Genomic DNA, 72,089 nt, shown 5'->3' with positions numbered 1-72,089 from the left:
TAGTGAGCCCTAAAATGAAATAGCCACTGTTCTGCAGCCCTGTTGGGGAGTCGAGTGAAGTCATTCTCACTTATACACTTACTCCACCCACACACCCTTACTCCACCCATACCCTTACCCCAGTAATAAAGTTTGGGCTCAGTCTGGCTGATGTGCTCCACCATACAGGTGATCCTCTCTCCAGTTGTGGGTGTGTACTTCAAATAGGACTGTATCTGGTAGCTCCAGAGTCCATTGGCCAGTACGTCAGTGGAGGTCACATCTGAGGTCACTTCCTCCCCGTTCCTCAGCCACGTCACTCTGATGTGTTTAGGGTAGAAGAAGTGGACACTACACACAAGGCTGGAGTCACTGGATGGCCCCTCTAGCCTCAGTGTGACATTGGGCTCAACTAGAGAAGGAGGTCAATGAATCAATGATGATACATTATAACTGGAAAAATAAGGTTTCAAGCAGAAATGTTGAGTGCTTGCTACAGAGATCTGTAGCCTAAAATGGTGGGAAATGTGCCTGACCAGCACTCCAATGTTGAATTTCCAAATTTGTCTAAATTAGGTACAGGATTTGGTTGGTAAAGGGTAAGTTTAAGATTTTGGTCGGGCTGTCAATGGGATGCTAGTCAGAAAAGTCCCCTTAGTCTGTCCCTTCCCAGCTCAAGCAGTTAAATCCACAGCCAGTAAGATTTCCAGTTGTTTATGGTTCAGTCCAACAATTCCTCCTTTATTTAGAAGAATATGGCTTTGAACTACTGTACTTTACTAGATTATTACAACTGACCTACAGTATTACTCCATGGTCTATGTTTTGTTGAAACACAATCATGTAACTGAAGAAAATGTGAGATGTTATCAAGTACTGCAGAGCATATGCTATAGACATAAAACAAATCAAGTGAAGGATAACTTCCAGTTGTTAGTGAATTGTTATAATCACCCATAAACATCTCTGTTGTGTTGTAGATCCGATTAGCATATGGCTTGCATAACACATCCATATCTGATCTCCTCCTGGGGATCTCATCTGGGTCCTCATTCCACTTTTCTGCAGATATCACTCCCCATGCTGTGTATCCTGTCCACCTCTCTGTGGTGCTGTTGTACTGAGCCACCATGATCTTGTTAAAATGATGCTCTAAAATATACTCCATGTCATGTAAATCTCTGGAGCTAAACCGACACCATGCATCATCGTGTGCAAAATCTTCATCTGAGGAATCAACTATAATAACAGAAAAAGGACATGTAAAATTATTTTTTAATAGACGGATTTGAAGGTATGCACACTTCAGAAATATAATTATTAGGATATATCTGGCGCCAGCCATTAAATGCCCCCCTGAAGAAATTGATCCAAAAATAATTTGTGCAGCCCTCCATTGAATTTCAAAATCCCTACGTGGCTCTCGAGCCATAATTATTGCACATCCTTGTCTTATAGTGTGTCAATTACTAGCTTATAACTAGCCATACAAATGTGTTGTTTCATTGCAAGAACATGGGACAAATGTAAAACACTTTTGCCTAGATTCAATCAGATCAAGCCTTAACCGCCGATCGCAGACACATGTATAACATATTGTAATGAGCCCGAGGTCCGGCGCGCTATCGACCCTGCCGCATAACGAAATAATTACAAATAATTAAAGTGAAAAATGATTAAACGAAATGATGAGGATTTCTATCATCCCAATCGAGGTGTAGATTAGGCCTAAATCTCACAATCCAGTGTTCGAATTTGTAATCAAGGCTGCATGGGATTTCTGTTAATGCGCCTCCCGTTCAACCACTTGCAATGTCCACTTTCTTTTACTGTTGAAAAGCAATCAAATCTAATTTTGGATTATGATTGTTTGAACTCACCTACTTCAGACAGAGAGGAGAAGAGGAGCAGCAGGTGGATGGGGAAGCAATTCAGCACATACATGATCAAGTCTCAGAGTTAGAACTTTTCAACTGTGGAACAACACAGGAAACTAAAGCTATGTTTCAAGAACCACCCTTTTAGACAGCTGGGAAACTTCAGTTTTGAACTCAGCAGGACCGTTGCCAACCTGGACTCAGGGGTAGAGGTAACATAGTAAATGTAAATCCAGACATTCCGATTAGTATGATATGTTACGGTATTAAGTTTTGGCTGTTCTTTATCCATTTTGTATATGATATGTTATGGATTACAATTCCTTTGATATGTTACGAATTGCAATTCATACAATATGTTACGAATTGCAATTAATACAACAGTGAAATGCTAATACGAGCCCCTAACCAACAATGCAGTTTAAAAAAATACTATTATGTTAACAATTTGCTGAACGTATTATATGTTACAAATTCCAATTTGTTTTTGCTAACGTTCGCAAGGTAGCTAGGTGACTAACATTGGCTAGGCTAAGGGTTAATGTTAGGGTTAAGGTAAGGTTTAGGAGTTAGGTTAAAATGCAGCTGTATGACGTAACTTTTAAAGGAGAAACCACTGTATGTAGATATTCCATTAAAAATCAACCGTTTCCAGCTACAATAATCATTTACAACATTAACAATGTCTACACTGTATTTCTGATCAATTTGATGTTATTTTAATGGACACAATTTTTGATTTTCTTTCAAAAACAAAGACATTTCTAAGTGACCCCAAAATATTGAACTGTAGTGTACATCAAAAGGTGCCATAATATGGGCAAATTCCTAAAACATCCACATCAAATTAAAAACATTTTTTTGATTCAATAACATGGAAAACAACCACTTTTGTGCAGTATTAATTGACCATCCTTACAAACCACTTAATGTAAATGTACATTACTGTGTTGTACATAGGCTGGTCATCTAGGTTTGTGCCTGTAGACTTTCCATCACCATGAAGAAAAACAATGCACAATACAGTAATTGAGTACATTGAGACATAAAGTGGTTTGTGATGATGTGGCTCAGTTGGTGGAGCAGCGGCATGCAAGTCTAAGGTTGTGGGTTCAATTCCCATAGGGGACAAGTACGAAAAAGTATATCAATGTTGGCACTCACTACTGTATGTTCCTTTGGATAAGAGCATCTACTAAAATGGAAAAGGAATGGGTAGACCATTTCAGTTTTCACATAAAAGTGAGTTGCGTTTGCCAAGTATTTCAAGAAACTGGAAAACATATACCAAGCAAGTATTTTTATATTCCTCAAGAATTATCAGATGAACTGTTTTGTACAGATAATTATCAGACTCATGTGACAAATGCTGTTAAACACTCAAATACATTAGTTTAAAAAAATCACAAAAGTAGTGCACTGGGCCTTTTACTAGTTCTGTAGTAGCAGACCTGCATAGATCTCTTTACTGCATTCATTTCAAGAACCATACTCTTTCACTTCCTAAACCCTTCCCTTTAGGTGAATCCCCATGGCCACTGTTAGTACATACTGTATGTTGATTCAGAGATAGTGGACAAAATTAGGGTTAGGCTTCTGTCATAAGAACAGTGTAAATATGTGCTTAAAGGGACGTCACACTCCAAAATCAAAACGTGTCCTTTGCCAAAATCCAAAAGGAAGGAAAAAATAGGCAATGTAATCTCTAGACTGGCGGTGCTTATCTTTCCCATTCATTTTGAATTTCTGGCATATGACAAGCTTTTTTAGCACCTTTATACCTAAAGTAAATGACTGTAAGTCGCTTTAGATAAATCATGTCATTTTGACATTAGACTAATTGTGGATGTCTGAAAACATTGGAGTGCAATGTCCCTGTGATTTAAATAGTAATAAGAACAATATAAAGTAAGGTCTTACTTAGTCCTGTTTCAAACGGAGTTAACTTCCCCGGTAGGACATCATTGTAAATAAGAGTTTGTTCTTAAACTGACTTGCCTAGTTAAATAAAGGTTACATAAAAATAAAACATTTAAACTTACTCTAGTATTTACTGTGGCAAATCTGTGGATGGGGGAGAGAATCAACATTAACATGTTTACTTCTCAGAGTTAGTTCCCCTCTGAGCTTTGGAAAACTGCAAGGGGAAGCATCTGCAAGGGGAGGCACCAGTCATGTGAAGGTGGAGTTGATAGTTTCATGAGATTTCGGGAAGCTAAAAATGTCGCTAAGAATCCCCTAATGTACAAAACTTAATTCAGGAACATACTTTAACTCACTGCACACCACAAAAAGAGGTTCCTGTTTGTTACTGTTAAATTCACAAAATAGATTTCTCAGAAAGGAAGCCAATAATTGAAATCCAGAAAGTATCCATGAGGCCAAATCTAATCCGAACAAATGTAATCTAGGGCGATTATTATTATATTCATACATGGAGGACAGCACTTGCAACCATTCTCCATCAATGACCTTGCTTCGAATTAAGACAGAAACAAAACATATACATTTGTTCTTAACTGTGGGACTGCAGTGGGACTGCAGTTTTGTTATTAACACCCTCATCCAGGACACACTGTTGTGTAATGTAATGGACTGTTGAAAGTTCAGTACTTTCAAACCTCACTCACACAAAAAGCCCGACACATAAATTAAATTAATTCCAGAAAAAAACATAGCAGTGGTAAAATGTTTTTTGTAAGTCAGAACATTTACATTTGAATAAGCTTAGGAATGTACCGTACTAGTCAAACGTTTGGACACACCTACTCATTCAAGGGTTTTTCTTTAAATTGACTATTGTCTATAATTGTAGAATAATAGTGAAGACATCATAATTATGAAATAACACATATGAAACCAAAAAACTATTAAACAAACAGATTCTTCAAAGTAGCCAGCCTTCGCCTTGATAACAGCTTTGCACACTCTTGGCATTCTCTCAACCAGTTTCATGAGGTAGTCACCTGGAATGCATTTCAATTAACAGGTGTGCATTGTTAATTTGTGGAATTTCTTTCCTTCTTAATGCGTTTGAGCCAATAAGTTGTGTTGTGACAAGGTAGGGGTGGTATACAGAACATAGCTCTATCATTCATTTAAGACTTGAAGGTAAGTCAATACAGAACATTTCAAGAACTTTGAAAGTTTCTTCAAGTGCAGTCAGAAAAACCATCAAGCGCTATGATGAAACTGGATCTCATTGGAACCGCCACAGGAAAGGAAGACCCAGTTACCTCTGCAGCAGAGGATAAGTTCATTAGTTACCTTCCTCAGAAATTGCATCCCAAATAAATGCTTCAGAGTTCAAGTAACAGACACATCTCAACATCAACTGTTCAGAGGAGACTGTGTGAATCAAGCCTTCATGGTTGAATTGCTGCAAATAAACCACTACTAAAGGACACCAATAAGAAGACGAGACTTGCTTGGGCCAAGAAACATGAGCAATGGATATTAGACCGGTGGAAATATGGTCTGATGAGTCCAAATGTGAGATATTCGGTTCTAACCGACATGTCTCTGTGAGACGCAGAATAGGTGAACGGATGATCTCCACATGTGTGGTTCCCACCGTGAAGCATGGAGGAGGAGGTGTTATGGTGTGGGGGTGCTTTGTGTGTGACACTGTCAGTGATTTATTTAGAAGGCACACTTAACCAGCATGGCTACCACATCTGGTTTGGGCTTAGTGGGACTATCATTTGTTTTTCAACAGGACAATGACTCAACACATCTCCAGGCTGTGTGAGGGTTATTTGACCAAGAAGGAGAGTGATGGGAGTGCTGCATCAGACGTCCTGGCCTCCACCATCACCTGACCTTAACCCAATTTAGATGATTTGTGATGAGTTGGACCGCAGAGTGAAGGAAAAGCAGCCAACAAGTGCTCAACATATGTGGGAACTCCTTCAAGACAGTTGGAAAAGCCTTCCAGGTAAAGCTGGTTGAGAGAAGGCCAAGAGTGTGCAAAGATGTCATCAAGGCTAAGGGTGGCTACTTAGAGAATCTCAAATATTATATATATATATATATATATATATACATACATACATACATACATACATACATACATACATACATACATACATACATACATACATACATACATACATACATACATACATACAGTGGGGAGAACAAGTATTTGATACACTGCCGATTTTGCAGGTTTTCCTACTTACAAATCATGTAGAGGTCTGTAATTTTTATAATAGGTACACTTCAACTGTGAGAGACAGTATCTAAAATAAAAATCCAGAAAATCACATCGTATGATTTTTAAGTAATTCATTTGCATTTTTCAAGGTGGCTCTCATTTGGACTGTAATCTTGTTGCGCTCGTGGATGAGGGTGCGCACTTCGTTATTTATCTCTGGTATTGAACATACTACATTCCGTCTTAAATTTGATCATTTGTTTACATATTAGGATACCTGAGGATTGATTAGAAATGTTGTTTGACATGTTTGGATGAAGTTTACCGGTAACTTTTGGGATTCCTTTGTCTGCATGTTGAACGAATGGAATGGGTGGATTACTGACTCAAACGCGCCAACTAAACTGACTTTTTGGGGATATAAAGGACTTTATCGAACAAAACAACCATTTTTTGTGTAGCTGGGACCCTTGGGATTGCAAACAGAGGAAGATCTTCAAAGGTAAGTGATTCATTTTATCGCAATTTCTGATTTTTGTGACACCTCTGCTTGTTTAGAAAATGTTTTTAATGCTGGTGTATGCGGGGCGCTGTCCTGAGATAATCGCATTGTATGCTTTCGCCATAAAGCCTTTTTGAAATATGACAACGCGGTTGGATTAACAAGAAGTTAATAAGCCTTCGCATAAGGCAGGAATCGTGGTCACAGGCAGGCAATGGTCAAACACAGTTAGGCAGTCTAAAAGAAACAACACATCACAACCATACAAACAGAAAGAACTGAACTAAATTGTGAGCTGATGAGACCAGGTGAGAAATAAACACAGGAGAAATCAATTAACAAAAATGAAAGACATGGATACGTTCCAGAACACAAGGTATACAAAGAAAAGCAGAACCTTACAGTATCTCCCAATTTATTTATTTTTTATTGTAAAAAAAAACACTTCTAAAAAATACAATTCACCTTCTACACTCGAATAGACAGATATCAACAGCGAGTAATGGCGTACAGTGCTGACTGTGATTTACCAATATTGCGCAGAATTTAATGTGATGATTATGACATCACATAAAATTATGGCTAGATCGCTCTAGTCCAGTGCCCCACTTCCCATCTTTATTCCTGAGACTCAGTGGCTCTCTTTCCTTTGTAGATGAAGAATATTCCAGTAGCCACCCCCAGCAGCCCAAGAGTGAGGCCCACTCCACAGAATATAGCAGGACCAGGACCAACACTGGACCCACTGACCTTATATTCTGGAAGACAAGATGTGTCACCAGAATCTGCACAATACACAACCACTCATCAGATACTGCCTTGGAATGGTTTGTTTCAGGTCTCAATTTCAGAGCTGTTTGAGTTCCTTCTTAAGGTTTAATATTAAAGTAAAGATACTGAACAAAAATATAAACGCAACATGTAAAGTGTTGATTCCATGTTTCATGAGCTGAAATAAAAGACCCCAGACATTTTCCATATACACAAAACCTTATTTCTCTCAACTTTTGTCCACAAATTTCATTACATCCCTATTAGTGAGCATTTTGCTTTGCCAAGACAATCCATCCACCTGACTGGTGTGGAATATCAAAAAGCTGATTAAACAGCATGATCATTACACAGGTGCACCTTGTGCTGGGGACAATAAAAGGCCACTCTAAAATGTGCAGTTTTGTCACACAACACAATGCCATATATGCCTCAAGTTCTGAGGGAACATGCAGTTGGCATGCTGACTTCAAGAATGTCCACCAGAGCTGTTGCCAGATTATTTAATGTTAATTTATCTGCCATAAGCCACCTCCAACGTAATTTTAGAGAATTTGGTGTATGCCCAACCGGTCTCACAACTGCAGATCACATGTAACCACGCCAACCCAGGACCTCAGCATCCGGCTTCTTCCCTGGAGGGATCGTCTAAGACCAGCCACCCGGACTCATCTGATTGGCTGGGCCTGGCTCCCCAGTGGGTGGGCCAATGGCCTCCCAGGCCCACTCATGGCTGCGCTGCCTTCCCAGTCATGTGAAATCCATAGATTAGGGCCTAATGAATTTATTTAAATGTACTAATTTCCTTATGTGAACTGTAACTCGTTGAAATTGTTGCATGTTGCGTTTATATTTTTGTTCAGTATAGAACCATGTAGAAAAATATTATGTCCTCTCTCACCCCTGGTTTTGGGGTACTTCAAGGCCGTGTGCGCCACAGTGCAGATGTAGACGTCTTCCTTTTGTGGGGTGAAACTCAGGCTGGAGAACTGGTGGAACGTTCCATCTTTATTAGGATAGTAATGACTGAGAGACAATCCCTCAGTCACCTCCATTCCATTCTTGGTCCAGTTGACTTTGACAGGTGGGGGAAAGAAATCATTCACAAAGCAGATGAGGGTATTCTCCACCCCCAGTTCCACCTCATCCCTGGGGTAGATGGTGCTCTCAGGGGCATCTAGAGGGCAACAAAAGCCTGAAACTGTATTCACTCAAAAATTGAAGTTTGTCAGACTTTCGAAATGTCACTGCCTACTGTCCCATTCATTTGGGATTAAGGCAGATACTGTACATAGACCTACTCAAAATATAGCATATTTGGTATTTTATTAGGAGCCCCATTAGCTGTTGCAAAAGCAGCACCTACTCTTCCTGGGGTCCACACAAAACATGAAACATGACCCAATAAAGAATATTAATAGACAAGGACAGAACTACATCAATTTTAAAAAGGCACAAGTAGCCTACATATCAACACATAATGTACACACAAACTATCTATGTCAAACAGGGGAGAGGCGTTGTGCTGTAAGGTGTTCCTTTATCTGTTTTTTTAAACCAGGTTTGCTGTTCATTTGAGCAATATGAGATGGAACTGTACGCTTTCTTGAATTTGTTCTGGATTCAGGGACTGTGAAAAGACCCCTGGTGGCATGTGTGGTTTGTTAAGTGTGTGCCAGGGCTGTGTGGTTTGTTAAGTGTGTGTCAGGGCTGTGTGTAAGTTTGGGATTTTCAACTCATTAAGTTTCTTATAAAAAGAAGTGATGCAGTCAGTCTCTCCTCAACCCTTAACTAAGAGAGACTGGCATGCATAGTATATGACATTAACTCCGCTCGACAGACCACTCTGACAAAGATTGATTTTGGAGACGCACAAATCATATTGAATCACTGATTATTTAGCAGTTTATGTGAGACATTTCCATCAATCTTCACTTACCTTTGATTTTTGGTATTTTCGGTACAGACTGTTTGCCCCATGCGATGCAGTCTTTGCACCAAACTCTGCTAATGGTAGCATATTCACAAGCCCTTTCTTTATCCTCTGGTGTAATAGATATGAATTTAGGTAATGTAAACACTACATCTGCTATTAGACACGTATTACTGTTTTTACTGAAGTCGCCATAGAAGACTTCATCTCCATCAATCTCAAGTCCCACCGCAGGATCACTTGACTCAAAGCATCCGTAGATAAAGTGAATTTCATGATGAACTGAAATGGGGGGAAAACACATTACTTCAAATTAATCAACTGAGGTTTATATAATTTTTCCAGGATGGTAATATCTACACTACCAGTTAAAAGTTTTAGAACACATACTCATTCAAATGTTTTTCTACATTTTTTTACTATTTTCTACATTGTAGAATAATAGTGAAGACATCAAAACTATGAAATAACACATATGGAATGATGTAGTATTCAAAAAAGTGTTATACAAATCAAAATATATTTTACATTTGAGATCCTTCAAATAGCTACCCTTTGCCTTAATGAAAGCTTTGCACACTCTTGGCATTCTATCAACCAGCTTCACCTGGAATACTTTTCCAACAGTCTTGAAGGAGGTCCCACATATGCTGAGTACTTGTTGGCTGCTTTTCATTCACTCTGCGGTCCGAGTCATCCCAAACCATCTCAATTTGGTTGAGGTCAGGGGATAGTGGAGGCCAGGTCAACTGATGCATCACTCTCCTTCTTGGTAAAATAGCCCGTACACAGCCTTGAGGTGTGTTCACTCATCCATATATTTATATGTCATATTCTTTTTCCATCCCTTTACTTAGATTTGTGTGTATTAGGTAGTTGTTGTGGAATCATTAGATTACTCGTTAGATATTACGGCACTGTCGGAACTAGAAGCACAAGCATTTTGCTACACTTGAATTAACATCTGCTAACCATGTGTATGTGACCAATACAATTTCATTTGATTTAATGTGTTGGGTCATTGAAAAACAAATGATAGTCCCACTAAGCCCAAACCAAATGGGTTGGCGTATCGCTGCAGAATGCTGTGGTGGCCATGCTTGTTAAGTGTGCCTTGAATTCTAAATAAATCACAGACAGTGTCACCAGCAAAGCACCCCCACGCCATAACACCTCCTCCTCCATGCTTTACGTTTGTCACGTCTGCTCTCTCTCCGGTGCTCGAGGTCATCAGTTCACTCATCATTACGCACACCTACCACGGTCGTTATGCACACCTGCAATTAATTTTGTGACTCACCTGGACACCATCACGTCATTTACCTCCCCTATATCTGTCACCTCCTCAGTTTCATTCCAGAGTCAGTATTGATGTTGATATGTTTCTCCTGTCCAGATGCTGTTCTTGTTTTGTTTCATGTATATTTATTATTAAATCCACACCCTGTACTTGCATCTCGTCTCCCAGCGTCTGTCAATACGGAACTGTTACAGAATGCTGACTCCACAATTGGAGGCATCATGGATGTTTTTTTATTTTTATTATAATTTTTTTGGGGGGGGTGACGTCGGGTCCGGGTGCCGCTACCGACGCAATCGGGGATACCTCAGCTGGCTCGTCAGGCTCCCACGCCTCGGCCAGACCGTCAGGCTCGCCCAGGTAGGACGGCAGGTGGCGCCCCTAGTGGGAGGGTACTGTCATGTCTGCTCCCGCGCCCCCTCTCCGGTGCTCGAGGTCATCAGTTCACTCATCATTACACACACCTGCCACCATCGTTACGCACACCTGCGCTTAATTATCGGACTCACCTGGACTCACCTGGATTTACCTCCCCTATATCTGTCACTTTCATTCTGGAGTCAGCATTGATGTTGTGTTTTTCTGTCCAGAAGCTGTTATTGTTTTGTTTCAAGTCTATTTATTATTAAATCCACACCCTGTTCTTGCTTCTCGTCTCCCAGCGTCTGTCATTACGGAAGCATTAGAACTGTGGGAAATACACATGAGAAGATCATCCGTTCACCCACACTGCGTCTCACAAAGACACGGGCGGTTAGAACCAAAAATCTCCAATTTGGACTCCAGACCAAAGGACAAATTTCCAACAGTCTAATGTCCATTGCTCATGTTTCTTGGCTTAAGCAAGTCTCTTATTCGTATTGGTGTCCTTTAGTAGTGGTTTCTTTGCAGCAATTTGACCATGAAGGCCTGGTTCACAGTCTCCTCTGAACAGTTGATATTGAGATGTGTCTGGGGCGGCAGGTAGCCTAGTGGTTGGAGCGTTGGACTAATAACCGCAAGGTTGCAAGATTAAATCCCTGAGCTGACAAGGTAAAATTCTGTCGTTCTGCCCCTGAACAAGGCAGCTAACCCACTGTTCCTAGGCCATCATTGAAAATAATAATTTGTTCTTAACTGACTTGCCTAGTTAAATAAAGGTAAAATACAATTCTGTGAAGTGTTTATTTGGGCTGCAATTTCTGAGGCTGGTAACTCTAATGAACTTATCCTCTGCAGCAGAGATAACTCTGGAGCTTCCATTCCTGTGGCAGTCCTCATGAAAGCAAGTTTTATCATAGCACCTGATGGTTTTTGCGACTTCACTTGAAGAAACTTTCCAAGTTCTCGAAATGTCCGGTATTGACTGACCTTCATGTCTTAAAGTAATAATGGACTGTCGTTTCTCTTTGCTTATTTGAGCTGTTCTTGCCATAATACACAACTGATTGGCTCAAATGCATTAAGAAGGAAAGAAATTCCACAAATGAACTTTTAAGAAGAAACACCTGTTAATTGAAATGCATTCCAGATGACAACCTTATGAAGCTGGTTGAGAGAATGCCAAGAGTGTGCAAAGCTGTCATCAAGGCAAAGGGCGCTATTTGAAGAATCTCAAATATAACATTTATTTTGATTTGTTTAACACTTTTTTTGGTTACTAAATGATTCCATATGTGTTATTTCATAGTTTTGATGTCTTCACTATTATTTTACAATGTAGAAAATAGTAAAAAAATTAAGAAAAACCCTTGAATGAGCATGCGTTCTAAAACTTTTGACCGTTAGTGTATATCAAACATGAACAAAGGCATTTACAGTAGTACAGCATAAAACATCAATCAAACTCTTACTTTCTGCAGAAGTGCAAACGGCTCCAGTGAGAATCAGTATAATCACAGAGTAGTTCATCTCGAAGCTCATCTGTGTGTTTGAGAGAATGCTGCAGAATCTAACTCTTTCAGTCTCTGATGGGAAGCTCTGAAAAGGAGGAAACTACAAATGTGTTGTTTCTGCTATGCAGCCAATATGGAAATTCCTTTCATTCTTACGTGACCACACACCAAACTTATACACCCAGGCCAAGTTATTAAATACTGTCGTGGAAATTCACCACTAAGGACTCAAACTCAAAGTAAATGAAGCAATCTTTATTAACGCAAGGAGAGGTTCACAAACTCAATACAAGCTTGATGAAAACTCTGAAGAGGATGTTCCCATTCAGTTATGTTATAATGCTACACAAACAAGTTATAAGCATAGATGGTTTCTGTATGGGACTGACTGACTGATACCACACAAAGGATTCTTACCTTGAAACTGACATAGTGTATCACTCCTTCTAGTTTGCCGAGCAATGTTCTGGGCGTACTACCAAATTGCTTATGAGGGAAAGTGTGGTTTCCTCTGTGCACTCAACCAGTCACTCGCGTGAACCCAACCAAGACAGGTTATTTATTACAAGAGCAGCATTGTGCTAAACATACAATCACATACACAGCATAAAATGTCCATCACAATACAATGAGTTTGTTTTTTAATGTATGATTACACATTGCTTATTTTTCTCAGTGTATTTGTTTCCTGTCTCTCTGTTCCAGTTCGTCTTGTATGTTTAGTCAAGTCAACCAGCGTGTTTTTCCCCCGTACCCCTTTTCTATTCTCTTTTGCTAGTCTTCCCGGTTTTGACCACTGCCTGACTCTGGACTACTTACCCACCTGCCTGATCATCCTGCCTGCCCTGACCTTGAATTTGCCTGCCCTTTGGTACCTATTGGACTCTGAACTAGTTTTCACCTTTTACCTGTACACGACCATTGTCTTGCCTACCCCTTTTTGGATTCAGTTAAAATTATAATACTCCAACCATCTGCCTCCTGTGTCTGCATCTGGGTCTCGCCTTGTGTCATGATAAGAACCATATACAGCACCTTCAGAAAGTATTCACATCCTTTAACTTTTCCCCAAAAAAATTGATACAGCCTGAATGTTATGAATTAAATTAAGTATTTGTGTTACTGATCTACACACAATACCCCATAAAGCAAAAATGTCATTTTGTTTTGAGAAATGTTGACATATTAATTTTAAAATTAAAAGCTGAAATGCCTTGAGTCAAGTATTTAACCCCTTTGTTATGGCAAGCCTAAATATGTTCAGGAGTAAAAATGTGCTTAACAAATCAGTTGCATGGACTCATTCTGTGTTCAATAATTGTGGGTGTCAGGATTTCGATGTGGCAGTTGTTGATGTAATGTTTGTCCCCCATGAGACACCATAGGAACAAAGCCAGTATCACTTCCTCAAAATAAGATAACTCAAGAAATCTGTAATACGTTTTTGCATTTTTGCAAAGGAGGTTTTAGTTTTACATCAATTTTACATCTAGCTAACGTGTTTGGTCCAGTATTTCACAAGTAAAAAATGCTGTTGTCTTATGTAAAAATAAAAAAAACTGATCCGCTGCACTGTTGGGCAACTGTCTGCTGTTTGTGTGTTATGTGGTAGGATTGGAGAGAGTGCAAACACCCCAGCTGTGTATCCTGTGTTAGTTGGCAAGTGAGCATAGTCTAAATCAAAACCCAACCCTCAAGTGACGAACTGACTTAAAAAACAGTTTTGGACGACACTGAGTTTATGACATAAACTAATATCGATGTCACATAGGCTGTTTTCTGTCAGAGAAGTTGTTTATAACCTTCTGATGTGCTTTAAGCAAAATAATTAACTTTTTGTCCTGAATACAAAGCATTATGTTTGGGGCAAATCCAACACAAATCATCACTGAGTACAACTCTTCATATTTTCAGGCATGTTGGTGGCTGCATCATGTTATGGGTATGCTTGTCATCGGCAAGGACTAGGGAGTTTTTTTAGGATAAAAATAAATGGAATACAACTAAGCACAGGCAAAATCCTAGAGGAAAACCTGGTTCAGTCTGCTTTCCAACAGACACTGGGATTTGAATTCCCATTTCAGCAGGTCAATCATTCAAAGCCAAATCTACACTGGAGTGGCTTACCAAGATGACATTAAATGTTCCTGTGTGGCCTATTTACAGTTTTGACCCTTGTAGGTCTAAGCACTTAGATCGCAATAATTACTAAGCTAACATAAGGCATTGTTTTAAGATGGTCATAATATGTATAATTTAGCCATTTAATTCAGAGTTTTAGGACCACTGTCTTGAACTCACCGAATTCTGAGATTAACCAGTTCCGAGTTTCCAGTTGTTTCGAACGCGGCAGAAGTCATGCTGGATTGACAGAATGGCCAGTTTTCAGTGTTTATCCTTTAAAGCTTGGAAAAGAGACCCTTAAACCCAGACTTGGACCACACACCCACTTCACTGAATAGCAAGCTAGTGATTGCTTTGCAATGCTTGCAGTTAGCCACTGATTCCTTCCAAACCACTCATTGTTGAATTTGCGATTTCCAACTTGTTGTATAATGTTATGTCCAATGGCCGATGAGCACCGATACATTTTATCTATGATATCTCTTCATAATTTCTCTTCATATAACAAGGATTGAAAATGATTTGCCAGTAGATTGTCAACTTGATTCATGATTTTGACTGCTAGTTTACTAGCTAAGATTTTGAAAGTATGATTTTTTCGTTGACACGATCAGTCCAGTCAAAGCTATATGTGATTTGACATTTTATCTGTGGACAATGACCTTGAGCCTTCTTGGATGGGCACTTCTAATGTAAATATGGCAGCACTTAAGGGGCTTGAATTTTCAAGCACTACCCGTAGATTTTGCGGTGATGTAGTGTCCCCATGAATGACAGAACACGAAGCCAATCACGGCGCAAATAGAGAGCATTACCAACCCCAACGGGCTGTATTTTCCGCTGGCTGCCCCACCACCACAGAAAGCACTGAGCTAGGCTGAAACACCTGCGTTTTGGAGCTGCCTTACTCAAGAAAGCCAAAAAGAGACCATGTTTGTATGCAGCTTTATTAACTCAATGTTTTTTGTCTGTTGCTTTTTTACATTGTTTACAAACTCATATGAGACACGCATTAATGCCAAAATAACATAAAACAGGCAACAACAACAAACATACACACACAACAAAACAAGCCATACCATGTAGTGTTGGCCCATTAGGTTTTTGACACATTCACCACTCACCCGCTGAAAGATCAGCCACAAAATGTTGGCACCATTGTAACAGGTTTTAATCAAGCCGTGGTCTCCAGCATGGGAACAGAAGAGGAAGACTTGATGCGGTGGTCTCAGGTTGGACTACTCCAAACAATCTTGGTTCTGACACACACAAGCTTTTCAGGTTCATCAACCTATTTAAATAACACACACCCAACAGCAACCTTTGATTCATGAGAGAACCTTCATAAATCAGCAGAATGTTAATAACTTATTTATTGACACTTTTTTAGTGTCTGACAGACAGAGAGGCCTGCCTCACTTCTAGTCCTTGCACTATTTTGTTTTTATGTATTATTTCTTACATTGTTAACACTTAATATTTTCTGGGCAATTACATACAGCCGGGAAGAACTATTGGATATCAGAGCGACGTCAACTTACCAGCACTACGACCAGGAATACAACTTTCCCAAAGCGGATCTTTTGTTCCCAACCACCCAGGGCATTTGAACTGTTTCCAGAGGCTGACCCAAAACAATGGCGCCAGAGAAGAGGCAGACGGAGCGGTCTTCTGGTCAGACTTCCGATGCGCGCACACCACCCACCGCTTCCGTATATATTACTCGCTAATGTCCAGTCTCTAGATAACAAGGTAGACGAAATTCGGGCAAGGGTTGCTTTCCAGAGGGACATCAGGAATTGTAACATACTATTTCACAGAAACATGGCTCTCTCTGGATATTCTGTCGGAGTCGGTACAGCCACCTGGATTCGTTGTTCGTCGCGCCAACAGGAAGAAACGTCTCTCCGGGAAGAAGAAGGGCGGGGGTGTATGCTTCATGATTAACATCTCATGGAATATAATTGTAACAACATACAGGAACAAATAATTTTGTTCACCTGACCTAGAATTCCCCACAATCAAATGCCAACCGTATTACCTCCCAAGGAAATTCTCCTCGGTTATTGTCACAGCCGTGTATATTCCCCTCAAGGCGATACCACGACAGCCCTCAAGGAACTTCACTGGACTTTATGCAAACTGTAAACCATATATCCTGAGGCTGCATTTATTGTAGCTGGCGATTTTAACAAAGCAAATTTGAGGACAAGGCTACCTAAATTTGATCAGCATATTGCCTGTAGCACTCGTGCTGGTTTAAAACACTGGATCACTGCTACTAGAACTTCCGATTTATACAAGGCCCTCCCCCGCCCTCCTTTTTGTTAAATCTGACCACAACTTCATTTTGCTCCTTCCTAAAAGCATAAACTCAAACAGGATGTACCCGTGCTAAGGGCTATTCAACGCTAGTCTGACCAATCGGAATCCATGTTTCAAGATTGTTTTGATCAATAATATCGACATATACTCTGATTCGTTGAGTGAGTTTATAAGACACCGTGGATAGATTGCGGCATTCGAGCAAAACCTAAAGTACAAACCATGGCAAGGTGACAAGGAGTATGGCTGAATACAAACAGTGTAAACAGGCAATCAAACAAGCGAAATGTCAGTAAACTGAAAGTGCGAACCACCGCATTTAACCATGGAAAGGTGATTTGAGATTATGGCCGAATACAAAGAGTGTAGTTATGACTTCTGTCATCATGAAGTGCTTTGAGAAACTAGGCAAGGATCATATCACATCCACCTTACCTGTCACCCTAGACCCACTTCAATTTTCTTACCATCCCAAAAGGTCCACAGATGATGCAATCACCATCACACTGCCCTATCCCATCTGGACAAGAGTAAGAATGCTATTCATTGACTATAGCTCAGCATTCAACACCATAGTACGCTCCAAGCTCATCATTAAGCTTGAGGCCCTGGGTCTCAACCCCGCCCTGCAATTGGGTCGTGGGACTTCCTAACGGGCCACCCCCAGGTGATGAAGGTAGGAAACAACACCTCGACTTCGCTGATCCTCAACACTGGGGCCCCACAGGGGTGCGTGCTCAGCCCCTTCCTGTACTCCCTGTTCACCCATGACTGCGTGGCCATGCATGCCTCCAACTCAATCATCAAGTTTGCAGACAACACAACAGTAGTGAGCTTGATTACCAACAACAACGAGAGGATGTGAGGGCACTCGGAGTGTGGTGTCAGGAAAACAACCTCTCACTCAACGTCAACAAAACAAAGGAGGTGATCGTGGACTTCAGGAAACAGCAGAGGAAGCACCCCCCTATCCACATCGAAGGGACAGCAGTGGAGAAGGTGGAAAGTGTTAAGTTCCTTGGCGTACACATCACGGACAAACTAAAATGGTCAACCCACACAGACAGTGTTGTGAAGAAGGCGCAACAGTGCCTCTTCAACCTCAGGAGGCTGAAGAAATTTGGCTTGTCACCTAAAACCCTCAAACTTTTACAGATGCACAATTGAGAGCATCTTGTTGGGCTGTATCACCGCCTGGTACGGCAACCTCAACACCCACAACCGCAAGAGGGTGGTGCGGTCTGCACAACGCATCACCAGGGGCAAACTACCTGCCCTCCAGGACACCTACAGCACCCGATGTCACAGGAAGGCCTTAAAGACCATCAAGGACAGCCACCCGAGCCACTGCCTGTTCACCCACTACCATCCAGAAGGAGAGGTCAGTACAGGTGTATCCAAGCTGGGACCGAGAAACTGAAAAACAACTTCTATCTCATGGCCATCAGACTGTTAAACCCCCATCACTAACACAGAGGCTCCTGCCTACATACAGACTTAAAATCATTGGCCACTTTAATAAATGGATCACTAGTCACTTTAATAATGCGACTTTAATAATGTTTACATCTCTTGCATCACTCATCTCATATGTATTGTAGAAGGCTCAAGGGTGTGGGGTTTCCACGTCAAGTTCAATAACAAAACATGAACCAGTAGCACAACTAGAATGCAAATGGGAAGTTTATTAGGGATTTAGGTACACTGGGGGAAGGAGGGGGAATTCACCAATTACTTCACAGTCCGCAAGCCGTTCTCGTTGTCCGTTCAGTTCTCCAGGGGTAATCCTCACACTCGGGTTCTCAGCCAATCCGGTTCGGTACACGAGGGGCGTAATCCGACAGTCAACGTCACAATGGGTAATCACACAGATATTGTTCTCTCTTCTCCCACTCTTCATAACGCACTTTGTTCTCACCTTACTCCTCCCCTTTGTGCAGGCTGCTTCCTCCTTTATCACCAAGCACTCCTTGGCTTAACGAACAGAGGGTAGTGAGGTCTGCACAACGCATCACCGGGGGCAAACTACCTGCCCTCCAGGACACCTACACCACCCGATGTTACAGAAAGACCATAAAGATAATCAAGGACAACATCCACCCGAGCCACTGCCTGTTCACCCCGCTATCATCCAGAAGGCGAGGTCAGTACAGGTGCATCAAAGCAGGGACCGAGAGACTGAAAAACAGCTTCTATCTCAAGGCCATCAGACCGTTAAACAGCCACCACTAACATTGAGTGGCTGCTGCCAACACACTGACTCAACTCCAGCCACTTTAATAATGGGAATTTATGGAAATTGATGTAAAATATATCACTAGCCACTTTAAACAATGCTGGTTAGGGTAGGTTTTAATAGTCACAGTGGGTACTCTGTTTATCTTATGTGCTGTTGCCTAGTCACCTTACCCCGACACATATCTACAATGCATTTGGAAATTATTCAGACCCGTTGACTTTTTCCACATTTTGTTACATTACAGCATTTTTCTACAATATTATTAATTTGTTTCCTCATGAATTTACACACAATACCCCATAACGGCAAAGTGAAAACAGGTTTAGAAGTTTTTTGCAAATGTATTACAAATGAAAAACACAAATACCTTATTTACATCAGTATTCAGACCCTTTGCTATGATAATTGAAATTGAGCTAAGGTGCATCCTGCTTCCATTGATCATCCTTGAGATGTTCCTACAACTTGATTGAAGTCTGCCTGTATTAAATTCAATTGAGTGGACATGATTTGGAAAGGCACACACCAGTCTATATAAGGCCCCACAGTTGGCACTGCATATCAGAGAAGAAACCAAGCCATGAGGTCGAAGGAATTGTCCGTAGAGCTCCGAGACAGGATTGTGTCCAGGCACAGATCTGGGGAAGGGTCCAAAAAAATGTCTGCAGTATTGAAGGTCCCAAGAACACAGTTGCCTCCATCATTCTTAAATGGAAGAAGTTTGGAACCACCAAGACTCTTCCTATAGCTGGCCGCCTGACCAAACTGAGCAATCGGGGGAGAAGGGCCTTGATCAGGGGAGTGACCAAGATCCAGATGGTCACTCTGACAGAGCTCCAGAGTTCCTCTGTGGAGATGGGAGAACCTTCCAGAAGGTCAACTATCTCTGCAGCACTCCACCAATCAGGCCTTTATGGTAGAGTGGCCAAACAGAAGCCACTTCTCAGTAATAGGCACATGACAGCCCGCTTGGAGTTTGGAGGAAACCTGGAACCATCCCTACGGTGAAGTATAGTGGTAGCACCATCATGCTGTGGGGATGTTTTTCAGTGGCAGGAACATGGAGAATAGTCAGGATTGAGGGAAAGATGAATGGAGCAAAGTACAGAGAGATCCTTGATGAAAATCTGCCCCAGAGTGCTCAGGACCTCAGGACCTTCACCTTCCAACATGACAACAACCCTAAGTACACAGCTAAGAAAATGCAGGTGTGGCTTTGTGGCAGGTCTCTGAATATCTTTGAGTGGCCCAGCAAGAGCTTGAACCCGATGGAACATCTCTGGAGAGACCTGAAAATAGTTGTGCAGCGACGCTCCCCATCCAACCTGACAGAGCTTGAGAGAATCTGCAGAAAATAATGGGCGAAACTCCCCAAATACAGGTGTGCTAAGCTTGTAGCGTCATACCCAAGAAGACTCAAAGTTGTAATCGCTGCTAAAGGTGCTTCAACAAAGTACTAAGTAAAGGGTCTAAATACTCATAAATAATCATTTTTAATACATTTTCAGACATTTGCAAAAAAAAAAAATCTAATCAAATCCAATTTAGAAGAATTCTGTAACGCAACAATATCTGGAAAAAGCCAAGGGGTCTGTACTTCCATCACTCCACTATCCCTGAACATTGTAAATATGGTATTGGAACTGACCCTGTATATAATATGCTTACTTACTTATTGTGTTCTTCATATTTGTTCTTATTTCTCGTGTTTTTTTATTTCTAGCATTACATTATTATTGATTATTGCATTGTTGGGATTTGAGTTTGCAAGAAAGTGTACTTGTGTACACTGTACTTGTGCATGTAACATTAAAACTTGAAAATTATTAATTGGAGATTTAATGTTTAGTGAAAAGTGTCCTTGTGCAAATCAGGAGTCATACCTGCATTAGCATATTTGATTCTTCTGTAATCCACCTTGTCACCTTCTGCAGTAGTCATTGTGTTTGTGGCATACCTAAAACACAGCATCACCAAAATCAACATCATCAATATTCAGCTCAGTTGGCTTGGTTTTGCTTGGCTCAGTAGTGTGTACATGGCTTGTATGTTCCACAATGCTGTGACATTGGCATAGTCACAAACTTATCTAAAGCGCTGGTAGACAGGAGTTTCAGATGTATTTGGAGGGCATGAGTGAGGTCACATGACACAGCCTAGGCCACTCACAGTGGGATCCCTCTCCACCACCAGCACCCTGTCCAGAATCATCTTCTGCTTCAGCCAGTAGACGATGGACCAGACCACCACGCCCCCTCCTACAATCACGATGTCCGTAGGAGTGGTTCTTCTCAAACGGTGTCCAGTCACTGCCAGGCATGGCGTCTGCTGCCTTCACCCTGAACGCTTTTCACTGGTTCTTTAGATCTGTGTTGAGAAATAGGAGGTTGTTATTGTTTATTTATATTAAGACATAAGGCACTTCATTGAAGAAAAGCCTTTGATGTGTCATTCTAGCTATAACTAAGAAAACTACTCAGTTCTACTCAGTTCTTCTCGCAGAGGAACTTGATGATAATACATGGCATTCACACCAACTACAAGAAGAATTGCAACATATGATATTTTTACCTTTCATTTAAATTTAAAATCAACTGAAAATATGTATGGGATTCATTTCAACATGTCAACAAAAAGTATTGCAGCAAACAGCACTAAATGTCAACAATCAAAATGCATGTAGTAGTTTATCATCATTTACAATATATGAATATGAAATGTAATGAAAACTTTTGGTAAATTAGCTAACTAGCTAATTAGGACATAGCCCATTCACAGAAGTTAACTACCTTTAGCACCTATTGTGATAGTATCTTCTTCCTGGGGGACTTTTGTTTAGCCCTTACACTTGTGGAAATTGGCCTATATGTACAGGGACAAATTTAAATGTTTCTAACAGAATAACTATAAAAAGCATATGCCTAACCATGGCAGCATTTGAAAGAGAACACTTTGGAGATTATGGGGAAATTATCAGACCAGAAGGTGAGGACACAACAGTTCCCCTGAAAAGACTGAATCCAAACATTTCCACTGTTGATTTTATGTGCAGTTTACATTTCCTGTACTTTTCACAGCATTTGTCAAAAACAGAATAAAAAAATACTCTGGATACATTCAGTAAGAAAGTAAGAATACTAATTACATTTTAGCATAGATGCAAGATAAGAAATAAGGATTACAAGGGTTTGAGTGAGGTCTAACTTGTGTCTCCAAGTGGCCACACACTTCTCCAAACTGTGTACATTTCCTAAGTAATGTCAATGCACTTTTATGACTCAAGGAAAGACCCTTCTGCTATAAAGGTGTTTTTTTTAGCTCTCCTAGCTTTGCCATTGAGGAACTGATACACTTGTTGTTTTTTGTTTGGCACACAGCCCTACGTAATTACTGTAGTTGCTTACGCAATCCAAAAAACGTTCCATTATAAATCGCAATCTGGGTCAGGTGGGCATCATTTGAATACTTATTCTATTGCCAACATGGCTAACTAAATTATAAATTCCGATCTCAACGTGTTAGGCTTTCAAAGGGCACTTCAGACAACGCGATTATAACTTTAATGCGCATAGAATGGAGTCATGAGTGCGTTCAAGTGCCTGTTCCGCAGCTAATTTTTCCACAATACAACAAACATAGGCTGATTCTGTTCAGGACATGTCGTCCTTGTAAAGGTGTCCGAATGCTTCCCAGACGAAACAGTTCGGGACAGTTTGTGCATATATTAAACTGACGACATTTTGTGACGTTTTTGTTAATTTTGGTATTCGACAAGTTATTTTTTGGTTGTTAGTGCAAACCGAAGTCGGTAGCCAAAGTCTACGCCCCTTTGTCAGTGATTGATCAACAGTAGGGATTCTTCAATTAAGTGTTTGTTGTCATTCAACAAACACTATCAGATCCACTAGCCCGTCAGCTAACATGTTTTTATACAATAATGTTATAAAATAATGTTAGCTGACGGGCTAGTTGATATAAAAATGTTTTGCTTATTGGCTAGTTGATCTAGACATTTTCTGACAAGTTATAAATAGCTCTCTAAGGTATGCAATAACTAACATTACACTAGGAACTAATGATGCACCACCCAATTTATACTATTACAACTTTCCAGACTAAGTGTAAAGCTGGACTGAGTTTCTTAAAAAAAAAAAAGCCTACACCTCCGGCGCCCCACAGTTCGGCAACCACTGACCTAAGCAGAGGCTAAGCAGGACCTAGCATGACCTCAGCCATTAGCAGACTTAGAATTTTGTTTAACAATATTAAAAAAGGATTCCGTTACCAACAGTAATACAAATAACAAAACATTATTAATAATGCTACTACTATTAATAATAATAGTAGTAACAATATTAATAATAGTATTATTATTATAGTAGTCAAAACACTTTTAAATTGCATTGTTATTTAGCCAATTCATATTGGCCATTCAGTACATTTTTCATATTGGATATAATGCACCGTAGTACTCAATTTCCTGTACATTGTTTTACAGTAAAGGGGGGGGTCCATTCTACTTAGGAACACCTCTAGTTTCCAAATCCACAGAGTGTACAACCCAAGGAGCGCCACTGCTCATTCTGCGGCCCTTAAATAGTAGCCTAACGGTTTAAATCCAATCCGTTTTTCATATTGGACATACACATTGCACTGTACAAAAGTATCTGTGGATTTGGAAACTATAATGGACTCACCTTTTACTACGATACAATGTACAGATAATTGTGTATGGTGCAATATGTATGTCCAATGTAAAAAACATTTGGGGCTACCAAATATATATATATATATATATATATATATATATATATATATATATATATATATATATATATATATATATATATATATAAACATAAATATACAAAAATATAAATATATATTTTATATTTTATTGTAATTGCCATTAAGGTCAATGGGTGAAAAGTAGGTGAAAAACATAGTTGGGATATCAGGGTGTCTACAACAGAGGACATTTCTTGATAAGCTCTTATGTCAAGGTCACACCCCAACACGTGATATTATTGAAAACGCCAGAGTGTCCTCTCAAAGGGACAACAGGACAGTGGCTCATATGGCCTCAGAGATATGGAACAAAGACGGATGTTCACTAGGGATGACAAAAATGAATTGCTGTGTCTCTAAAATAATTTAGCAAATATTTGTCCTAATTATTCATTTACAAAGTATACCGGACGTGACTTTTATTCTGAAGGAATAAAAAAAAAAAATCCGTGACCCGGAAGTACTTATTTATTCTAGCCCACTTCACAGCGGTCTGAATAACAATAACAACCATTCGAAGGAAACGACAGAGAAAGGTAAGGAATGTTTTCTCAATGCCTTTTCGAAAGAGATGTGGTCCAGTTGTCTGATTATTATTGTTATGCACCATTAATTGAGGTGCAATATATGCCTTAAGTACATGAGCATTTCTTTACCCGTCCAAGTAGCTACTGTTTTGGGAACCAGATTCTCTATTTAAACTAATTGGTGGTCGCACAGTATCAAAAAACAACCAACCAGTTCAGAATACAAAAACGGATACATTATGCCATTGTTTATAACAATGTAACAATGACGTCGCATTGCCCGACAATGACGTCGCATATAATACTTGTTATGTCGTAGATTGCCTTCTACCCTGAAGAGGCTATAATATGGACACACCTGGTGCCCAAATTTACAAATTGATGACGTTTGTTGCACAGCGAGAGTCGAGTGGATACGAACAGATTCTGTTCAGTCAGTCTTGATGATGAGCCCTTTCCATTTATCTAGTTCATGGCCGTGTTCGGATCAAAGCGACTGCCAAATGACTGATCTATTATTATCAATTATACTTACACATTGACTTTAAAATCCTGGTTCACAGTTACCAAGCTATCCACAACTCTGGAACCAAGTAAATGTCTGCACTCCTCCTACCCCATGGGCACCCCACACTTACCCTTTGCCACTCCATCTACCTTCAGCAGCCCAACAGCAGTCCAACAGCAGTCTAAAAACTATGGGTGACAGGGATTTAGGTTGTGCGGCTCCTTGGCTGTGGAACACACTTTCAGTCACTGTCAGGGCCAGGGTTGCCATGTCAAGCTAAAGTGTAAAGCCCAATGACCCCTGAACCTGCCCACAAGGCCTGAAAACTAGCACCTTTTATTTTGTTCCAGCAAGAAAGTTGCCACATTTACCCATGAAACCCCTTTTCCATAAAGTTATTGTGAGAATTCAGGGTTTATTGATGTCATTTTTAACGAGGTAGGCTAAGAAGCTAAATTCATTTTACCATTAAAATAATAATTCTTGCTAGTTTAAGAATATGCCACAGGAGAAAATATAATTTGCCCTCATTAAACTTGCCAGATCATTTCCCATCAAATATAGCCTATCATTCTCCACATTTACTTTAAACCACCTCTGAGCAAATTCATCTAAAGAGCTCTAGAGTGCCTTAAGTCCTTTTCAAATGCTTTGTCCCCTTTGTATTAGTTCTAGCAGTTCTAGCGCGTTAATACGTTTTATGGAAAGAGGGTGTCTGCATAATGACCAATCTAAATAGTCTACCTACAGTGTTCTCAATGCAACACACCCCTCAACCCTCCCCAACATTCACTCACTCATTAACTCAGTAACAGCCTACCTGATAGTCAGCAGCAGGTCACAATTAAATATATATCTAAGCGAAATGCCATGGTGGCTTCGGTGCAATTTAGAAGTAGTCCAAAAACCTGCCACCTGCGACCAATACATTTTCACCTGCACATCGTTCTGAAAGTAGCCAAATTTTTCAAGAAAAGTGCGAACATGGCAACCCTGGTCAGGCTGCAGAGTCTCTGGTCTTGTTTAATCCTTATTAAGGCACAGCTAAAGACTGAGCTGTTCAGTAAAGCTTTCAAGGGCCTATGTCAATTCTGTTCTCCTGTTTATCAGATCTGACGACAGCTTTGATTGTTGTCTGCTTAATATGTTCTGTGTTTTGGATAGTTTTTATTATTTTTATAAAATGTTTTATTTTCTTCAGCGCCTTGGGTGTATGAAAGTGCTTTACAAATTAAAATAATAATAATTATTATTATTATTTACAAATCACCTTTTCATCATAAATATCATTATTATTTTTAGGTTAGTCGGTGACAATATACCCATGATACATTGAGATTTTGATGCTCTCGAACATAGCCTTTGCTTGTGTGGCCCACGGTTCCGGTATAGAATCACGTTTTCGACAGAATCACGTTTTCAACATACAGTTATGCTTCAGTACTGCAGTTTAACTGACGCCCGAACCAGAAAGACAATTTCCATTGACGGCCACAGAAATTTTGAAATCAGACTTCTCTAAGACTCTTAAGTCATCACCTTTGTACACAAAACATGAATTGAAATATTCAAATAATTGTAGCAGAGATCCCAAAAAATGTTCATCGCTCACAGCCGACGATATTAACATTTTATATTAATCCAATGTCTGGCATGTTTTTGGATGACGTAATGATGTCGTTGCTGCTCGTGCTGCTCCCTGCGCGCCCGGTCCGTGCTATCCGGGATCCTTTGCACATCCCTTCCCCATTTAAGTTAAAATGTAAAATGGTTCAGGTTCGGTAAGGGTTATAGAAACGTAATCAACGTCAACAAAACAAAGGAGGTGATCGTGGACTTCAGGAAACAGCAGAGGAAGCACCCCCCTATCCACATCGAAGGGACAGCAGTGGAGAAGGTGGAAAGTGTTAAGTTCCTTGGCGTACACATCACGGACAAACTAAAATGGTCAACCCACACAGACAGTGTTGTGAAGAAGGCGCAACAGTGCCTCTTCAACCTCAGGAGGCTGAAGAAATTTGGCTTGTCACCTAAAACCCTCAAACTTTTACAGATGCACAATTGAGAGCATCTTGTTGGGCTGTATCACCGCCTGGTACGGCAACCTCAACACCCACAACCGCAAGAGGGTGGTGCGGTCTGCACAACGCATCACCAGGGGCAAACTACCTGCCCTCCAGGACACCTACAGCACCCGATGTCACAGGAAGGCCTTAAAGACCATCAAGGACAGCCACCCGAGCCACTGCCTGTTCACCCACTACCATCCAGAAGGAGAGGTCAGTACAGGTGTATCCAAGCTGGGACCGAGAAACTGAAAAACAACTTCTATCTCATGGCCATCAGACTGTTAAACCCCCATCACTAACACAGAGGCTCCTGCCTACATACAGACTTAAAATCATTGGCCACTTTAATAAATGGATCACTAGTCACTTTAATAATGCGACTTTAATAATGTTTACATCTCTTGCATCACTCATCTCATATGTATTGTAGAAGGCTCAAGGGTGTGGGGTTTCCACGTCAAGTTCAATAACAAAACATGAACCAGTAGCACAACTAGAATGCAAATGGGAAGTTTATTAGGGATTTAGGTACACTGGGGGAAGGAGGGGGAATTCACCAATTACTTCACAGTCCGCAAGCCGTTCTCGTTGTCCGTTCAGTTCTCCAGGGGTAATCCTCACACTCGGGTTCTCAGCCAATCCGGTTCGGTACACGAGGGGCGTAATCCGACAGTCAACGTCACAATGGGTAATCACACAGATATTGTTCTCTCTTCTCCCACTCTTCATAACGCACTTTGTTCTCACCTTACTCCTCCCCTTTGTGCAGGCTGCTTCCTCCTTTATCACCAAGCACTCCTTGGCTTAACGAACAGAGGGTAGTGAGGTCTGCACAACGCATCACCGGGGGCAAACTACCTGCCCTCCAGGACACCTACACCACCCGATGTTACAGAAAGACCATAAAGATAATCAAGGACAACATCCACCCGAGCCACTGCCTGTTCACCCCGCTATCATCCAGAAGGCGAGGTCAGTACAGGTGCATCAAAGCAGGGACCGAGAGACTGAAAAACAGCTTCTATCTCAAGGCCATCAGACCGTTAAACAGCCACCACTAACATTGAGTGGCTGCTGCCAACACACTGACTCAACTCCAGCCACTTTAATAATGGGAATTTATGGAAATTGATGTAAAATATATCACTAGCCACTTTAAACAATGCTGGTTAGGGTAGGTTTTAATAGTCACAGTGGGTACTCTGTTTATCTTATGTGCTGTTGCCTAGTCACCTTACCCCGACACATATCTACAATGCATTTGGAAATTATTCAGACCCGTTGACTTTTTCCACATTTTGTTACATTACAGCATTTTTCTACAATATTATTAATTTGTTTCCTCATGAATTTACACACAATACCCCATAACGGCAAAGCGAAAACAGGTTTAGAAGTTTTTTGCAAATGTATTACAAATGAAAAACACAAATACCTTATTTACATCAGTATTCAGACCCTTTGCTATGATAATTGAAATTGAGCTAAGGTGCATCCTGCTTCCATTGATCATCCTTGAGATGTTCCTACAACTTGATTGAAGTCTGCCTGTATTAAATTCAATTGAGTGGACATGATTTGGAAAGGCACACACCAGTCTATATAAGGTCCCACAGTTGGCACTGCATATCAGAGAAGAAACCAAGCCATGAGGTCGAAGGAATTGTCCGTAGAGCTCCGAGACAGGATTGTGTCCAGGCACAGATCTGGGGAAGGGTCCAAAAAAATGTCTGCAGTATTGAAGGTCCCAAGAACACAGTTGCCTCCATCATTCTTAAATGGAAGAAGTTTGGAACCACCAAGACTCTTCCTATAGCTGGCCGCCTGACCAAACTGAGCAATCGGGGGAGAAGGGCCTTGATCAGGGGAGTGACCAAGATCCAGATGGTCACTCTGACAGAGCTCCAGAGTTCCTCTGTGGAGATGGGAGAACCTTCCAGAAGGTCAACTATCTCTGCAGCACTCCACCAATCAGGCCTTTATGGTAGAGTGGCCAAACAGAAGCCACTTCTCAGTAATAGGCACATGACAGCCCGCTTGGAGTTTGGAGGAAACCTGGAACCATCCCTACGGTGAAGTATAGTGGTAGCACCATCATGCTGTGGGGATGTTTTTCAGTGGCAGGAACATGGAGAATAGTCAGGATTGAGGGAAAGATGAATGGAGCAAAGTACAGAGAGATCCTTGATGAAAATCTGCCCCAGAGTGCTCAGGACCTCAGGACCTTCACCTTCCAACATGACAACAACCCTAAGTACACAGCTAAGAAAATGCAGGTGTGGCTTTGTGGCAGGTCTCTGAATATCTTTGAGTGGCCCAGCAAGAGCTTGAACCCGATGGAACATCTCTGGAGAGACCTGAAAATAGTTGTGCAGCGACGCTCCCCATCCAACCTGACAGAGCTTGAGAGAATCTGCAGAAAATAATGGGCGAAACTCCCCAAATACAGGTGTGCTAAGCTTGTAGCGTCATACCCAAGAAGACTCAAAGTTGTAATCGCTGCTAAAGGTGCTTCAACAAAGTACTAAGTAAAGGGTCTAAATACTCATAAATAATCATTTTTAATACATTTTCAGACATTTGCAAAAAAAAAAAATCTAATCAAATCCAATTTAGAAGAATTCTGTAACGCAACAATATCTGGAAAAAGCCAAGGGGTCTGTACTTCCATCACTCCACTATCCCTGAACATTGTAAATATGGTATTGGAACTGACCCTGTATATAATATGCTTACTTACTTATTGTGTTCTTCATATTTGTTCTTATTTCTCGTGTTTTTTTATTTCTAGCATTACATTATTATTGATTATTGCATTGTTGGGATTTGAGTTTGCAAGAAAGTGTACTTGTGTACACTGTACTTGTGCATGTAACATTAAAACTTGAAAATTATTAATTGGAGATTTAATGTTTAGTGAAAAGTGTCCTTGTGCAAATCAGGAGTCATACCTGCATTAGCATATTTGATTCTTCTGTAATCCACCTTGTCACCTTCTGCAGTAGTCATTGTGTTTGTGGCATACCTAAAACACAGCATCACCAAAATCAACATCATCAATATTCAGCTCAGTTGGCTTGGTTTTGCTTGGCTCAGTAGTGTGTACATGGCTTGTATGTTCCACAATGCTGTGACATTGGCATAGTCACAAACTTATCTAAAGCGCTGGTAGACAGGAGTTTCAGATGTATTTGGAGGGCATGAGTGAGGTCACATGACACAGCCTAGGCCACTCACAGTGGGATCCCTCTCCACCACCAGCACCCTGTCCAGAATCATCTTCTGCTTCAGCCAGTAGACGATGGACCAGACCACCACGCCCCCTCCTACAATCACGATGTCCGTAGGAGCGGTTCTTCTCAAACGGTGTCCAGTCACTGCCAGGCATGGCGTCTGCTGCCTTCACCCTGAACGCTTTTCACTGGTTCTTTAGATCTGTGTTGAGAAATAGGAGGTTGTTATTGTTTATTTATATTAAGACATAAGGCACTTCATTGAAGAAAAGCCTTTGATGTGTCATTCTAGCTATAACTAAGAAAACTACTCAGTTCTACTCAGTTCTTCTCGCAGAGGAACTTGATGATAATACATGGCATTCACACCAACTACAAGAAGAATTGCAACATATGATATTTTTACCTTTCATTTAAATTTAAAATCAACTGAAAATATGTATGGGATTCATTTCAACATGTCAACAAAAAGTATTGCAGCAAACAGCACTAAATGTCAACAATCAAAATGCATGTAGTAGTTTATCATCATTTACAATATATGAATATGAAATGTAATGAAAACTTTTGGTAAATTAGCTAACTAGCTAATTAGGACATAGCCCATTCACAGAAGTTAACTACCTTTAGCACCTATTGTGATAGTATCTTCTTCCTGGGGGACTTTTGTTTAGCCCTTACACTTGTGGAAATTGGCCTATATGTACAGGGACAAATTTAAATGTTTCTAACAGAATAACTATAAAAAGCATATGCCTAACCATGGCAGCATTTGAAAGAGAACACTTTGGAGATTATGGGGAAATTATCAGACCAGAAGGTGAGGACACAACAGTTCCCCTGAAAAGACTGAATCCAAACATTTCCACTGTTGATTTTATGTGCAGTTTACATTTCCTGTACTTTTCACAGCATTTGTCAAAAACAGAATAAAAAAATACTCTGGATACATTCAGTAAGAAAGTAAGAATACTAATTACATTTTAGCATAGATGCAAGATAAGAAATAAGGATTACAAGGGTTTGAGTGAGGTCTAACTTGTGTCTCCAAGTGGCCACACACTTCTCCAAACTGTGTACATTTCCTAAGTAATGTCAATGCACTTTTATGACTCAAGGAAAGACCCTTCTGCTATAAAGGTGTTTTTTTTAGCTCTCCTAGCTTTGCCATTGAGGAACTGATACACTTGTTGTTTTTTGTTTGGCACACAGCCCTACGTAATTACTGTAGTTGCTTACGCAATCCAAAAAACGTTCCATTATAAATCGCAATCTGGGTCAGGTGGGCATCATTTGAATACTTATTCTATTGCCAACATGGCTAACTAAATTATAAATTCCGATCTCAACGTGTTAGGCTTTCAAAGGGCACTTCAGACAACGCGATTATAACTTTAATGCGCATAGAATGGAGTCATGAGTGCGTTCAAGTGCCTGTTCCGCAGCTAATTTTTCCACAATACAACAAACATAGGCTGATTCTGTTCAGGACATGTCGTCCTTGTAAAGGTGTCCGAATGCTTCCCAGACGAAACAGTTCGGGACAGTTTGTGCATATATTAAACTGACGACATTTTGTGACGTTTTTGTTAATTTTGGTATTCGACAAGTTATTTTTTGGTTGTTAGTGCAAACCGAAGTCGGTAGCCAAAGTCTACGCCCCTTTGTCAGTGATTGATCAACAGTAGGGATTCTTCAATTAAGTGTTTGTTGTCATTCAACAAACACTATCAGATCCACTAGCCCGTCAGCTAACATGTTTTTATACAATAATGTTATAAAATAATGTTAGCTGACGGGCTAGTTGATATAAAAATGTTTTGCTTATTGGCTAGTTGATCTAGACATTTTCTGACAAGTTATAAATAGCTCTCTAAGGTATGCAATAACTAACATTACACTAGGAACTAATGATGCACCACCCAATTTATACTATTACAACTTTCCAGACTAAGTGTAAAGCTGGACTGAGTTTCTTAAAAAAAAAAAAGCCTACACCTCCGGCGCCCCACAGTTCGGCAACCACTGACCTAAGCAGAGGCTAAGCAGGACCTAGCATGACCTCAGCCATTAGCAGACTTAGAATTTTGTTTAACAATATTAAAAAAGGATTCCGTTACCAACAGTAATACAAATAACAAAACATTATTAATAATGCTACTACTATTAATAATAATAGTAGTAACAATATTAATAATAGTATTATTATTATAGTAGTCAAAACACTTTTAAATTGCATTGTTATTTAGCCAATTCATATTGGCCATTCAGTACATTTTTCATATTGGATATAATGCACCGTAGTACTCAATTTCCTGTACATTGTTTTACAGTAAAGGGGGGGGTCCATTCTACTTAGGAACACCTCTAGTTTCCAAATCCACAGAGTGTACAACCCAAGGAGCGCCACTGCTCATTCTGCGGCCCTTAAATAGTAGCCTAACGGTTTAAATCCAATCCGTTTTTCATATTGGACATACACATTGCACTGTACAAAAGTATCTGTGGATTTGGAAACTATAATGGACTCACCTTTTACTACGATACAATGTACAGATAATTGTGTATGGTGCAATATGTATGTCCAATGTAAAAAACATTTGGGGCTACCAAATATATATATATATATATATATATATATATATATATATATATAAACATAAATATACAAAAATATAAATATATATTTTATATTTTATTGTAATTGCCATTAAGGTCAATGGGTGAAAAGTAGGTGAAAAACATAGTTGGGATATCAGGGTGTCTACAACAGAGGACATTTCTTGATAAGCTCTTATGTCAAGGTCACACCCCAACACGTGATATTATTGAAAACGCCAGAGTGTCCTCTCAAAGGGACAACAGGACAGTGGCTCATATGGCCTCAGAGATATGGAACAAAGACGGATGTTCACTAGGGATGACAAAAATGAATTGCTGTGTCTCTAAAATAATTTAGCAAATATTTGTCCTAATTATTCATTTACAAAGTATACCGGACGTGACTTTTATTCTGAAGGAATAAAAAAAAAAAATCCGTGACCCGGAAGTACTTATTTATTCTAGCCCACTTCACAGCGGTCTGAATAACAATAACAACCATTCGAAGGAAACGACAGAGAAAGGTAAGGAATGTTTTCTCAATGCCTTTTCGAAAGAGATGTGGTCCAGTTGTCTGATTATTATTGTTATGCACCATTAATTGAGGTGCAATATATGCCTTAAGTACATGAGCATTTCTTTACCCGTCCAAGTAGCTACTGTTTTGGGAACCAGATTCTCTATTTAAACTAATTGGTGGTCGCACAGTATCAAAAAACAACCAACCAGTTCAGAATACAAAAACGGATACATTATGCCATTGTTTATAACAATGTAACAATGACGTCGCATTGCCCGACAATGACGTCGCATATAATACTTGTTATGTCGTAGATTGCCTTCTACCCTGAAGAGGCTATAATATGGACACACCTGGTGCCCAAATTTACAAATTGATGACGTTTGTTGCACAGCGAGAGTCGAGTGGATACGAACAGATTCTGTTCAGTCAGTCTTGATGATGAGCCCTTTCCATTTATCTAGTTCATGGCCGTGTTCGGATCAAAGCGACTGCCAAATGACTGATCTATTATTATCAATTATACTTACACATTGACTTTAAAATCCTGGTTCACAGTTACCAAGCTATCCACAACTCTGGAACCAAGTAAATGTCTGCACTCCTCCTACCCCATGGGCACCCCACACTTACCCTTTGCCACTCCATCTACCTTCAGCAGCCCAACAGCAGTCCAACAGCAGTCTAAAAACTATGGGTGACAGGGATTTAGGTTGTGCGGCTCCTTGGCTGTGGAACACACTTTCAGTCACTGTCAGGGCCAGGGTTGCCATGTCAAGCTAAAGTGTAAAGCCCAATGACCCCTGAACCTGCCCACAAGGCCTGAAAACTAGCACCTTTTATTTTGTTCCAGCAAGAAAGTTGCCACATTTACCCATGAAACCCCTTTTCCATAAAGTTATTGTGAGAATTCAGGGTTTATTGATGTCATTTTTAACGAGGTAGGCTAAGAAGCTAAATTCATTTTACCATTAAAATAATAATTCTTGCTAGTTTAAGAATATGCCACAGGAGAAAATATAATTTGCCCTCATTAAACTTGCCAGATCATTTCCCATCAAATATAGCCTATCATTCTCCACATTTACTTTAAACCACCTCTGAGCAAATTCATCTAAAGAGCTCTAGAGTGCCTTAAGTCCTTTTCAAATGCTTTGTCCCCTTTGTATTAGTTCTAGCAGTTCTAGCGCGTTAATACGTTTTATGGAAAGAGGGTGTCTGCATAATGACCAATCTAAATAGTCTACCTACAGTGTTCTCAATGCAACACACCCCTCAACCCTCCCCAACATTCACTCACTCATTAACTCAGTAACAGCCTACCTGATAGTCAGCAGCAGGTCACAATTAAATATATATCTAAGCGAAATGCCATGGTGGCTTCGGTGCAATTTAGAAGTAGTCCAAAAACCTGCCACCTGCGACCAATACATTTTCACCTGCACATCGTTCTGAAAGTAGCCAAATTTTTCAAGAAAAGTGCGAACATGGCAACCCTGGTCAGGCTGCAGAGTCTCTGGTCTTGTTTAATCCTTATTAAGGCACAGCTAAAGACTGAGCTGTTCAGTAAAGCTTTCAAGGGCCTATGTCAATTCTGTTCTCCTGTTTATCAGATCTGACGACAGCTTTGATTGTTGTCTGCTTAATATGTTCTGTGTTTTGGATAGTTTTTATTATTTTTATAAAATGTTTTATTTTCTTCAGCGCCTTGGGTGTATGAAAGTGCTTTACAAATTAAAATAATAATAATTATTATTATTATTTACAAATCACCTTTTCATCATAAATATCATTATTATTTTTAGGTTAGTCGGTGACAATATACCCATGATACATTGAGATTTTGATGCTCTCGAACATAGCCTTTGCTTGTGTGGCCCACGGTTCCGGTATAGAATCACGTTTTCGACAGAATCACGTTTTCAACATACAGTTATGCTTCAGTACTGCAGTTTAACTGACGCCCGAACCAGAAAGACAATTTCCATTGACGGCCACAGAAATTTTGAAATCAGACTTCTCTAAGACTCTTAAGTCATCACCTTTGTACACAAAACATGAATTGAAATATTCAAATAATTGTAGCAGAGATCCCAAAAAATGTTCATCGCTCACAGCCGACGATATTAACATTTTATATTAATCCAATGTCTGGCATGTTTTTGGATGACGTAATGATGTCGTTGCTGCTCGTGCTGCTCCCTGCGCGCCCGGTCCGTGCTATCCGGGATCCTTTGCACATCCCTTCCCCATTTAAGTTAAAATGTAAAATGGTTCAGGTTCGGTAAGGGTTATAGAAACGTAATCAAGAATTAGAAATGTGTCTGCCGAAGTTGGGAATGGTGAGTGTTCAGATTCATTCTGTTTTATGAGTAATTGTTTTTTACGAAAATGTAACGTAGTTGTACATTTTCATGCTCCATCTCATGGTTGTGTCAGGGACAACAGTTTTTGACAACTGTCATTTTCTTAATGGTTGCATGCTTATTAGTAACTGGAATAAGCAATTTCACAAATGTGTCAAGTGCTGCATCTGGTTGCTCTTCATTATTAGTAAAAATCACTACAATAAATGTGCTTTAGCCTTCACCCTTCACCCTTAGCCTACACTATCTAGCTACTTCCCTTTCCTTATTGCGGGAGCGAAGGATACTGAGCACTGTGTTGTTTTGTTGCCTGTGTGGTGAAACCCATGATTTGTCAGTACAGATGGTTTGTTTGTATCAACAATTACAAGCCACCTTGCTCTGATAACTTGGATGGAAAATTACTGAGGATGACAGCATACACTATTGGCACTCCTATTTGTCATCTCTTCAATCTAGGCCTACAAGATTGAAAATTACTGAGGATTACAGGCCCTCAGGCCTGGGAAGCAAAAGTAATTCCGCTACCCAAGAATAGCAAAGCACCCTTTACTGACTCAAATAGCCAGCCAATCTGCCTGTTACCAACCCTTAGATACAATTCAATTTCACAGTTAACCTTTTTAACAGATTTTCACCACGCTTATAGGGACGGGCATTCAAAATGTACGGCACTTACACAAATGACTGATGATTGGCTGACAGAAATTGATAATAAAAATATTGTGGGAGCTGTTTTGTTAGACTTCAGTGCAGCTTTACATAACCTGCTAGAATTGTAGATAGGAAGTTACTTGTCTAACATAACACAGAGGGTGTTCTTTACTGGAAGCCTCTCCAACATAATCCAGGTGGACAGGCATTCTCCAGGGCAGCTTGCTAGGGCCCTTACTTTTAAAAAGCTTTACTAATGACCTGCCACTGACTGAGTAAAGCCTGTGTGCCTATGTATTAGAGGTCGACGGATTATGATTTTTCAATGTCGGTACCGATTATTGGAGGACCAAAATCGTCCGTTTTAATAAGAAAATGTATATCGGCCGACTTGCTTCTCCAACACTGGGATTTTGCATTATTTCAACCAAATTGAACATGTTTCATTTTTTATTTGAGACTAAATTGATTTTAATTTATGTATTATATATTAAGTTAAAATAAGTGTTCATTCAGTATTGTTATAATTGTCATTATTACATACAATTCTGAATGAACACTTATTTTAACTTAATATAATACTTAAATGAAAATCTATTTAGCCTCGAATAAAAAATGAAACATGTTCAATTTGGTTTAAATAATGCAAAAACACAGTGTTGGAGAAGAAAGTATAAGTGCAATATGTGCCATGTAAAAAAGCTCATGTTTGAGTTCCTTGCTCAGAACATGAGAATATATGAAAGCTGGTGGTTCCTTTTAACATGAGTCTTCAAAATTCCCAGTTAAGAAGTTTTAGGTTGTAGTTATTATAGGACTTTTTCTCTCTATACCATTTGTATTTCATATACCTTTGACTATTGGTTCTAATAGGAACTTTAGTATTACCAGCCTAATCTTGGGAGTTGATAGGCTTGAAGTCATAAACAGCGCTTTGCTTCAAGCATTGCGAAGAGCTGCTGGCAAACGCAGGAATGTACCGTTTGAATGAATGCTTCTGAGCCTTCTGCTGCCTACCACCTCTCAGTCAGACTGCTCTATGAAATATCAAATCATAGACTTAATTATAATGTAATAAACACACAGAAATACCAGCCTTAGGTCATTCATATGGTCAAATCCAGAAACAAAAATTTCGAAAACAAGACGTTTATTCTTTCAGTGAAGTTCCGTATTTTATCTAACGGGTGGCATCCCTAAGTCTAAATATTCCTGTTACATTGCACAACCTTCAATGTTATGTCATAATTACGTAAAATTCTGGCAAATTAGGTGACCCAAACTGTTGCATATCAATGAACGCAAGAGAAGTGCCACAATTTCACCTGGTTAATATTGCCTGCTAACCTGGATTTCTTTTAGCTAAATATGCAGGTTTAAAAATATATACTTCTGTGTATTGATTTTAAGAAAGGCATTGATGTTCATGGTTAGGTACAGTCGTGTAACGATTGTACTTTTTTCGCAAATGTGCTTTTGTTAAATCATCCCCCGTTTGGCGAAGTTGGCTGTCTTTGTTAGGAAGAAATAGTCTTCACAGTTCGCAACGAGTCATGTTAGCAGGCAATATTAACTAAATATGCAGGTTTAAAAATATATACTTGTGTATTGATTTTTAAGAAAGACATTGATGTTTATGGTTAGCTACACATTGGAGCAACTACAGTCCTTTTTCGCGAATACGTACCGCATCGATTATATGCAATGCAGGACACGCCAGATAAACTAGTAATATCATCAACCATGTGTAGTTAACTAGTGATTATGATTGATTGATTGTTTTTTATAAGATAAGTTTAATGCTAGCTAGCAACTTACCTTGGCTTCTTACTGCATTCGCGTAACAGGCAGTCTCCTCATGGAGTGCAATGTAATCAGGTGGTTAGAGCGTTGGACTAGTTAACTGTAAGGTTGCAAGATTGAATCCCCGAGCTGACAAGGTAAAAGTATTTCGTTCTGCCCCTGAACAAGGCAGTTAACCCACCGTATCTAGGTCATCATTGAAAATAAGAATGTGTTCTTAACTGACTTCCCTAATTAAATAAAGGTGTAATTTCTTTTTTTTAATCGGCCAAATCGGTGTCCAAAAATACAGATTTCCGATTGTTATGAAAACTTGAAATCGGCTGTAATTAATCGGCCATTCCGATTAATCGGTCGACCTCTAATACACATACACGATAACACACCCAGTATACACACACGTACACATGGATTTTAATTTATATAATCATTTTGATTGAACATTTATTTATTTAGTTCATTTTTTATAATTAAAACAGCCTGTGGTTATTTGCTATTGGATTGGCAGAATGACACAACTACTAACACATTAGCCTACAGCTGGCCTGAGCATAACTTTTTTGAATGCACTTTAATTATCCGATGGCGAGGTGAAGCCTGTGCCCAAAGAAGCACTGCAGGCAGGTCAAGTTCTTCAAGCGCAATGCTTTTATCATGTTGCTCCCGCTGTCAGTTGTCATGCACACCTGTCGGTCTTCGCTCATTTTCCACGATGCCAGAGAGTCTTTGAGACCCTGGGCTATTATTACTTCACCCGTATGATCATTGGGGAAGTAAGATGTCTGGAGGCAGACATTTTGCAATTTCCAGTCTTCATTTACGTAGTGGACTGTCAAACTTAGGTATGGCTCTGACGTTCTGCTCAACCATAGATCTGCTGTGTTGGAAAAATAAGAAACACTAGCCAGCATCTCTGCGACTCTTTCGCAGGTAGCAGTGTATAATCGAGGCAGGGCTACTTCCGTGAAGTACTTGTGGCTTGGCAACTGATATTTGTGGTCAACTGTACCTCGCAGCTTTTTAAAGCCTGGCTTTTCTACTATAAAGATTGGGACCATATCTTTCGTTATGTAATAGGTCACTGCATCTGTTATCTCTTTCCACCTCAAACCTTTCTTGTCATTCGGGATTACGAAATGATGATTGAAATGGATGCGGCTATGGTAGTTTGTCTTTTAGCAGACGTTTTGGGAATCAGGCGACTGGAATCGGCATTGCATCGTCTCACACGTTCCTCTCATTCCACCGCGTGTTTCAGTTGCAAGTGATGGAACAGGTTGGTTGTGCTGCTGCTTTTCCTAGCAATTGTCTTTCGACACATGTTGCACAGGACATTCGTTTGCTGAACAGACCTCTTAAACCCGAACCACTTCCATATTACTGAAAAAAGATTGCTGCCATTTTTGGGGATGATTTCATCCTCACGAGAGGCTGAGCTGGCTTCCTCACTTTCCATTTTGGTGGAACTCTTACCGCCGCTACACTTCTCCGCCGTGGTTACAATTTGTGAAAGGCTGTCTAGGGTTGTGTTTGGTGGATAACCTCTGTGCACGTGTTGTCATGCAATTTGGACATGATTTGACATTGGGCTGACAGAGAAGAGACAGTGAGATGCTGCATTTGTAAAACATTACAACATTATAACAGAACATCGATTCTTGCGATATAGGCACTTTCCATACCGCGCTAAAATATAAACGTGAATATAACGATAAAACTTGATATATTGCCCAGCCCTGGTCAACATGATACAGTGTAGTGTGAAAAGGGTATTGTCAGTTCAGATGGGTCCAGGCTAGAGAATCAGTTTGCAGACAGACAGAACTTAACCCAACCAGATAGTGAAACCGATCAGTCTGATAATTTAGGAAGCACCGTAAGAATCAGACCTCTGTGTCCTTACAGCAGGGGTGAGAGCTCTCTATCTCCAGACCTGGAGAGCCACTGAGTATGTACACTTTTGTTCCAGCCCAGAAGAAACACACCATGCCCTGATTCAACTAATTGTGGTTCAGAGTCAGACTGAAGACCATGATTCGTTGTTTATTGGAAATTGAAATAGTGCTGGGCTGTCACTAAAGCCTACGCACCCAGTAGCACTCCATGACAGTTGGAGTTGGAGAGAGTGCATGGGCTTTTCTTTTGCCACACCAAATAAACTGTTGTGAAAACTTTATGCAGGTTAAGTTAAATCAAACGAGAGTCGAACAGGAAATGCTGAAGAATATTAGAGTAGAGTGAATCTTTGTTACATCATTGAAATAGGTAATTCTATTAAATGTTTACTTAATTGAGATCTTTTGGACCTAGACTTGGTGCTCCGAAATCGCTTGACGTGCGATAGTAGAGAGAACAGTCTATGACTAGGGTGGCTGGAGGCCTTCCTCTGACACTTCCTGGTATAAAGGTCCTGGATGGCAGAAAGCTTGGCTCCAGTGATGTACTGGGCTGTACGCACTACCATCTGTAGTGGTTTCTGGGATAATGGTGCTGATGTGAGCCATGACCAGCCTTTCAAAGCACTTCATGGCTACAGACGTGAGTGATATGGGTCGATAGTCATTTCGGCAGGTTACCTTAGGCACAGGGACTATGGTGGTCTGGTATTACAGACTCAGTCAGGGACAGGTTGAAAATGTCAGTCAAGACACTTGCCAGTTGGTCAGCGCATGCTTAGAGGACACATGCTGGTAATCCGTCTGGCCTAGCGGCCTTGTGAATGTTGACCTGTTTAAAGGTCTTACTCACAGCGGCTATGGAGAGCGTGATCACATAGTTGTTCGGAACTGCTGATGCTCTCATGCATGTTTCATTGTTGCTTGCCTAGAAGCAATTTAGCTCGTCTGGTAGGCTCGTGTCACTGGGCAGCTTGCGGCCTTGCTTCCCTTTGTAGTCTGTAATAGTTTGCAAGCCCTGCCATATCCAACGAGTGTCAGAGCCGGTATAGTAGGATTCAACCTTAGTCCTGTATTGACGCTTTGCCTGTTTGATGGTTGGTCGGAGGGCATAGCGGGATTTCTTATAACCTTCCGGGTTAGAGTACCGCTCCTTGAATGTGGCAGCTCTACCCTTTAGCTCAGTGCGAATGTTGCCTGTAATCCATGGCTTCTAGTTGGGGTATGTACGTACAGTCACTGTAGGGACGACGTCATCGATGCACTTATTGATGAAGCCAGTGACTGATATGTGGTGTACAACTCAATGCCATCGGAAGAATGGGGGCGGCAGGGTAGCCTACTGGTTAGAGCGTTGGACTAGTAACCGGAAGGTTGCAAGTTCAAACCCCCGAGCTGACACGGTACAAATCTGTCGTTCTGCCCCTGAACAGGCAGTTAACCCACTGTTCCTAGGCCGTCATTGAAAATAAGAATATGTTCTTAACTGACTTGCCTGGTTAAATAAAGGTAAAAAAAAAAAATACAAAAAATCCCAGAATATATTCCAGTCTGTGCTGTGCATTTCCCCCCCCCCCCCTTTTTTTATACACCTGTTGTATTCGGAGCATGTGACAAATAATATTTGATTTGAAGAATGTCTTCCACTCATTTCTCTCACTCTCTCATCAGACAGCTGGGGCCATGGAGTCCTCTGAAGAGGCGCTGCGCACCTTCGTCCAAGTGGTCAGTGAGAAGTACAACCCAGAGAATTTCCCATACTGCCGTGGGAACGGCATGGGTGTCGTAGTGCTTTCCAGTCCACAGGGGTCGCCCATTAAAGGTGAGCGGTCAAGGTGCTATATCTTATGATGCCTTCAAATTAGAGGTCGACCGATTAATCGGAATGGCCGATTTAATTAGGGCCGATTTCAAGTTTTCATAACAATCGGTATTTTAGGACACCGATTTGGCAGATTTTTTTTTTTACACCTTTATTTAATCTTTATTTAACTAGGCAAGTCAGTTAAGAACACATTCTTATTTTCAATGACTGCCTAGGAACGGTGGGTTAACTGCCTCGTTCAGGGGCAGAACGACAGATTTTCACCTTGTCAGCTCGGTTGATTCAATCTTGCAACCTTACAGTTAACTAGTCCAAAACTCTAACCACCTGCCTCTCATTGCACTCCACGAGGAGACTGCCTGTTACGCGAATGAAGTAAGCCAAGGTAAGTTGCTAGCTAGCATTAAACTTATCTTATAAAAAACAATCAATCAATCATAATCACTAGTTAACTACACATGGTTGATGATATTACTAGTTTATCTAGCGTGTCCTGCGTTGCATATAATCGATGCGGTGCGTATCGTTGCTCCAATGTGTACCTAACCATGAACATCAATGCCTTTCTTAAAATCAATACACAGAAGTATATATTTTTAAACCTGCATATTTAGCTAAAAGAAATCCAGGTTAGCAGGCAATATTAACCAGGTAAAATTGTGTCACTTCTCTTGCGTTCATTGCACGCAGAGTCAGTGTATATGCAACAGTTTGGGCCGCCTAATTAGCCAGACTTTTACGTAATTATGACATAACATTGAAGGTTGTGCAATATAACAGGAATATTTAGAGTAATGGATGCCACCCGTTAGATAAAATACGGAACGGTTCCGTATTTCACTGAAAGAATAAACGTCTTGTTTTTGGGATGATAGTTTCCGGATTTTACCATATTAATGACATAGGCTTGTATTTCTGTGTGTTATGTTATAACTAAGTCTATGATTTGATAGAGCAGTCTGACTGAGCGGTGGTAGGCAGCAGCAGGCTCGTAAGCATTCATTCAAACATCACTTTCGTGCGTTTTGCCAGCAGCTCTTCGTTGTGCGTCAAGCATTGCGCTGTTTATGACTTCAAGCATATCAACTCCCGAGATTAGGCTTGTGTAACCGATGTGAAATGGCTAGCTAGTTAGGGGGGTGCGCGCTAATAGCGTTTCAGACGTCACTCGCTCTGAGACTTGGAGTGGTTATTCCCCTTGCTCTGCATGGGTAACGCTGCTTCGAGGGTGGCTGTTGTTGTTGTGTTCCTGGTTCGAGCCCAGGTAGGAGCGAGGAGAGGGACGGAAGCTATACTGTTACACTGGCAATACTAAAGTGCCTATAAGAACATCCAATAGCCAAAGGTTAATGAAATACAAATTGTATAGAGAGAAATAGTCCTATAATTCCTATAATAACTACAACCTAAAACTTCTTACCTGGGAATATTGAAGACTAATGTTAAAAGGAACCACCAGCTTTCATATGTTCTCATGTTCTGAGCAAGGAACTTAAACGTTAGCTTTCTTACATGGCACATATTGCACTTTTACTTTCTTCTCCAACACTTTGTTTTTGCATTATTTAAACCAAATTGAAAATTGTTCATTATTTATTTGAGGCTAAATTGATTTTATTGATGTATTATATTAAGTTAAAATAAGTGTTCATTCAGTATTGTTGTAATTGTCATTATTACAAATACATTTTAAAAATTGTCCGATTAATCGGTATCGGCTTTTTTTGGTCCTCCAATAATCGGTATCGGCGTTGAAAAATCATAATCGGTCGACTTCAATGCTCAGAAGTGGGAAATACGAGGTTCCAATTGGGCAACAACTACTTGACCGCCCTCCCAAGTTGGATTTCCGAGTGGGAATGTTGGAGATAATTTTACCTGAGTTGTGACGTATTGTCACTGGCTTTTCAATCAAAAGGTGATGAAGCAAATACATTTTTGACATTGTCAATATGGATAATGTAGCTAGTTTGACTCTGTTGTCAACGTTAAGCAAGCTAATTAACTTTATCATTAGCAACGTTAGCTAGCTCATCTACTTAGATTTAAAATCATTGGATGAGTCATTATTCCGACATTTATGACTTCATAACTGGGATGTTTCCCAGTTCCAACGACCATTTGAAGGCAGTGATTGAGCAATAACTTTGTGGTTAGGTGGCTTATGCATCTTTTCTCTCTTGCATTTGTCTCGCTCCCTGCTAAACTGTTTTAGTGAATGGAAGATCATTTATAGTCTGATGAACATGTCTGAAAAAGTTGTTATTCCTCAAAGCAGAAGAGTCAAGGGCCACACTACAACCTACTTACCTTTTTTCTCAGAAAAAACATAGTTAAGAGGTAAGAACTATATGTAGGCCTACTCAAATGTAATATATATTACCTATATAAGGTAATCACACAGGTTTTCATCTTCTAGTTACCCAGGAATAATGCATGTAGGCCTACTTGTATCCCTTATATATGGTATTCACACACGAGTCATTCTCTCATTCGTTAGCTTATCCCCAAGGACACTGCCTATGTAGTGATGTAAATGAGTAATAACAAGAAGTTATACCAGGCTTTTGTCCATCATGTATTGTACATGTCATTCAATAAAGAACAATTATTCACTAGAAAGATTGTTGTCTCTCTCCAGATCGTCTGAATCTGCCGAGTGTGCTGGTCCTGGACGGCTGTGGCATCAGTAAAGCTGGGGACGAAGCTGAGGTGGCCACCTTTTGTGCCCATGTGGTGGAGCTGGACCTGTCCCACAACCAGCTACAAGACTGGGGGGAGGTGGGTACTGTAGTTCTCCTCATCCTCCTCAGCCCTGTTGTCATGTTATGCACCATTCCTTTATCAGCAGCTAGCTATTAGCAGGAAGGCTGGCACTACAGAGAGTTTTGCCTTATTTTCTACACATCTAGAGTGTTGTTTTATCCAGAAAGTTTTTTTTTAAAGTCCAATAGCTGGTTATTTTGTAATGTCCAGTATCTCCTGGCTAGCATTAAATAAGCATGTAACAATGGTAAAAGAAACGGATTGTATCCACGAGCGGCTACCTACCACGTCACACAAAACAATTGCCCAAAAACATCATTCAACAAACAAATTCAACGAACAAGACCTTCATCTGTCAGTCAGTTCCAATTGCGCCAATCTGTCTTTGGGTTGCCAGATATGCAGCATCGTGTATACTATCTACAATTGGGTTGCCAGTACAGTCAGTCAGTAAGTGTGATAGCTCCAATCTGTTTTTTTTGGGTTGCGAGATCTGCACGATTGTGTCTAACATCCCAAACCTGGACTTCCTTAACCTGAGTATGAACCCTCTGAGTGGGATTGAGCTGGAGCCGGGCCTGGCTGAGGTGTTCTTCCGGGTCCGCCGCCTGGTTCTCATCAACACGCGTGTCACTTGGGACACGGTACACACACTCACACGCCAGACCCCTGAGTAAGTCATGACAGACACTGGACTGCGAATCACATGGCACGCGTGAATACATGAATGTGTGTGTTTTGTATTTCAGTATTTAGCTATTTGTATTTGTCTTTGTCTATGTGTTTTGTGTGTTTTTGCCATTATACCTTTGACCTTCTCAAGTTCAGGCTTGTCCAGGCATGTATTATATTTACTTGTATCCATATTTAACATGTATTTCAACGCCATATACATGTCTATGAATTTGAGGGGTTACATTTCCCAAGCCCTGTCCCATAGCTGTATACCAAAACAAGTGGTGCGTAGTCCAGTTTGGGTTTAAGGCATGTATTATATTTCCGTGTATCATGTTCAGGGCATGTTCAGGTATGTCCTGGATACTGTAGTTCCATGTATCTCGTAACTCTGGGGATCAGCTTCCCTTCCCCCAATCCTAACCTTAACCATTATTGTGGAAAATGTGAAATCTACCAAAGATCAGCATCTATGGGCAACTTCACCCTACTCATATCTCATACTTTGTATTTCGATTCCATTTACACATAGCTACCTCTTTTTGATGCTTATACCCATCGCCCCCTGTAGGTTAGAGGAGCTCTTCCTTTGTCTGAATGAGTACGACCAAGTGGCCGAATCCCCGGTTCCCTGCCCCTCCCTGCGCCTGCTTCAGATCACAGACAACCAGCTACAGGAGTGGGACGAGGTGCGTAAGTTTGGGCCCATGTACCCAGGCCTGCAAAACCTGGTGTTGTCCAACAACAAACTGGGCTCTGTGGAGGAGGACACACCTCAGGACACACTGCAGCGCCTGTTTCCTAACCTGCGCAGCATCAACCTCAACAACTCAGGTATCCGAAGGGAGGGTCACGCATGCACACACATTCACAAGCATGCTCATACAGCATGATCACATGCACAGAGTAGCATGAAGATACATCTACGCAAACATACTCGTACACAGCATGATGATTTGCACACACACACAGCATGAGCATACAGACAAATATCCCTCTTTCCTCTACCCAATTATACTCTTTCCATTCACTATTTTTTCCCTTTTCTCCGGTTCTTACTACTCCTCTGCTTCTGTACCTCTCTCTTTCCCCTCTGCCGGACAGGGAACCCTTTAAAAATCAGTAGGTCGAGTTAGAAGGGCTCAAGTTCTTTTACATTCCAATGTATTTTAAATGTACATTTGGCATTTCAAGTCTTTAAAAAAAAAAAAATGTACACACACCTCAGAAAAGAGCACTCTATGAGCCGTCTGATGTGAAAATATATGTATTGTACTACTTCCGTACACCATATTCAATACTGTATCCTGGGATTCCATAGAAAATGAGTTCTGATTGTGTGTGTGTGTGTGTGTGTGTGTGTGTGTGTGTGTGTGTGTGTGTGTGTGTGTGTGTGTGTGTGTGTGTGTGTGTGTGTGTGTGTGTGTGTGTGTGTGTGTGTGTGTTAAAGGGCTGAACCGATGGGAGGACATAGAAAGGCTGAATTTCTTCCCTAAGCTGGAGGAGGTGAGGCTGATGGGGCTTCCCTTACTGCAGCCCTACACAAACAAAGAGAGACGCAACCTCACCGTGGCACAGTGAGTACACACACATTTTAATCATTTAGCAGACGCTCTTATCCAAAGTGACAGTGCGTTAATGTTAAGGTAGCTAGGTAAGACAACCACATTGCACAGTCATAGTACGTAAAACCTTTCCTCAATAAAGCGGCGATCAGCAAAGTCACTGCTAGTAAGAAAATACATGTGTTTGTGTTAGTGCAAGAAAGGTGCAAATACAAACGGTAGGATGTGATTTCATCTATTTGTTTTTTAATCGGTCGGGGAGGGCAAGTGCTGTGGGATTATTCAAGATACCTTTTGAAGAGGCACACACACACACACACACAATTGAATACACACCTGTTTGATTTGACACACGTCACACACACTCATACATATTCTTTGTCCTTTTTGCAGGTTGCCATCTGTGTCTGTGTTAAACGGTAGTGTGGTGACGGAAGGGGAGAGAGAAGACGCTGAGAGGTTCTTCATCAGACACTACCTGGACCTTCCTGAAGAGACGCTGCCTCATAGGTACTGTTGACACACACTAGTTTGTTGAAGTGGAGCTTTGTCAGAGGAACTGTAAAACAGGCGCATACATACGTTTTTCTTCTGATAAGAACAACCTCATGTAAAACTTATCTCTGGTTCATAATAGCAAGAGCCCTCCTCTGAGACACCTACTGTACCTTAACAATGGACGGGAATCACTTTGATTCACTACCTCTCAGCTACCTCCTACCTCTTTCTGCTTATGTTAACTCCCCCCAGTGTTCTATTGTCATCTCAGGACTTCCCGTGATGGGAATTTGGGGGGGGGGGGGTAGGTTAGGTTTGGGCCCATGCTGGAAAACTGATTGGCCCACACTTTTTGCCAGCCACATTCCACTTAACCTTAGGAGAATGCAAGGGAGGGATTTGCGGGGGAAGAGCGTGTTCCCTGACTGGGGGAAAGTAACATTTGCGAGACAATGGCGCCAGTCTCTGCCCACTCAATGACTTCTTTGTGCCTTGGAATACTCAGATCGGAAAACCGATACACAAGGTGGCAGGTAGATTTTTCTTCGCTCGTTCGCCCTCTTTTTTTTCTTTCTTAGGGGGGGATCGAGAGGTTGACTCATTTCCGTGTGTAACCGGAGCTGATGTAGCCCAAAACTTGACTCCAAACTGACACAGTGTCTCAGATTAATAAGGGTACTGCAATGGAAGTGTCTCAAAGCCACAAACCATTCTCTTTAGGTTTTCTTTTTCTCTTTGCATTTTAAAAGCAAGGAGAGAGAGAAAGTGTTTACTTGCTCTTGGGTCTAAGCCTGTTTCTTTGTGTATGTGTGCATGTGTGGGTACACATGTGGACGTGTGTGAGAGTGTGTTGGATGCGGTCAGTGAGCACTGGGAAGGACTTAGGCGGCCGGGCTATCCCCTTTTGGCGGAGGTGCTATGAGAGAGGAGGGGCTATGAGAGGGGTGGGTAAGGATAGAAGGGAGAGGGAGAGGATTGGGCTTGGGATAAGGAGAGAGAAAGAAAGCAGGGCCTACAGAGAAGGGTAGAAGGGAGAGATGAAGGGGCTTATGGTGTGAAGAGAAGGGTGAGATGCGGCGTGGGGTAATTAGTAAGAGACAGAGAAGAGGAATTGAGGGGATTACCGGGGAAGTGACTAGGCAGCTGAGGTGGATTAAAGAACAGAGAGAGAAGCATGAAACACCAGAGATCTAGGGCAGTTACAAGGTAAGGTATTAGCCACACACAGAGGAGGCTGGTGGGAGGAGTTATAGGATGGGCTCATTGTAATGAATGGAATGGTATTAATGGAACAGAGTCAAACATATGGAAACTGTGTTTGACTCCATTTTGTTTATTCCATTCCAGCCATTACAATGAGCCCGTCCTCCTATAACTTCTCCCACCAGCCTCCCCTGGACCCAATACATTTAGCTGTGTCTAGAAACACAGGTATTAAATTAATGCCACTGCTTTCTTCAGGCACCACACTAAGCTAGGACCATTAGAAATTGTATTTAGCATTACCATACCTTACTCTCTCAATATAATTTACAGGGGTACAATATACAAGTTTCCACATTAAATGAGCCATTTGAGTGAATGAAAAATGGGTTTCTCACAGAATGGCACTTTCTGCATTGACTGAGGGGTTAGAGGACAATTCCCATGGCAGTGGCGCTTGCTGCTTTAGGCTGAAACTCTGGCTACACACACACACCCACACTGAAACCCTAGCCAGGCGGGGTTTTCAGCGAGGGAAGGGTGAAATTGGTTTGATTGGCCCAACTGTTACAGTAGCTTTGAAAATAGGCTTTCCTCTGGGATTTTATTTAATCGTTCCTTATCGCTAACTCAGCGTTCCCTCAAGGTGGGTGAGCGCCTTCTCACGGCTGAGAGAGCGGTAGAGGGCTCGCTGTGTTTCCCGAACGAGCACATACCACTCTTATCAAATATACACACACACTCATTCACTCACACACATTTGTCCCAACTTACCCCCACAGTGTCAGAGAAAGCTGTTTTCTTGGATAGCGGTTAGTCCAAGGATAATAAGATTTTTGTGTGGACCCCAGGAAGAGTAGGTGCTGCTTTTGCAACAGATAATGGGGATCCTAATAAAATACCAAACTGCCAAACCACCATGTGGCCCGCAGCCTCCCTTTTTCTAGGACCACTGATCAATTTCCAAATACTTTTTAAAAAAGTGTGTGGAGAACAGTCGGGGTGAGGTTGTGCATCAGCAGTTTTTCCCTTGGTAGGTCAGTCACTGACAGTCACTCAATTAGCCCTTAGCTGACTTTTATTTTATTTTATTGTAAGTTAGTCTTGCGGCTAGCTATGTATACTTGTAGTAATCATGGTCTAATTAACAACCGGTGGGCCCCATTGATTTTGTTAGTCACTCTCCATAAGATATCATATTAAAAACTGCAAACATTTCTCTCCACCTAATGGCAAAATGGGTAACAATTTCAGTAAATTAGCTGTAAAATTGCAAATTTTCCCCTCCGTCCCATCGTAAAATGAGTAAAATTGCATGAAATTAGTTATAAAATTGCCTAGTCTTTTCTCTGCCCAATGGCAAAATGTATAGATTTGTAGGAAATTAACTCTGAAACTCGAATATATTTTGCTTACGGCCCCCAACAATCTAGGGCTAGCTCTGACTGCATGTGTGGGTATAGATATGGGTACACAGTAGGATTGGGCGGCATCCAGATTCTCATGTCGTCATACTGTCCTTCTCTCACCCTGGGATTTACGGTATTACCAGCTTAATACACAAGGGGGCGCCGAAAAACCCAGCCAGAAACATAATTGGACGTCTATTACCAGAATGCTAACAACATTTGCATAAGTAATAGCGAATTTACATGGAGGCTGCTAGCTAAATATGCTAATGAGCGCAAACGAAAATAAACAAATTGCAAAGACAGGCAATCCAGCTCATAAAGTTATGCATACAGCGTATTTAGAAAGTAGTCAGACCCATTGACCTTTTACACATTTTATGTTTCAGCTTTATTATTAAAAAATATATAATTAATCCCCACATCAATCTACACGCAATACTCCCAGTCCTACTGCTGAAAAACATCCCCACAGCATGATGGCCACCACTGTGCTTCACCGTAGGGATGGTGCCAGGTTTCCTCCAGATGTAACGCTTGGCATTCAGGCCAAAGAGTTCAATCTTGGTTTCAACAGATCGGAGAATCTTGTTTCTCATGGTCTGAGAGTCCTTTAGGTGCCTTTTTGGCAAACTCCAAGTGGGCTGTCATGTGCCTTTTTTACTGAGGAGTGGCTTCCATCTGGCCGCTCTTCCATAAAGGCCTGATTGGTGGAGTGCTGCAGAGATGGTCGTTCTTCTGGAAGTTTCTACCATCTCCACAGAGGAACTCTGGTGCTCCATCAGGTTCTTGGTCACCTACCTGACCAAAGCTCTTCTCCCTTGATTGCTCTCGGAAGAGTCTTGGTTGTTCCAAACTTCTTCCATTTAAGAATGATGGAGGCCATTGTGTTCTTGGGGACCTTCAATGCTTCAGAAATGTTTTGGTACCCTTCCTCGGACCTGTGCCTCGACACAATCCTGTCTCGGAGCTCTATGGACAATTCCTTTCGACCTCGTGGCTTGGTTTTTGCTCTGACATGCACTGTCAACTGTGGGACCTTATATAGATGTGTGTGTGCCTTTTACAAATGTTGTCCAATCAATTGAATTTACCACAGGTGGTTTCCAATCAAGTTGTAGAAACATCTCAAGGATGATCAAAGGAAACAGGATGCACCTGAGCTCAATTGCGAGCAAAGGGTCTGAATAATTCTGTAAATATGGTATTTTTATTTTATAGAATTTTTCTTAGCAAAATTGTCTTTACCTTTTTTGTTGTTGTTGCTTTGTCATTGTGGGGTATTGTGTGTAGATTGATGAGGATTTATTTTAATTCATCCATTTTAGAATAAGGTGTTAATGTAACAAAATGAAGGGGTCTGAATACTTTCCGAATGTGGGCGGGGGATTGATCCGGTGGCCTACAAAAGGCTCTATTAGGGTGTCATAGCCCCAAATTTTTTTAAAGTAAGCATTGGCCATTTATTACATCACTTTTTTCACATGGTGGGGTCAAATGTATTTTTAAATAAAAATTAGGTCACGGGCCAAAAATAATTTGGAATCCCTGCCATAATGTATGCATAAGAGCGACTGCCAAAACTGACCAATCGCCACCATTCTCTCTACCAAATGACAAATCCTAACCTCCGGTCCATTCTGTCTGATCTCCACAGGTACCATGTCCTGGTGTCCAAGTACGGACGGCTTGCCCCGCTGGCCGAGGTGGACTTGCGTCCGCGCTGCATGGCCACGCTGGAGGTGCGCTGGGGCGAGCGGACGGAGACTCTAAGCTTGCGGTTGGAGCAGACAGTCGGGGAGCTCAAGAAGGAGCTCAGGGCCCTGGTGGACCTGCCAGCCAACGGCATGCGGCTGTACTACATCGCCCGCGAGCTAGGCTCCGCGCTGGGACCTGAGGAGATGAAGTACGGCAGTCGGGCACTCCACTCGTACATGATCCAAGACGGAGATGAGATCCTGGTGGTGCCCAAGACTAAGAGCCGCACAATCTCGTCCACCTCCTTGGACTCCTAAGAAGTGTGTGTGTGTGTGTGTGTGTGTGTGTGTGTGTGTGTGTGTGTGTGTGTGTGTGTGTGTGTGTGTGTGTGTGTGTGTGTGACTTATTTATAGACTGACCAGCTTCTGGACACCAACTGTCTACGCTGTCTCTTCATTTAATTTTTTTGATGTTTCTTGGTAAAGCACCTTACTTTATATAAATATACAGTGCCTTGCGAAAGTATTCGGCCCCCTTGAACTTTGCGACCTTTTGCCACATTTCAGGCTTCAAACATAAAGATATAAAACTGTCTTTTTTTGTGAAGAATCAACAACAAGTGGGACACAATCATGAAGTGGAACGACATTTATTGGATATTTCAAACTTTTTTAACAAATCAAAAACTGAAAAATTGGGCGTGCAAAATTATTCAGCCCCCTTAAGTTAATACTTTGTAGCGCCACCTTTTGCTGCGATTACAGCTGTAAGTCGCTTGGGGTATGTCTCTATCAGTTTTGCACATCGAGAGAGATTTTTTCCCATTCCTCCTTGCAAAACAGCTCGAGCTCAGTGAGGTTGGATGGAGAGCATTTGTGAACAGCAGTTTTCAGTTCTTTCCACAGATTCTCGATTGAATTCAGGTCTGGACTTTGACTTGGCCATTCTAACACCTGGATATGTTTATTTTTGAACCATTCCATTGTAGATTTTGCTTTATGTTTTGGATCATTGTCTTGTTGGAAGACAAATCTCCGTCCCAGTCTCAGGTCTTTTGCAGACTCCATCAGGTTTTCTTCCAGAATGGTCCTGTATTTGGCTCCATCCATCTTCCCATCAATTTTAAACCATCTTCCCTGTCCCTGCTGAAGAAAAGCAGGCCCAAACCATGATGCTGCCACTACCATGTTTGACAGTGGGGATGGTGTGTTCAGCTGTGTTGCTTCTACGCCAAACATAACGTTTTGCATTGTTGCCAAAAAGTTCAATTTTGGTTTCATCTGACCAGAGCACCTTCTTCCACATGTTTGGTGTGTCTCCCAGGTGGCTTGTGGCAAACTTTAAACAACACTTTTTATGGATATCTTTAAGAAATGGCTTTCTTCTTGCCACTCTTCCATAAAGGCCAGATTTGTGCAATATACGACTGATTGTTGTCCTATGGACAGAGTCTCCCACCTCAGCTGTAGATCTCTGCAGTTCATACAGAGTGATCATGGGCCTCTTGGCTGCATCTCTGATCAGTCTTCTCCTTGTATGAGCTGAAAGTTTAGAGGGACGGCCAGGTCTTGGTAGATTTGCAGTGGTCTGATACTCCTTCCATTTCAATATTATCGCTTGCACAGTGCTCCTTGGGATGTTTAAAGCTTGGGAAATCTTTTTGTATCCAAATCCGGCTTTAAACTTCTTCACAACAGTATCTCGGACCTGCCTGGTGTGTTCCTTGTTCTTCATGATGCTCTCTGCGCTTTTAACGGACCTCTGAGACTATCACAGTGCAGGTGCATTTATACGGAGACTTGATTACACACAGGTGGATTGTATTTATCATCATTAGTCATTTAGGTCAACATTGGATCATTCAGAGATCCTCACTGAACTTCTGGAGAGAGTTTGCTGCACTGAAAGTAAAGGGGCTGAATAATTTTGCACGCCCAATTTTTCAGTTTTTGATTTGTTAAAAAAGTTTGAAATATCCAATAAATGTTGTTCCACTTCATGATTGTGTCCCACTTGTTGTTGATTCTTCACAAAAAAATACAGTTTTATATCTTTATGTTTGAAGCCTGAAATGTGGCAAAAGGTCGCAAAGTTCAAGGGGGCCGAATACTTTCGCAAGGCACTGTATATATTAATATATATACACACACACATATATGACTTAGTGTGCGTGTTCCAATTTTGGCTTGGTGCGAAGCATCGCTATTGTCAGACGCTGGTGGCACGTCACACCACTGAGATTTTCCATTTTATTTGGTTTGTCAAAATAGAGCCCAGAATAGTATTTTATCAGAAATATTAGTTTTTAAGTAATGTTAGCACAATTAGCATACCCTCCCTCTCTCACCCAATTCTTAAATCATGTGCTTCAGATATCCCAAGATAACCCCTGAGTCAGAATCACAGGGGGTGGTGCGCTGAGAGAGACGCTTCATTGAGCTTTGAGGATGATAGAGCTTGTGACACATAGAGACCACACGGAACATCACTGACCCCAACTCACTCAGGCGATCTGGCGGAAAGAGACAAGACGAGGCCAAATAGAAGGGGTTGGGTTGGTGGGCAGTTGCTATTAAAGGTGGAGAGAGAGGGGGATCTGGAGAAGGAGGTGCACTCTGGTTGCTGTAGGTCTTCCTGCTGTCTGATTCCACATGAAGGGAGCAGCTCTCTCCCCTGCCGAGGGGGAGTGGGTGTTGGAGGGAGAGGCGGTGAACCCCAGGCCAGCCTCACTGAGTAACCACATACCGGCTGCTGTGTCACAGTCACTTCCTCTGTGCTTGGATTACAATGGGTTCACCCAACGGGCAGTGGCCTTCCTCACCTCTTGCTCTCTCTCTCCATCTTCCTCTCTCCCCATCATCCACACCTCACATCCGTCTCACACACCCAACACCTCTTACTGGAACCAGTGTCCATTGTTTTAGTACACCCTGGGTCAACAATGTGGCCCCAGAATTTGTGCTCTCCCATTGGTTCATATTGTCTAATAGGTGTCTTCAGATTCAGAGACCTCCAATTGGTGGAAAGATGTGAGAAATGCCCTATGGTAATCATATTTTGTTGCTGCCCAGTCCAAAGTCAATTTCACTCTGCTTTGGCGTCAGAGGTTAGCTACTCTTCTTATACATGGGAGAAATCAGTAAACCAAGGTGATGATGAAACTGGGTTTATTTACCAATCACTCTACCAATTTATATATCCCTTTTTAATCTGAATTCCTCTTTGATCTTTTTACTTGAAGTATTATGCAAAGTTTGCACCGGTGCAAAAGCTAAATGAGCGTGGCCATAGTCTGCCAGCGCTAGGCTTTGTTTAGAAAAGTAGATGGATCTCGACCTTTTGGGAATTATTTTAGGCACATCACAGGTGCTTCTTGATCCGTTAATGTTGTGTTCGCATGGTTGGTAATGGTAAAGTATGCAATATAGTGTATGTGGGCTGGGATTGTGGTTGGATTTAAAAAAAAATAGTCTGCCGTCATTTACTATGGAGGATTGCATGGACTTGTAACTTAATCTTGAGGGACCTACGATAAGAGTGTATGTTATAGTACATAGTGTATCTCCTATGTTTTTATGTTATGTTTTTTGGAAGATGATCAGATTGATAATTATTAAAGTGATTCTGATTTTTTTTTCTTCTGAAAGCTTCAATGCCTCCAGTTTCAAGAAAATGCTGTCCCTTTTTTTTTCTTTGCTTAAAATCAAACTTACTGTACACACAGAGATCATTTATGGACATATGTTACCTGCTGACTGTTGTTAAATCTGACTTTATGCATAGCACTGTAATACACGTCTGTCTAAGACCCTGTAAAATCATTTTATTTATCGGGTAAATCTATTTAATAATGTCATTTTGCTTTATTGTGGTAATATTGTAAGGGTTTCTTTACTTTATGTTGGTAATGCTTTATTTACAGCCCATTTCAGATGGTATTTACCTACGGGAAAACAATGGGTATTTTCTGATCCTCACTGTACACACACACACAGTTCTTCAAAGAATTCTACATAGTTGGTTACTTTGTATCAGTGAATGCCAAAGAAACCAGGATGAAATTGTTAAACAGTATAATTAGGATAGCCTCATATTATTTCCAAGTAAATATCGGACTAAAGACGAATAAAGCGTTCGTTTTTTTTGGTTTACTTTTTAATATACATGCTTTGTTCATAACCAAGTGGGAAGGTGGGAAAATGCACTTGAACGTCCCTCCAACTGGTAATTGTTCATCAAACTCCAGGCATTTACATTTGTTGGATGACATGAAAATAAAGATCTATGGCCACGCAATGGCCATGTCGGTCTCCGGAACTGGCTTGAAGAGGGCAGTCCATAAGCGCAGACGAATGATGTCAAGGATCTGGAAAGGATTCTGGCAGCTTCTTTAAATAGTACCCTCAAAACACCCGTCTCAACATCAACGGTGAAGAGGCGGCTCCGGGATGCTGGCCTTCTAGGCAGAGTTCCTCTGTCCAGTGTCTGTGTTCTTTTGCCCATCTTTTCTTTTTATTGGCCAGTCTGAAATATGGCTTTTTCTTTGCAACTCTGCCTAGAAGGCCAGCATCCCGGAGTCGCCTATTCACTGTTGACGGTGAGACTGGTGTTTTGCGGGTACTATTTAATGAAGCTGCCAGTTGAGGACTTGTGAGGCATCTGTTTCTCAAACTAGACACTCTAATGTACTTGTCTTCTTGCTCAGTTGTGCACCGGGGCCTCCCACTCCTCTTTCTATTCTGGTTAGAGCCAGTTTGCGCTGTTCTGTGAAGGGAGTAGTACACAGCGTTGTACAAGATCATCAGTTTCTTGGCAATTTCTCGCATGGAATAGCCTTCATTTCTCAGAACAAGAATAGACTGACAAGTTTCAGAAGAACAGTCTTTGTTTCTGGCCATTTTGAGCCTGTAATCGAACCCACAAATGCTGATGCTCCAGATACTCAACTAGTCTAAAGAAAGACAGTTGTATTGCTTCTTTAATCAGAACAACAGTTTTCAGCTGTGCTAGCATAATTGCAAAAGTGTTTTCTAATGAGCAATTATCCTTTTAAAATTATTAACTTTGATTAGCAAACACAGCGTGCCATTGGAACTCAGGAGTGATGGTTGCTGATAATGGGTCTCTGTACGCCTATGTAGATATTCATTTTTTTTTTAATCAGCTGTTTCCAGCTACAATAGTCATTTGCAACATTAACAATGTCTACGCTGTATTTCTGATCAATTTTGTTATTTTAATAGACACAAAAATAGATTTTCTTTCAAAAACAAGGACATTTCTAAGTGACCCCAAACTTTTGAGTGGTAATGTACGTACTGAAGTCACCACCATGGAGCACAAGTCTTCCAACAGGAGCCGAGCCAGTCCAGTCGCACAACCGCCCAGATCACTGCAACAACTTGGCTGCAAGGTAATCAGACTTAATTGGTGTCACCAAGCCTGGAGGTGCCGAAAGCTCCTCCTCCCCTCACTCCCCATCTTTCAGGCAGTGTGTGAACCACACAAGACACATTTGGCTGATGCCATCAGTGTCACACTCCGCCAATTCTGGGTGTTTGCTTAAAGCACCCAGCCCGCCGGCTCCCAATCCCAACCTCCAGTCCCAGCAGAGGCTCTGTCACTACGCAACAGATGGGGCTGAGGTCCCCTCAGCCTGGGCCTTCTCTGACTGGAGCAGCAGGGCCACAAGTTCAAGTTCCTCTACAGAGGGAACACTGGGCTGGCTTGGGGTTACCAGGCTGTGACAACAGGGCTGTCCCGTTAATGCAGGGTCACGCCAAAGTTGGGAGGTGGTGGGGGTTGAGATGTTGCGTTACCTCTTCGCACCCTTGTCCCGTACCCAAGACCTGGCCCGGGGAGGCTGTATCCTGATCTCCCCCATTGCATTATGGAGCAGAAGTGAGGGCTGAACGGAGCCAATTGTGTGCCCAGGAGTAGGAGTCATTTGGGAATGTGAGGTTTGGGTTACCACAAGGAGTTTCTACATTGTGGAGGAAAGAAGAAGAGAGGAGGGCAAGACAAGGCTAACTGCTGGGCATAGGGGGGAGGTTAGAGGGTTGACATGGAGTGGCCCAATCTGGGGATTGAATGTCTCTCGCACTGAGCTCACCCTCACTGTTGATGTAATGCTTTTATGACTTATTGATGTAACTGATCAGTCCGTTTCAATCATTGCTATTTTATTTTCTCAACTTTTAACAATTGAAACTACAATCAGACCATTTAGAAGTAAACCTCCTTGTCAGCAAGACTGTTCCTAGAAATATCTGTTCTTCATTGAGGAATAGATGTGTGCTACCTTACATGGGGCAAATATGCAACGTCACCTCAGCTGAGCTCACTATGTAACAACCGATTTATACAACACTGTCCCCATTCCCAGTGAGCTAAATGGAGGGAGAGGGAGTGAAAGACCTTTATCCATGTTGTGTTGTCACGTGTTGCTGCCTTGCTATGTTGTTGTCTTAGGTCTCTCTTTATGGAAGTGTTGTGTTGTCTCTCTTGTTGTGATGTGTGTTTTATCCTTAATTTTATTTTTTAATTTATTTTTAATCCCAGGCCCCCGTCCCCGCAGGAGGCCTTTTGGTAGGCCGTCATTGTAAATAAGAATTTGTTCTTTAACTGACTTGCTTAGTTAAATAAAGTAAACTATCATGCTGGCTAATGAAGTGTGTGCGTGCGCGCGCGTGTGTGTGTGTGTGTGTGTGTGTGTGTGTGTGTGTGTGAGTCCATGCGAGAGTGGGAGTTCAAGTGAGAAAATCAGGCCTATTGTCCCCATCTCAATTCCTCCTCCTTCTCCCCGTCCTCGACATTTCCCAAAACACCGGCCGTTAGCACAGGAGGATCTCGGTCCCGGCAGGCCCACTGGGAACATGTTTTTTTTGTTGTCCCCTTTTGGTGTGTTGCTCTCTTTTCACAGGTTGGTAAAGAGTTTATGCATTTACACAACAACGCATGGGAGGAGTAAAATAATCCACCACAAAGAGCCCCTACACTGGTCAATAGGAGCCCCAGGTCAGCCCTCAGTCCTGCAGCCTTTGACACGTCCTGCTCCCCCTCGCTCTAGTTACCTCCACTGTCCCTCTTGCAACAAAGACCCAACTGAGTCCCCTCTCCTTCCCAGACCCTATCAGAACGGATCTACCTGCCATTTCTTTCATACCTTATCTCTCCAGGATCTATGGAAATGATGTATGCTCTGTGCCCATGTAAATGAGGCCATTCCTAATTAAAGAGAACACAGTGTGTCCAAAGTGACTCATGTTAATTCTGTAAGTAGAACTACCCAAGGTCTTGAAAAAGCAGGGTTTAAGCCTGTGTGTGTTTTTTCTCTCTTTGTTTCTCTCTCTCTTTTTGCATTCTACTGCAGAGATAGCCTGCAGAGTTCTGTCTTACTATCCAGGTCTGTGCCCAAACAGTTCGAGCCTCTACTTTTAAAAATCCACCTTTCCAGAAATAAGTTTCTCACTGTTGCCGCTTGTCATAGACCCCCCTCAGCCCCCAGCTGTGCCCTGGACACCACATGTGAATTGATTGCCCCCCCCCATCTATCTTCAGCATTCGTACTGTTAGGTGACCTAAACTGGGATATGCGTAACACCCCGGCCATCCTACAATCTAAGCTAGATGCACTAAATCCCACACAAATTATCAAGGAACCTACCAGGTACAACTCTAAATCTGTAAACATGGGCACCCTTATAGATATCGTCCTGACCAACTTGCCCTCCAAATACACCTCTGCTGTCTTCAACCAGGATCTCAGCGATCACTGCCTCATTGCCTGAGTCCGTAATGCGTCCGCGGTCAAATGACCACCCCTCATCACTGTCAAACGCTCCTTAAAATACTTAAAAGATAAAAATAAATAAACGACCTCATCCTGTCAGTAGAAGTTGCCTGGTTGTTCTTTAAAAGTGCTTTCCTCACCATCTTAAATAAGCATGCCCCATTCAAAAAATGTAGAACTAAGAACAGACACAGCTCCTGGTTCACTCTTGACTTGACTGCCCTTGACCAGCACAAAAACATCCTGTGGCATACTGCATTAGCATCGAATAGCCCCCTCGATATGCAACTTTTCAGGGCAGTCAGGAACCAATATACACAGTCAGTTTGGAAAGCAAAGGCTAGCTTTTTCAAACAGAAATGTACATCCTGTAGCACTAATTCCAAACAGTTTTGGGACACTGTATATGAAGAATGAAGAATAAGAGCACCTCCTCCCAACTGCCCACTGCACTGACGCTAGGAAACACTGTCACCACCGATAAATCTACGATAATCGAGAATTTCAATAAGCATTTTTCTATGGCTGGCCATGCTTTCCATCTGGCTACCCCTACCCCGGCCAACAGCTCTGCAACCCCGCAGCAATTTGCCCAATCCCCCGCACTTAGCTGATGTTCTGAAAGAGCTGCAAAATCTGTACCCCGACAAATCAGCTGGGCTAGACAATCTGGACCCTCTCTTTCTAAAATTTTCAGCCGAAATTGTTGCAACACTTCAGCCACGCTCAAGGTCCTAAATGATATCATAACCGCCATCGATAAAAGACAGTACTGTGCAGCCGTCTTCATTGACCTGGCCAAGGCTTTTGACTCTGTCAATCACTGCATTCTTATCGGCAGACTCAATAACCTTGGTTCCTTAGATAACTGCCTCGCTTGGTTCATCAACTACTTCTCAGATCGAGTTCAGTGTGTCAAATCAGAGGGCCTGTTGTCCGGACCTCTGGAAGTCTCTATGGGGGTGCCACAGGGTTAAATTCTTTTCAGAGTCTTTTCTCTGTGTATATCAATGATGTCGCTCTTGCTGCTGGTGATTCTCTGATCCACCTCTACGCAGACGACATCATTCTGTATACATCTGGCCCTTTAGACACTGTGTTAACAAACCTCCAAACAAGCTTTAATGCCATACAACACTCCTTCCGTGGCTGCTCTTAAATGCCAGTAAAACTTAATGCATGCTCTTCAACCGATCGCTGCCCACACCTGCCCGCCCGACTAGCATCACTTCTGACTTAGAATATGTGGACAACTACAAATACCTAGGTGTCTGGTTAGACTATAAACTCTCCTTCCAGACTCACATTAAGCATCTCCAATCCCAAATTAAATCTATCTATTTCGCCACAAAGCATCCTTCACTCATGCTGCCAAACATACCCTCGTAAAACTGACTATCCTACCGATCCTTGACTTAGGCGATGTCATTTACAAAATAATCTCAAACATTCTACTCAACAAATTGGATGTAGTCCATATTGGATGTAGGCCCTCGCTACATATCCGTTGCCAAACCCATTGTCTCCAGGTCATCTATAAGTCTTTGCTAGGTAAAGCCCCACCTTATCTCAGCTCATTGGTCACCATAGCAACGCCCACCATAGCACGTGCTCCAGCAGGTATATTTCACTGGTCATCCCCAAAGCCAACACCTCCTTTGGCCGTCTTTCCTTCCAATTCTCTGCTGCCAATGACTGGAACGAATTGCAAAGGTCATTGAAGCTGGAGACTTATATCTCCCTCACTAACTATAAGCATCAGCTGCCAGAGCAGCTTACCGATCACTGTACCTGTACACAGCCCATCTGTAAATTTCCCACCCAACTACCTCATCCCCATATTGTTATTTGTTTTTGCTGTTTTGCACCCCAGTATCTCTATTTGCACATCATCATCTGCACATCTACCACTCCAGTGTTAATGCTACATTGTAATTATTTCGCCACTGTGGCCTATTTATTGCCTTGCCTCTCTAATCTTACTACATTTGCACACACTGTATATATTTATATATATACTTTTATATTGTTTTATTGACTGTATATTTGTTTATCCCATGTGTAATTGTTGTTGTTTTTGTCACACTGCTTTGCTTTATCTTGGCCAGGTCACAGTTGTAAATGAGAACTTGTTCTCAACTAGCCTACCTGGTTAAATAAAGGTGAAATAAAAAATTTTAATTGGCTGGGTCTGAGCTTCTCAGGTGGAAAGCTTTAGCCATACAGAGACACGGACAGGGCTGAGGGGAGGAATCAGGGCTCAATCCAAGGAGCTGGCATCTATGTCCGAAATCCTCTTTGTTGTAACTGTTTTGTCTTCCATGATTGGAGGGGAATAAGGTTTTGTTTCAAGAATTTGCCTTTGCTCGTGTAGTCTTTCTGCCCTCATTTCCAGGATATCTCATTTGCTCTCCCTCACTTTCCCTCTCCCTCTCTGCCCACTCAAAGTTCCCCTCCCCACCTACTACTTTGATCTCAGATTAAGTTGAACACTATCCCTGGTAAAAATTTGCACCTGCCTCTTTTAGTAAAGTTCCTTCCAGAGCTTTGGCAGGGGCTTACACTTTTGCCGCCCCTCTCATACAAGGAATCTCTTTCTTCCTGCTCCTTTCGATATCCATTGCATGCCCTAGGCAAGGATTTTGGCTGTTTTCTGGGACTCCCATTTTAACAGTACCGGTAATCCTGCTGGAAGTGAACGAGAAGCGCCCCCTCTGTTTGGACGTCCACCCCCCCGCCCCCTTCTCCCCTCCCATTATCACCATAACAACTGCCACCCCTCCGTCTTTTTCCAGGCCTCTCTTCACTTCTTTTAAACTCTGTGGATGGTTCCCAGTTGGATAAAACACATATGTGTACTGGAGGAAGCCTGGTGAGAGTGGTGAGGGGTTAAATGTCCGTGTTCTGAAGACAGGTGAGTGGTCCATCTATCTACCTCGTCCTCTAGCTCTCTCTCTGTCTCTCTCCTCTCTCCCTTTCCCTCCAACACGTGCATCACCGATTGATGGACAGGTGAGCTGCATCTGAATCTGACTCCCGGACAGGTGTGTGTTCAAACTCGTTTATCCTTGGAATTTCATCGTTTTTTTAAAGATAATACAGAAATTCCTAACATGTTGGATTATCCCTGTTACTGGTATTCATGTTGTATTTAAGGTTTCATGACAGTTTATGGCCTCACCCAGTTCAGCTCTTAGGAAAGCAGGACATGAGAGCAAAGAGGACTTCATACTGCTTTCTGAACATGTGTATGGTGATGTCGCATAGGGAAGATGACAGTGCCATCCTTGGCATAATGTAATCTCTGTGTCATTAGTTAATACTGTATTAGGATTTGATGTTGCATGTTCTAATAATGCCTACTGCTGAGCATCTGGCACTATAGTTTTTGACTTGACAACATGTATGTGCTAATGTTGTGATTTAGAAGTTTATCAGTCTGTCATTCCGTATCTCGGGAGTATTAGCCAACAGTCCTTAATCTATTTATGTCTTGAAGATGCATGGCAATAATGCTGCATTATTTGAATGTTCTGCTAGATGTAATTGGCATGAATTGGATGATTTTCTACAGTTGTTTTCTGTTCTATTTGTTGTAGCTAGAGTAGACTCCTCTTGATACAGTCAGAAGTTTAGGGCACTGGATTGTGGCCCCAGAAGGGTTGTGTTTACACCACTATAAGAGCCCTTTTTTGTTACAACCCTCAGTTCAGTCCCCAGGCTTTATCTCAATTGTTCTGTTGAAACATCATGGAGTAAATGCCTGTCAGATAACGTGTGGGGGAACTGAAGGAGTGAAAGTAGGGGTTGTGGTAATCTCTGTGTTGACAAAGCATGACGACAGGGCGATGACTGAACAATGGCCCCCTCTCACCAGGGTCCACTAACCTTGGCACACCTGAACACAATTTACCATCAGGCTGAATACTGTACACGCATTAAAGAGATGGCCGTGTAGATTTGGAAGAGATAATTAATTCACATCACATTCCTCAGAGATCACGTTGAGGATAATGTTACACTAACTTCTAACGCTAAACCTAATTCTAACACTAATTATACTTTAACCCTAAGCCCCCCTAGATATAGCATTTTACCTTGTGGGGACTAACAAAATGTCCCCAATAGGTCACAGGTATAGTTAAACATGTCCACACACACACACACACACACACACACACACACACACACACACAGAGAGAGAGAGACACAGACAGAAGTAGAAATAAATTATATTATTATGTTTTTTATACAATACAACCATCACAAGAAATGTAGTATTTCAGAAAGCTATCATCCTGAAATTCACTCTCGCTGAAGGACCCTAGTCTCTCCTGTGAAACACATTTCTTGTCATTTTGAATATAAGGAGTGTTTTCTCTGTTTACAAATAAAATAACAATGATTGGCATCATTTTAAATTCACATCTCTGGCTTACACTAAAACAACATTTTAAACTTAAAGGTTTAAGGTTTTCTGAACAGACTACAACCCACCCATCAAACTGGTTATACCATGGCCCACCACCCCTCCTAACCAATCCGCAAAACTGATCAAAGTCACAATAGGCCTTTTGTACCTCAAATTGCAATGGCCATTTCCCCCAAGTCTCACAGACACACACCACCCCCGTACAGATCAAAACACTCAAAGGTGTTTACATACATCACGCTTAAACGGTTTAAGCTGTAAACACAAAACCATTTTTTTTAAAATACACTACCCCAACTCGGATTACTTGAGAAAATATTTTGATAGCATTTTTACTTTTTGAACAATAGCAATATTTAAATGAGCTCCCAATTCAATGACAAAGAAAAGCCCATAGACTCAAATGGTAAAACAATTCAAAAATTCTACACCTATTTCCTTCTACACCGTTTAAGCTATCCACACCAAACCAACATGGAGATGTTCAGACCAGCCCAACTTAGACTGCTTGTCAAAGGATATTTGATTCTATCTATACTTTTGGAAATATAACCATTTTCATATTTGCATAAATTAAAATGGGTGCGCAGATTTGTTCAATCCAAAGCCTACATTTAAAGAATATTGAAGAATGCATCAGTGATATGTATTTCTTGCAACTTTCTGACGACATAATGCATGTGAATGCCTTAGCCCAAGATGTGCTATTATGGAGCCTAACGTTACTCCGGTCCAAGGACCTTATATTCCATTTTCATATGTAGACTGGCTCTGGCAAACAAAACAGCCAAATATCTAAACGTGAATCGATTCTCAATTGCATTACGGTTCTAGAAACATAAAGCCCTCTACTTTCATATCACATCAAAATAATTTCACAACTGCAAAATACACACTTACTGTACACTGATTTAACTGGCAGTCACAGTTGTAGCCGACAGTATTTTTCAGTGCCAACACGTTTCTGGCAGCCTTCTTCCATTACACACAGGTGTTCGGGAACATGCTAGATAGCTAATTAGCAAAGGTGGTCCCCCCTGTCTTCCGTAAACATGCTCTGTTATATGGAGATATGGCCATGTGATACCATGATGATACAGTGCCTTGCGAAAGTATTCGGCCCCCTTGAACTTTGCGACCTTTTGCCACATTTCAGGCTTCAAACATAAAGATATAAAACTGTATTTTTTTGTGAAGAATCAACAACAAGTGGGACACAATCATGAAGTGGAACGACATTTATTGGATATTTCAAACTTTTTTAACAAATCAAAAACTGAAAAATTGGGCGTGCAAAATTATTCAGCCCCCTTAAGTTAATACTTTGTAGCGCCACCTTTTGCTGCGATTACAGCTGTAAGTCGCTTGGGGTATGTCTCTATCAGTTTTGCACATCGAGAGACTGAATTTTTTTCCCATTCCTCCTTGCAAAACAGCTCGAGCTCAGTGAGGTTGGATGGAGAGCATTTGTGAACAGCAGTTTTCAGTTCTTTCCACAGATTCTCGATTGGATTCAGGTCTGGACTTTGACTTGGCCATTCTAACACCTGGATATGTTTATTTTTGAACCATTCCATTGTAGATTTTGCTTTATGTTTTGGATCATTGTCTTGTTGGAAGACAAATCTCCGTCCCAGTCTCAGGTCTTTTGCAGACTACATCAAGTTTTCTTCCAGAATGGTCCTGTATTTGGCTCCATCCATCTTCCCATCAATTTTAACCATCTTCCCTGTCCCTGCTGAAGAAAAGCAGGCCCAACCCATGATGCTGCCACCACCATGTTTGACAGTGGGGATGGTGTGTTCAGGGTGATGAGCTGTGTTGCTTTTACGCCAAACATAACGTTTTGCATTGTTGCCAAAAAGTTCAATTTTGGTTTCATCTGACCAGAGCACCTTCTTCCACATGTTTGGTGTGTCTCCCAGGTGGCTTGTGGCAAACTTTAAACAACACTTTTTATGGATATCTTTAAGAAATGGCTTTCTTCTTGCCACTCTTCCATAAAGGCCAGATTTGTGCAATATACGACTGATTGTTGTCCTGTGGACAGAGTCTCCACCTCAGCTGTAGATCTCTGCAGTTCATCCAGAGTGATCATGGGCCTCTTGGCTGTATCTCTAATCAGTCTTCTCCTTGTATGAGCTGAAAGTTTAGAGGTACGGCCAGGTCTTGGTAGATTTGCAGTGGTCTGATACTCCTTCCATTTCAATATTATCGCTTGCACAGTGCTCCTTGGGATGTTTAAATCTTGGGAAATCTTTTTGTATCCAAATCCGGCCTTAAACTTCTTCACAACAGTATCTCGGACCTGCCTGGTGTGTTCCTTGTTCTTCATGATGCTCTCTGCGCTTTTAACGGACCTCTGAGACTATCACAGTGCAGGTGCATTTATACGGAGACTTGATTACACACAGGTGGATTGTATTTATCATCATTAGTCATTTAGGTCAACATTGGATCATTCAGAGATCCTCACTGAACTTCTGGAGAGAGTTTGCTGCACTGAAAGTAAAGGGGCTGAATAATTTTGCACGCCCAATTTTTCAGTTTTTGATTTGTTAAAAAAGTTTGAAATATCCAATAAATGTTGTTCCACTTCATGATTGTGTCCCACTTGTTGTTGATTCTTCACAAAAAAAACACAGTTTTATATCTTTATGTTTGAAGCCTGAAATGTGGCAAAAGGTCGCAAAGTTCAAGGGGGCCGAATACTTTCGCAAGGCACTGTATGTATCAATCGGGTGATCTTTTGTTTGGCAAACTCTGCTACTGCGCATACAGTATAGAAACACCACCAGTCATACACCAGTCTCTTGAGGTACACAAACCAGGCACAGCTCATCACACATCTAACACCATTCCTTCCGTGAAGCATAGTGGTGGCAGCATCATGCTATGGGGATGCTTTTCAGCAGCAGGGCCTGGGAAACAAATTATAGAGGGAACAATGAATGGATCCAAATACAGGCAAATCCTTGATGAGAACCTGCTTCAGCGTGTAAACCACCTTAAACTGGGGGTGAATATTTACATTCCAACAGCACAATGACCCCAAGCATACAGCCAAAGCAATTATGGAATGGCTTCAGAACAAGAATGTGAAAGTCTTTGAGTAGCCCAGCCAAAGCCCAGACTGGAATCCCATTGAAAATCTGTGGAACGACTTGAAGATTGCTGTTTACCGCCGCTCCACATCTAACTTAACCGAGCTAAAGAAAATCTGCTAGGAAAAATGGGAGAAAATCCTGATACAGCTGATACAGACACATTCAAGACAATTCAAAGCTGTAATCGCCGCCAAAGGTGCTACTACAAATTATTGACTCAGGGGTATGAATACCTATGTCCCAGACCTGCTGTTTTCAACTCTCAGCAGGAGCGGTAGAGATACTCTCAATGATCTGCTATGAAAAGCCAACTGACATTTACTCCTGAGGTGCTGACTTGTGGCACCCTCGACAACTACTGTGATTATTAGTATTTGACCATAATGGTTATTTATGAACATTTGAACATCTTGGCCATGTTCTGTCATAATCTCCACCTGGCACAGCCAGAAGAGGACTGGCCACCCCTCATAGCCTGGTTCCTCTCTAGGTTTCTTCCTAGGTGTTGGCCTTTCTTGGGAGTTTTTCCTAGCCACCGTGCTTGCTGTTTGGGATTTTAGGCTTGGTTTCTTGTACAGCACTTTGATATATCAGCTGATGTAAGAAGGGCTATATATATAATTTATCAAATCAAATATATTTATATCTGTAAATCATTTCCAATAAACATGCAAAAACATAAACAAATGTTTTCACTTTGTCATTATGGGAGATTGTGTGGACTTTATGCAAACTGGAAACCACGTATCCTGAGGCATTTATTGTAGCTGGGGATTTTAATAAAGCAAATTTAAGGACTAGATGCCAAAGTTCTATAAATATATTGACTGTACTACTTGCGCTGCTAAGACTCTCGACCATTTCTATTCAAATATTCCAGAATGCTTACAAGGCCCTCCCCCTGCAAATATGACCACGACTCCATCTTGCTCCTCCCTTCTTATAGGCAGAAACATAAACAGGAAGTACACGTGCGTAGACGTAATCAATGTTGGTCTGACCAATCGGAATCCACGCTCCAGGATTGTTGGGTTCACGTAGACTGGGAGATGTTCCGGGTAGCTTGCGAAAATAATCTGAGTTTATAAGGAAGTATATAGGAGATGTAGTACCCATTGTGACCTACCCTATCCAGAAACCGTGGATAGACGGTAGCATTCACGTGAAACTGAAGTATGAACCACCTCATTTAACCATGGAAAGGTGATTTGAGATTATGGCTGAATACAAAGTGTAGTTATTCCCTCCGAGGCAAACAAACCAGCAAAATGTCAGTATAGAGGCAAAGTGGAGTCGCAATCCATTGGCTCAGACACAGGACGTATGTGGCAGGGTCTACAGACAATCACCGACTATAAAAAGAAAACCAGTTACGCCACTGACACGGACACCGTTGTCTTGCTTCCAAACAAACTTTGCACATTCTTCGCACGCTTTGAGAATAATTGAGTGCCATTGACGTGGCCCGCTACCAAGGACTGTGGGTTCTCAATCTCCATGTACGGCGTGAGTAAGATAGTCAAGGATCGTATCACCTCCACCTTACCTGTCACCCTAGACCCAGTTCAATAGGTCCACAGACGATGCAATTGCCATAACACTGCACACTCTCCTATCCCATCTGGACAAGAAGAATACCTATGTAAGAATGCTGTTCATTGACTATAGCTCAGCATTCAACACCATAGTACTCTCCAAGCTCATCATTAAGCTTGAGGCCCTGGGTCTCAACTGCCCTGTGCAATTGGGTCCTGGACTTCCTGACGGGCCACCCCCAGGTGGTGAAGTTAGGAAACAACAACTCCCCTTCGCTGATCCTCAACACTGGGGCCCCACAAGAGTGCGTGTTCAGCCCCCTCCTGTACTCCCTGTTCACTCTTGACTGGTGGCTATGCACGTCTCCAACTCAATCATCAAGTTTGCAGATGACACAACAGTAGTGAGCTTGATTACCAACAATGACGAGAACGATGTGAGGGCACTCGGAGTGTGGTGTCAGGAAAATTACCTCTCGCTCAACGTCAACAAAACAAAGGAGATGATCGTGGACTTCAGGAAACAGCAGTGGGAACACCCCCCATCCACATCGATGGGACAGCTTGAAGTTCCTCGGCGTACACATCACGGACAAACTGAAATGGTCCATCCACACAGACAGTCTGATAAAGAATGCACAAACAGTGCCTCTTCAACCTCAGGATGCTAAAGATATTTGGTTTGTCACCTAAAATCCACACAAATTTTACAGATGCAGAATTGAAGCATCTTGTAGGGCTGTATCGCCGCCTGATATGGCAACTGCACCGCCCGCAACCGCAATGCTCTCCAGAGGGTGGTGTGGTCTGCCCAACGCATTACCAGGGGCAAACTACCCGCCTCTCCGGGACACCCACAGCATCCGATGTCACAGGAAGGCCAAAAAGATCATCAAGGACATCAACCACCCGAGCCACTATCTGTTCGCCCTGCTACCATCCAGAAGGCGAGGTCAGGACAGGTGCATCAAAGCTGGGACCAAGAGACTGAAAAACAGCTTCTATCTCAAGGCCATCAGACTGTTAAACAGCCATCATTAACTCGTAGAGGCTGCTGCCAACATACAGACTTGAAATCATTGGCCACTTTAATAAATGGATCACTGGTCAGTTTAATAATGGCACTTTAATAATTTTTACCTATCTTGCATTACTCATCTCATATGTATATACTGTATTTTTATACCATCTTTACTTAGATTCGTGTATATTAGGTAGTTGTTGTGGAATTGTTAGATTACGTGTTAGATATTTCTGCACTGTCGGAACTAGTAGCACAAGCATTTCGCTACACCCGCTATAACATCTGCATACCAACATTTTTATTTGATTTATGTTACATTTCAGCTAATAAACATTTAAAATGATTCTGGTGCGCGTAGATATTATGTTGTGCTCCTAACTTTTATATGTTCGGAGCACAAGTGCTATACATTTATTTATTTTAGAGCTCTGGACAGGATGCAAATGTAAGCTTTATTTTTACATTCAATGTATGATAACCATTAATTTGACATTCTACTACCATTCAATCAAATGCTGCTTTGAATTAGATCAGGTCTTGTCCCTTGGATCAACTTGGCAGTACATTTGCTCAGTATAGAATGTATAAACGAAACATGTAAAGTGTTGGTCCCATGTTTCATGTGCTGAAATAAAAGTTCCCAGAAATTTTCCAGGTGCACAAAAAGCTTATTTCTCTCACATTTTGTGCACACATTTGTTTACATCCATGTTCGTTAGCTTTTCTCTTTCGTCAATATAATTCATCCATGTCAAGAAGCTGAATTAACAGCATGACCATTACACAGGTGCACCTTGTGCTGGGGACAAAAAAAGGCCAATATAAAATGTGTAGATTTGTCACACAACACAATGCCACAGATGTCTCAAGTTTTGAGGAAGCATTCAATTGGCATGTCTTATACACAGACAAGTTATACACAGACAAGTTATTTTTGCATGATTTAATTAATTAATCATTACCGTTTTGTTTCATTCATGTGACCGACCAATACTGGTTTGTAACATGTGACAGACCAATAGCTCACGAGACTTCTTCTCTCCAAGCTGAGAACTTGAAACTGAGATATCTTTAGTTCGTTCTCAAAACAAGGTCTGGGCATTCTGCCAAATTGCAGATACTGATAAGTGAGGATTTATTAAATCAGTCACTTGCATGAACACAGAAATGGGTGATTAGAACAGCACATGAATAGAACACAGAAATGTGTTATCAGAAAAGCACAAACATTAAAATTCCATTACACATTTTAGAGAATTTGGCAGTACGTTCAACAGGCCTCACAACTGCAGACCACGTGTATGACGTCATGTGGACGAACGGTTTGCTGATGTCAACGTTGTTAATTTACAGAGTGCCCCATGATGGGGGTGGGGTTATGGTACAGGCAGGCATGAGCTACGGACAACGAACATAATTGCATTTTATCAATAGCATTTTGAATGCACAGAGATACCGTGATGAGATCCTGAGGCCCATTCATCCACCGCTATCAACTCCATGTTTCAGCATAATAATGCAAAGTCCCAAGTTGCAAGGATCTGTACACAGTTTCTGGAAGCTGAAAATTCCCCAGTTCTTCCATGGCCTGTATACTCACCAGACATAGTACCCATTTATATTTATTAGGAATCCCCATTAGCTGCTGCCATGGCACATTAAGGCACTTACATATAAAACAAAAGATAAAACAGTACATCATATATCATTATTACACCATTGCATATCTACAATACAAAATTTCCTCTGGTGGCATGTCACAAGCATTTCGCTACACTCGTATTAACATCTGCTAACCATGTGTATGTGACAAATAAAATTAGATTTGATTTGTGGGGTATGCATGGGTGTCTGAGCTGTGTGCTAGTAGTTAAAACAGACAACTCAGTACATTCAGTTTGTCAACACTTCTGATTGACATGCATATTATTAGTGTTAGCTGTGGGTGTACATTTAAGGGCCAGCCTTGCTGCCCTGTTCTGAGCAACTTGTAATTTTGCCAAGTCCCTCTTCGTGGCACCTTACCACACTACTGAACAGTAGTCCAGGTGCAACAAAACTAGGGCCTGAAGGACCTGCCTTGTTGATAGTGTTGTTAAGAAGGCAGAGCAGTGCTTTATTATGGACAGACTTCTCCCCATCTTAGCTACTGTTGTATTAATAGGTTTTGACAGAGAATGTAACTCAGTAAAATCTTTGAAATTGTTGCAATTTATATTTATTTCAGTATAATTTGACAGTAGAAAGCCTGCCAAGCCAGGCACCAACGCGACCTACGAGGGCCAAAGTAAGGACCCTGGCAATTCAAGCCAGCTCAATTAAAGCCATTAGTGCTCCACTGTTTACGCTGCCCTCTCTTTAGCCAACAAGGCATGGCTCCTAAACAGACATGGTAATGAGGTCCCAGGCCTAGCTTCCTTCCTCAGACAAGGAGACGCTGGAGCGGCTTGGGTTGGCCCGCAGGGTTCCTAGCTTGGTCCACTCACACGGGACCGCAAGATAAATGTGATCCT

General features: G+C 41.5%; 3 protein-coding genes across 8 annotated transcripts in view; 1 reads left to right on the top strand and 2 right to left on the bottom strand.

Annotated features, from left to right (window-relative positions):
- LOC110537686 (HLA class II histocompatibility antigen, DQ beta 1 chain) overlaps window positions 1-4,491 on the bottom strand; it is a 7,315-nt gene extending 2,824 nt beyond the window's left edge. The window contains exons 1-3 of one of the 2 annotated variants that reach the window (XM_021623916.3): window positions 1,860-4,491; window positions 934-1,218; window positions 119-391 (exon numbers count right to left, since the gene is read on the bottom strand). In XM_021623916.3, the coding sequence (XP_021479591.1) occupies window positions 119-391; window positions 934-1,218; window positions 1,860-1,923 (622 nt within the window). In that variant the 5' untranslated portion in view covers window positions 1,924-4,491. The remainder of the gene's footprint in view (window positions 1-118; window positions 392-933; window positions 1,219-1,859) is intronic. The other variant, XM_090192584.1, reaches the window with a different exon arrangement.
- A 2,424-nt stretch (window positions 4,492-6,915) lies between these two features.
- LOC110537685 (H-2 class II histocompatibility antigen, A-Q alpha chain) lies at window positions 6,916-12,947 on the bottom strand. Of its 2 annotated transcripts, XM_036937652.2 has the most exons (5): window positions 12,813-12,947; window positions 12,354-12,480; window positions 9,228-9,503; window positions 8,190-8,465; window positions 6,916-7,275 (listed from the first exon to the last, which is right to left on the bottom strand). In XM_036937652.2, the coding sequence occupies exons 2-5, from the start codon at window positions 12,421-12,423 to the stop codon at window positions 7,136-7,138; spliced, it is 762 nt and encodes a 253-aa protein (XP_036793547.1). In that variant the 5' UTR covers window positions 12,424-12,480; window positions 12,813-12,947; the 3' UTR covers window positions 6,916-7,135. The 2 variants fall into 2 exon arrangements, with proteins under 2 accessions (XP_036793547.1, XP_090048711.1); XM_090192585.1 differs by lacking the exon at window positions 12,813-12,947 and having other exon boundaries at window positions 12,354-12,785.
- A 20,103-nt stretch (window positions 12,948-33,050) lies between these two features.
- Window positions 33,051-55,837, top strand: LOC149979193 (tubulin-specific chaperone cofactor E-like protein). Of its 4 annotated transcripts, none has more exons than XM_090192579.1 (8): window positions 33,051-33,333; window positions 41,719-41,869; window positions 44,514-44,653; window positions 45,130-45,311; window positions 45,885-46,147; window positions 46,764-46,890; window positions 47,272-47,388; window positions 51,646-55,837. In XM_090192579.1, exons 2-8 carry the CDS (start codon window positions 41,731-41,733, stop codon window positions 52,001-52,003), a joined length of 1,326 nt encoding a protein of 441 aa, XP_090048705.1. In that variant the 5' UTR covers window positions 33,051-33,333; window positions 41,719-41,730; the 3' UTR covers window positions 52,004-55,837. The 4 variants fall into 4 exon arrangements, with proteins under 4 accessions (XP_090048705.1, XP_090048707.1, XP_090048706.1 ...); XM_090192580.1 differs by having other exon boundaries at window positions 33,253-33,333; window positions 41,723-41,869; XM_090192581.1 differs by lacking the exon at window positions 45,130-45,311 and having other exon boundaries at window positions 33,053-33,333.
- Window positions 55,838-72,089: the final 16,252 nt, after the last annotated feature.

Source organism: Oncorhynchus mykiss, chromosome 12 (assembly GCF_057628025.1).
Source record: "Oncorhynchus mykiss isolate SJ-2025 chromosome 12, ASM5762802v1, whole genome shotgun sequence".
NCBI classification, from domain to species: domain Eukaryota; kingdom Metazoa; phylum Chordata; class Actinopteri; order Salmoniformes; family Salmonidae; genus Oncorhynchus; species Oncorhynchus mykiss.
This window is presented reverse-complemented; position numbering and strand designations above follow the sequence as displayed.

Bases quoted from the DNA above. Each gene is read 5' to 3' on its own strand.
- LOC110537685 (XM_036937652.2), bottom strand. From the start codon at position 12,423: ATGAGCTTCGAGATGAACTACTCTGTGATTATACTGATTCTCACTGGA. The intron at 8,466-9,227 runs GTAAGTGAAGAT...GTTGCCCTCTAG, and splicing joins GAAAATACCAAAAATCAAAG to ATGCCCCTGAGAGCACCATC. The intron at 7,276-8,189 runs GTGAGAGAGGAC...CTTGTCTTCCAG, and splicing joins GAAGTACCCCAAAACCAGGG to AATATAAGGTCAGTGGGTCC.
- LOC149979193 (XM_090192579.1), top strand. From the start codon at position 41,731: ATGGAGTCCTCTGAAGAGGCGCTGCGCACCTTCGTCCAAGTGGTCAGT. The intron at 41,870-44,513 runs GTGAGCGGTCAA...GTCTCTCTCCAG, and splicing joins ACAGGGGTCGCCCATTAAAG to ATCGTCTGAATCTGCCGAGT. The intron at 46,148-46,763 runs GTATCCGAAGGG...TGTGTGTTAAAG, and splicing joins CATCAACCTCAACAACTCAG to GGCTGAACCGATGGGAGGAC.